The following is a 72,089-nucleotide window of genomic DNA, read 5'->3' on the forward strand; positions in this document are numbered from 1 at the left end:
ATGTTGTTGAATTAATGAATTTTGAATAATGAAGATGATTTTCATTCACGAACGTCCATGCATTCCAGAAATCTAATATGAAACACAAATGAAATTTTTAAGTTCTCTTGAGCAGCATTCGTCAAATCATTGAATGTACTGGCACACAGCTTTACAGACAACTGTAGCCTTTAAAGGGCAAATCCAGACAGCATGGGAACCGCTAACACTGTTCAGTCATTTCACCTTAAAGAGGAACTGCAGTCTGCTCACATCATTTATAATAAAAACATCTTTGACATTCTGAAGCTCCCCTCCAACCACTTTGCATATTATTTTATATATACTGTGATTCTGTACTTGCCAAATATGCTGCAGTAGTCTCCCTCCACTGAGTTTGGCTGCATCCATTTTAACTGTGGGCAGCTGAAGCTGCTGCCTGTTCACTTCCTGGATTTACACAGACACACAGAGGCACACCTCCAGCTCTGCAGCTCTCATTGGCCCTCTTATGTCTCATCCCCCTTCCCTTCCTGGCAAACTCTCACAAGAGTGAAAGCGAGAGCTTTGCATGATGTCATAAGCCTTGGCTAATGACCAGACAAGAAACAGGAAGTGAGCTGTATAAGGCATTTACTGGCAGAAAAAAAAGTTTTACTATCCAAAGTTAAAACAAGGGCAGAAGATTTATTAGATGGAAAGTTGACTGAAGGTCCGCTTTAAAGTAACACTTTCTGATGGCATGTTAACTTAATCAAAAAATGTAATAGCTTGCAGCTTAGAAATCATTAGATGTGGTGGCTGCATTGGTTTTCTTTATTAGCCCCCCCCCCCCCCCCCCCGTTTTTACCTGCTGATCTGGCCAGTAACACGATTCTTGTATTATGCCCTGTACACACGATAGGATTTTCCGATAACAAAATCCATGGGATTTTTTGGCTCAAACTTGTCTTGCATACACACGGTCACACAAAGTTGGTCGTAAATTCCGAACGTCAAGAACGCGGTGACGCAGCACACGTACGATGAGCCGAGAAAAATTAAATTCAATAGCCAGTGCGGCTCTTCTGCTTGATTCCGAGCATGCGTGGCACTTTGTGTGTCGGAATTGTGTACACATGATCGGAATTTCCGACTACGGATTTTGTTGTCGGAAAATTTGAGAACCAGATCTCAAATTTTGTGCGATGGTAAATGTGTGATGGAGCTTATAGAGTGCCCCCACTCTGGATGAAGGAGCAGCTTTGGACAGCAGATTCCACTGTCTGAAGGGGAGGGGAGTGTTAGATGGACTAGCAGATTTAAATACTAAAAAAATTGAAGCCAAACTCCAGCTTAGGCCTCATGTACACTGCTGCTGGTAAACAGACGTTAAGGAGCAATTGGGCATTTTTTTCAGCTGCCCCTGAACTCTCCTCTATGTTATCTTATCAATACATGTACACAGGGTCGTTTATAGTCGTTTCTATGCAGTTGCGTTCAGAAACATTTATTGAAAAGCAAAAAGAAAAAAATGTGTTCAGAATGGATGTTTAGAGGCATTTGAAACTCCAAATGCTGGTAAACGTGTGTAAACGCGCTAATTCACCTTTAGCTGCATTTAGTTTACAGGCGTTTTTCATTTTGACCATTTGCAAAAAAAAAAAAAAACGCTTCTAAAACGCAAACGCGACTAAACGCAGCAAAATGGACATTTTTTTAAATGTCGGTTACTATCTGTCAAGTTAAATCATTTAGGAGAGGTTTAAAATGTCCCGTGTACATTAAGCCTTAAACATGATAGGCAGTTAGAGCAAACGATTTCTTTTGTTATAAAGGTTTTACATAAATAAATGATAATCATTGTAAGGACCCCTGTCAGTGATAAAAGAGAAGTATGGGTCCCCCCATCCCCTTTTTTTTTACTTACCTAGGTGTATGCTGCATCTGTCCCCCGGTGCCTCTGCACTGAGAATCGAGCCACGGAACATCGCCGAATGCTTGTTTCTCTCACCTCCCCGAGCGGAGAGCTGGTGACTGTCAATCAGCACAGGGCCATCTTTAATATTGATTGGACCCTGGGCAAAATTTTTCTTGGGCCCCCCCTCATGCAATTTCACTCTCTACCTGCTCTGAGACATACAATAAATAGCAGCTAGACTTAAAATCAGTTTACTGTATCAGATCAGGCAGCAATTGTGAGTGGTTGCCAGCAGTTACAGCATATCATTACTGCTTACTGACTGGTTGCTAGAGGTTACAGCACACATTACGGCTCACTGATTAGTTGCTAGAGGTTACAGCACACCATCTGCTCACTGCAGGGGAGCATGATAGACATATGAATGCCGCCTTTATTTACATATCAACGCCGCTAGCCACAGCTATTTACTTAGTAATGCTGCCAATATTTACATACGACTTCAGGTTATTTCCATGTAAACACAGGGTCTGCAGGTGAGTCATCTGTACACAGCAATAGAGCAGAGCTGAGCAGTGTTAGTACCAGCACTTCACACTGAGATATCGGGACACAGTGCAGGACTAAAACTTCACGGGAAATTAAACTGGGATAGTTGGCAAGTATGAGGCAGCTGCTTTGGGCCCCACAACAATGACAGGACCCAGGGCAGCTGCCCCTTTTGCCCTGCCTTAAAGACGGCCCTGAATCAGCAGCTCTCCTCTCTGCTCCTCCACTCACATGAAGCGCTGAGCTGTGGAGGGGCGGGGAGCGTCCATCTCAATCTCTCTGCGGCTCGCTGAGAGGCTGAGACCGGCATCGGTCCAGGCACCTGGCGGATCCAGACTTTGTCGTGATGACGTGGTGCCTGGACTGATTCCTGTGCTGTCAGCAGAGAGCGGACAACAGACCACTCTCTGCTGAAACTGGGGTACAGGATGCAAAACCAATTGCACTCATGTGACCCAGAGGAGAAGCCCAGCCAAAAGACGAGCTCAGGCTGGACTTCTCCTTTAAGGCCTCATGCACACTGGACGTTTTTGCATCTGACTTTTTTCCTTCCTCTAATCCAGTGTTTCTCAAGCTTTTTTCTATCAAGGCACCCTTTAACCCCCCTGGCGGTATTCCCGAGTCTGGCTCGGGGTGGAATTTCAGAACCAAAAGTGGTAACCCTGAGCCAGACTCGGGATCACATCACAGGATCCAGGAAGAGGTTACTTACCTTGCCCCCGGGATCCTGCGATGTCTCCCCGCAGTGAGAGCGGCTCGTCCTCCGATCGATTCATCACAGAGCCGAGCTCCATTCCCTGCGAGCGTTGCGACTCACTGGGACAGAGAACGGCGCAAAATTCAAAAAGTGAAACACACACAATACATACAGTACACTGTAATCTTACAGATTACATTACTGTATGAAATTATTTCACATCCCTTTTGTCCCAAGTGGTCTGTCCAGTGCCCTGCATGTAGTTTTATATTATATATACTATTCTTTCTGCCTGGAAACATGAGATTGTCCATAGCAACCAAAACTGTCCCTTTACATCAAAAGTGGTTTTAGACCAGCTAGAAAACAGTGATAATAAATTAGAATCACTCGCAGAATTTGGCGATAGTGATTTGTGGGGAGATCCGTCATCAAACACTAAAATTAATGACAGCGACAATTCTGCAACTGAGCAAATTTCAGTGTTTATGATTTGATTACATTATTGAATAATTTTTATTAAATTATTATTTGGTATAATTATTTATAGTTATTTATTATATTATAATTTATGACTTCATGTTTCAAAGTTTATCATACCCGGGATGTCTACTAGACTCTTGTTTGGACAGATTTAAGTGAGTTATTCCTCAGAATTACAGGCCTACAATATAAAACGCCAAATTTCTATGCAAAACAATTTTACCGCTTTCAGCATCAAAAATATGAAATAATCATACCGCCAGAGAGGTTAAAACTCTGCACAATCTCACGGCACCTCATTCTAAAATGTAAAAATGAAACATAGTTTTACAGAATGTGGCAACATCCACATGTATAGGACACCCAGCATTAAAGGTGATTTATTCTTCCAAAGCACACACACTGACTAGTTTGCCAAGGTTTCTCTTCTCCCTTACTCAGCTAATGTGTCCCCAGTGTTGACAGAGAGGGGAAGATGAGGGACACACAAGGATGTTGTGAAGGTGCCTGGTGACCTCCTTATCAACCTGATGATGTACAGGCATACCCCACTTTTAAGTACACAATGGGGTTTATTTACTAAAGCTGGAAAGTGCAAAATAAGGCTCACTTCTGCATAAAAACCAATGAGCTTCTAACCTCAGCTTGTTCAATTAAGCTTTGGTAATAAAACATGGAAGCTCATTGGTTTCTATGCAGAAGTGAGCCTGATTTTGCACTTTCCAGCTTTAGTAAATACACCCCATTGTGTACTTAAAAGTGGGGTATGCCTGTAATTGGATATTAGGACACTGGCAGCTAGAATGTTGTAATGGTGCACAATGAAAACCAGTGGCTTTGTGTAACTAAAAGGCAGGCTTAATCCACCCGCTGGATTGTATACAATTTTTGGGCAATTTCTAAGCATTTTGCCAAGGCACCACCGAAAACACCCTGGTTGAAAAAGCCTGTCTAAACTCCTGTGCACGTTAGTCTATGTGTGTCAATGCACTATGGCTTTTAGCAGCATTTAGAGGCAGGGGAAAAAAAAAACACACTGCTAGTTCGTCCAGGAACAGCAGAGTTGGGGCAGAAAAAAGCTGCTAAATTTGCCTAAACGTTCGTTCTTGAGCATTAATTCATTTCAATGGCCAGAATAAGTGTTTTTTTTTTTTCTTTTCTGGCCAATGAAATGAACTAAAACGCCCAAGAGCTTGACACTTTTACAAGTGTCAGGTATTTTTTTTTTCTGCAAAAACGCTGCTGGCTTCTAGGAGAGTAAAGTGAGGTAAACATCAGGTGAATGATCGTCCGATCTTTCACAGCAAGTCAGAACCGAGGAAGGAAATAATGTACGAAAATTCTCATACGAGAAAAGGCTTTTTTTGTTGTTTCTGATCTTGCAGTCTTTCTTTTCTGATTTTTCTCATACGAAAACGGTACACATTAAATGAAAACAAAAAGTTGTGTACACACTATAAGAAAATCGTACGATTGTTCCTCAGACGTAGTGTGTACGAGCCTTTAAATAAACATCCTGTGTGCATGGTTTGTCTTAACACTCTTAACTGATACATTTGCAGGAGAGATTATTCTGTTGAAAAACAACAGACTTATTGGCCAGATCACCAGGTGAAAATAAAAAAGAAAGAAAACCTAAGGCCCCTTTCACACATCAGGTTCGCCTGTCAGTTTTTTTCATGTACCTCTATGAAGTGATGGACGGTGAGATGTCCGCTGACATCTGATCCGCTAAATCCAGACGGATGTAAACCCTATTTTCCATCCTTCTGGAGGATCTTATGAAAACGGACAGGCGGATCCGTTTTTATCCGATCCCATATAGAGGAAAGCGGATATCTGACAACTCCATCCCCGCACAGTGAGCGGAGACGGACCTGTCATCCGCCGGCTCAGCGGGGATCAACAGATCGATCCCTGCTGAGCAAGTGGAGTGCGTGAAAACGGATCCACATGTGTGAAAGGGGCCTTAAAGCGGAGTTCCACCCAAAAATGGAACTTCTGCTGATCTGATTCCTCCCCCTCCTCCGGTGTCACATTTGACACCTTTCAGGGGGGAGGGGGAGCAGATACCTGTATAATCCAGGTATTTGCTCCCACTTCCGGGCATAGATCACGACAGGCTCCGCAGTGATCTACACCATGTCCGGCCCCTCCTCCGCCCCCCCCCCACTGTCTTCTGGGAGACACACAGGTCCCAGAAGACAGCAGGGACCAGTGAGGACGCACAGCACAAGTCGTTCATGCACAGTTGGGAACTAGGCTGTGAAGCCGCAATGCTTCACTTCCTGATTCCCTTACTGAAGATGGCGGCGCCTCCACCCGAGAGCCGAGGGACAGATCGGCTGTGGGTGAGGACATCGCGGACACCCTGGACAGGTAAGTGTCCACATTTTAAAAGTCAGCAGCTGCAGGATTTGTAGCTGCTGACTTTAAAAAAACAGAAATGTCGGTGGAACTCCACTTTAAACATAAAACAAAGACCTCATGCACACTGGACGTTATAAAATAGGCCAGTAACGTTAGCTATAGCTGTAGAGTGAGTTTTTCAGCGTTTATGCACTAGGGTTTTTTGGCTTTTATTTTTTAGCAAAACTATACTCCCTTAAAAGCTTATGGCTCAAAAACGCCGATTAACGCAGAATAGCCACGTTTTTAAGCTGCTGTCAGCTTTTTTTCAGAGTTGGAGCACTTTTACAGCTGAAAAACTCCTCTCAAAACTTGCTAGTTCTGGGATTTTTTTCCAGCCAGAAAACACCCCTGCCAAAAACCGCTGAATACAGCCTATGTGTGCGCATGGATACATAGGATAACCTACTGAGGAGTTTATTGGTGTTTGCTTTTGGTTTAATGCCACTTTAATCAGTGGAGAAACTTGAGTCAACACGAAAACGCCTGGATAGTAAACAGAAGCCGTGGCCTAGACTGTCTACATATATAAGTAAATATACTGTATAAGATTATAAAATACATGTCCAGCCAAATGTTATTTTCTTAGTTCTAGACACAGTAGGGATGGGTTAGAACCTCTGTCATCATTTTACTGTAATTCAGTGTAGCATAACCTCACTTCCTGTCCTGCTGGCAATGGTTTTATCAGACAGGTAGAAAAAGAATCTCTTCAACGACAACACAGACGGAAGTTAAAAAACATATTTTTTATTTTATTAGAGTGGGAGAAACTAGCACCCCTGTTACAGATTTTTTTTTTCTGTCTGACAGATTTCCCCTCAATTCATGTCCCGAAAAAAAAAAAAAATTACCAGAGGGGCAGAAAGAGAAATCTGACGATCCCCAGATCACAGTACAAGACAGACAAGGGATGTAAGAATGACCCACTTTATCTAGAAACATTTTTCACTTGACATAGTTAAAGTGGAAAGAAACTAAAAAGGTCAAGATCTGATTGTTTTATAGGTATCATCTAGAAAAGTGTTAATTGTGCCTAAGGCAGTACCCTTTTGTCGGAAATTCTTCCTGAAAAATATCAGGTCACTCCATAGTACATGAGGGTGCCTAGGGCACCTATATGCCTTTAGTAAATTATACCCACAGTGCAGAGCTAGGCATTGTAATGCCCCATACACACAGCCGGATTTCCCGACAGAAAAAGTCCGATGGGAGCTTTTGGTCGGACATTCCGACCGTGTGTATGCCCCATCAGACTTTTTCTGTCAGCATTTCAGACGGACTCAGATATAGAACATGTTCTAAATCTTTCCGTTGGAAATGCTGATGGAGTTTAGCCCATTGGCAAGCTCGCTCGTGTGTACACGGCATTAGTCCTAAAAAAAGCTCTGCAGGGAGATCACAGGCAATACCGGTGACCAGTATTTGTTTTTCACATCTTCAAGGGTTCAGTGGGACATCTTAAAGCTGAGTTCCACTCAAAAGTGGAACCTCCGCTTATCTGCCTCCTCCCCCCTCCGGTGCCACATTTGGCACCTTTCAGGGGAGAGGGGGAATGGGTAACCGTTTTTGACAAGTACCCTTCCCCACTTCTGGGAGGCTACACCACGGCTCTGTCCTTCAGAAGTTCGGTCCCCCTCCTCCCTCCTCCAACTCCAAGCCAGATAGAAGGCACAGCACGCTTTGTGCATGCACAGCTTCATTGCTGTTTTCCCTTACCAGGAATGGCAGCGGGAGCAGCATCCAGGAGCTGATCTGAAGATTGTCTAAGGTGCCAACATCGCGTGCTCCCTGGACAGGTAAGTGTCCATATATTAAAAGTCGGCAGCTACAGAATTTGTAGCTGCTGACTTTTTTTCCCCCCAGGTGGAATACCGCTTTAAATGACAGGGTGACATTGATGCAATTGATGTGCATTTTTAGAAAAGTTTGTATTATTGTAACAAAAATGTATAGAAATGTTCCTTCACAAATAGTAATTTTTTATGATAACACCATGTTACCATGACTAATCATTCACTCCTAAGGCTGGACACACAAGGGATTCTGGCAGTGTGACCATGCTATTAAAATTGCTAACAATCACAAAATGCTCCAAATCATATGCTTGCCACACTAGTAATTAAATCTAGGCAATGTTAGCAGCTCAGTGACAATCTAAAATTGACCCAGCCCAAGAGGCCCTATAATTTACCCAACTGTACAAATTAGGGGTGCAACGGATCGTCACCGATCTGTGATCCGAATGGGTCAACCAGTTCAGATTGGCACAAACGCGATCCGCGGAGCGCTCCGCTGCCTCGGCCTTAGGAAAGGTCGCGGCTTCGGCCTAGCTCCAGAGCGGCGGCCATTTTGGTACACCCGGCGGCGGCAGTGAGCGCTGACATCATCACCCCTCAACTCGTGGATCTGATCTGGCCAGCTTGGCGGCTTCTATTCTGTAAGGTAAGACTAAACAACATTAGTCTTCCTATACTCATACTGTATACAGTGGGGAGTCTGTGGATATTACAGCAGTGGGGAAGATTGTGGATATTACAGTAGGGGGGATTGTGGATATTACAGTGGGGGAGATGACGTGGATATTACAGCAGTGGGGGAGATAACGTGGATATTACAGCAGTGGGGGAGATAACATGGATATTACAGCAGTGGGGGAGATAACGTGGATATTACAGCAGTGGGGGAGATAACGTGGATATTACAGCAGTGGGGGAGATAACATGGATATTACAGCAGTGGGGGAGATAATGTGGATATTACAGCAGTGGGGGAGATAACGTGGATATTACAGTGGGGGAGATCAAGTAATTTAAAAGTGTTAATAAACAAAAACTTATGTGTATTTGTCTTGTCTTTTTTTTTTTTTGCTGAACCAAAAATGATCCGATCCGTGACTTTGATCCGAGGAACGATCCGAACCGTGAGTTTTTTGATCCGTTGCACCTCTAGTAGAAATATAGTGCAGGGACTTACTCTATATGCCCAACAATTGTTGACATCTGACCATAAGATCAATACATTATGTTTCCCCCCTACATGCATTGCAGTGTAGCGTTTAGGCTAGGTTCACACTGCTGCGAATTCTATTGCGAATTTGAGCCGTTGCGATCGCTCAAATTCGCAAGTCATTTAAATTACATAGATTAACATTAGTGCCGTTCACATCAATGCGTTGCGAATATAACCTGCGGGAAAAAAAGGTCCTGTACGAGTTTGATCCGTGTGCGATGCGAATTCAGCTCCATAGACTGCAAAATTTGCAGTAGAATCGCAAGAACACATATAGAATTCGCAATGCAAATTCGCAACGCAATCAGAACAAAATTGCGCTAAATTCGCACTGCAGCAGTGTGAACCTAGCCTTAAAGAGGAATAAAGCCATCCTAAAGTAAAACTCGTACATTCACTTTGAGTGTTACCATTCTGCTATGTTACATAAGTTTCACTAATGTGAAATTATAATAAAGCAGACATAGGGGTTGATTTACTAAAACTGGAACTAAAAACGCATAAAAAAAAAAAAAAAAAAAATCAAAAACGAGAAAACAAGCATTTTTAAAGGAGAAAGTGACCCAAGGAGTCAACTGGTTAATCATAACCTTCACTTGAAATACATGAACCCAATCTGGAAGGATGTTCACATTACCCATATAGTAGGTGTGCTGGTCAGGTGTGCACAAACTTTTGGACATTTAGGCCCCTTTCACACAGGCTGTCCGAACAGGTCCGCTTGTCATTTATTCAGGCAGACCTGATCAGACCCTGCAGTCTCTTCTATGGAGCAGCGCATGTCAAGTAGACACATGTCTGCTGACACCCGTCACCATCCAATCCTGTCCGCCAAAAACAAACGGATGGTGGTCCTATTTGCCATCTGTCCAGCAGATCAGATGGAAACAGACAGGCGGTCCGTTTTCATCTGACTGCCGGGACTGTGTCCGTGTCTGCTATGCATAGCGGAGTGGACATGGACCTGTCATGTGCCAGATCAGCTAAGAGATCCCCCTGCTGAGCTAGTGGAGTCCGCTTAGCGGAGGCGCCCGTGTAAAAGGGGCCTAAGTGTAATTAAGCAAACTGCACCACAGAGATGAAACCAGCCTTAAAATTTAAGCAATGCTCTGCTGATAGCTCACCCTAGGGGTGGCTAGATCATACACACATAAGCAACAATCCTTGCAAACCCATAGGTGACCTTAGGTGTATAGGTTGTTTGTTTTTTGAACAGTCTGCAAATAACTGAGCTACATCACAAAAACACAAACACAGATTTTATGATAGCATGGCTTGTTCTCCGAGTACTGTGCTAAATTTTATTTATAACCTGAAAATGCTAATATGGCAGTAAACAAGAAGAAATGCATTGGAACAAAACACTAAATATTACCCAGAAGCACTTGAGGGCATTTCATTTCCCATGACATTTAAAAAAAAAAAAATGCATTCTCTTAGTTTGATACTTCCTCGCCAAAGTACAGAAAGAAGGCACTCATCGGCTGTGTCAGCTGGATTGTGGCATTTGTCATTTATGAGATCTCTAATGCTCAACCAGTAGGTCAGAGCCACAGTGTATGCATGACTGAAGCAATATGTCTGACCCCCTGAGAAATGCATACGTCTGACCCCGTAAGAAGTTCATCCTTTATTTTATTTACGCCTGCGGTGATAGACTACCACAAGTATACCAGTTCAGAAGAAAGAAATATAGTCTGAAAAATATACCAAGATATAAAGTACTGTACATGTAAACCCAATAACAAAAATCTCATATTACCTTTAAATCCCAGCTTTGAAAGTAACTTTTATTTTTTGTTTTAGTAATATTGCTGCAGCCTTATGCCAAAAGTCCCTTTTCTTAGCAGCACATTGGAGATCAGGACCACTGGGGGTCAATTTACTAAAACTGGAGAGTGCAAAATCTGTTGGAGCTCTGCATAGAAACCCATCAGCTTCCAGGTTTTAGGGTCAAAACTTAATTGAACAAGCTGAAGTTAGAAGCCTATTGGCTACCATGCACAGCTGCACCACATTTTCCACTCTCCAGGTTTTAGTAAATCAACCCCATTATGTTCTGTGCAAAATCAGTAATCCAGATCTGCAAATGGTCCCACACGCCCCTGCACAGTCAAAACCAGGCAATGTTCATGCTGTCTGGGCAGGGAGATCAGAGTTGTTTTTAGCACCTTGCTTTTGCAGAATACACATGTTAAATAAAAGAACCAAATAAACAGCATTTGCAAATAGAGAAATTCGATTTATTGGCTCTGTGGTTAAACAGTCATGGATTAAAGCCATGAAAATAAAAAAATTTCAATTTGAAATTTTATTTAGCATGTTGCTAAACGCTTAATAAGACATCAACACTACAGCCAACATACTCAGGATTTGTTGTTGCTTTTTTTGTTTTGATTCTTTAAATACTTGGTGATAACCATGTTGTAAAAGCCAAAAAAACAAATAGTGGCTATGGTGTAATGCTGGTTTTAGGAATGTTGACATGATCCTTAGAAAGATGTCCATAAATGTGCAACCTCATTTGGCAAGTCTAGGACTGGAGTTATCATCCCCAGATGTCATCATGGTCTCTCCACCACGAAGAGATCTACATGTTCTTACTCTTTGTTCTCCATCATGGAGAGTTCCTTGATGACTCTTAATTTCCCGCTAGCGTCCAAATTTCGCTTCTCCCGTATAAGCTCCTCCAGGCTGTGGAACCTCAGGGTATGAATGTTATTTTCTTCCAAGTGGAGCTTCAAGAAATACTGAAGATTGCCCGAATGGACCTCCCCACCCGCTTTAAACTCCCTGTTGCCAAACCTGCACCAGGCAGCAAAGCTCTCAGAGTTAGTCCAGCAGATCTCATCACTTCTCAAGCCAAGGTGTCCACATGCATTCTGAAGGACCAGCTCAGCAGTCAGGGGCCTGTATCGATACCAGCTACTCACCACCCTGCCCATACACCCTCCGCCTACCTCGAAAACATTGTCTTTGCGGATCTCCCCACGGTGCAAGTGTATGATCTGTCCCTGACCAACGTAGACTGCCCAGTGTGGTGATGGGGGAGGAGGGTGGTCTGCAGCAGGGCAAATAAAGAGCAGCTCCAGGAGGTCTCCTGGTTGGCAGAAGGTCAACAAGCCTTGCATAGGGTAGACACTGAGGTCCTGGCCGCCCCTGAGCTTGGAAAAGATGCATTCCTGACAACTAAAGGCTGAAAACTCAATTTCGTTGAGCAGAAGGTGCCCTTCACATTCGCTGGGACTTGGGTCCCTCACAGTGTACCGCTCAGACTGCCCTCTATCGTCCAGGTCCTCCTCCTCATCCGAGAAAAAATATGCCACCCCAACTCGCAGCTCGTCCTTCTCTATTCCAGAAGGGTCCCCTGTTGGCAACTCGCTGTAATTCAGGTGGGTGATGCGATCCAGTTGATTTCCCATCAATGACAGGACAAGGCAATAACAGCAGGAACACCAGTTCTGCAAGGAGAAAACAAGAATCTTGTTTAATTTTACTGAAGGTAAAAGCCCAATAGAAAAGTCCTAAACAATCAGGTAAACAGCAATAAAAAAAACATGTCAACTCTTCAGAAGCACATTAAGGTAATCAATAGACAGATCTTGATTCACATAAAACTAAACTCCAGGCACATAAAAAGACATTAATTCAGCCCTTAAAATATATTTTTTCAAAACCAAGCAGCGCAAGTACCTGAAACGAACCTGGAATTCAGCCTTTTGCAGTCCCTGGAACAGTAGAAATCAAATTGGAAAAGGGTGAAACAGCACAAGGAACCAGTTTGGCTGCAGCTATTATATGCTAACAAAAGGAAATGGCAATAGGAGGAGAGAGCAGAGTGACCCATAGATTAGAGTTAATCCATCTGCCGCTCTTCCTTCCACTATGCGGTCACAGGCTGAGGGAAGGACAAGACCTCTAAATGTTACTCAGCTGCAACAAAGAAAAAACAAATCTACTTAGCTGCAAGACAGGGATGTGTTATGTGGCACAGCTGCGTAAATCTCAGGACTGGTTGGCAGAAATACAAATCCTTTGCAAGGTAAGCTCCTCCCTTATAGGTTGTTTTACAATTTTGTATTTAGCAGTTTAATCAGGTGTATAGCTTTGGCTTGGTTTAATGAATAAATGACATTTATGGATTTATAGGGGTGATCGACATCATAAATACTATCAGCTAGGTATTTGAGAAAGATCAGAGTGAAGTTTCTGAGAGTTTAACTTTGACTTTGTTAGTAATCCAAATAAAGAATACTGGGGAAGCCTATAGCAAGCCTCCCTTAGGCTGTTCACTATTTCACAAGCCATGAGATCAAACATCACTTGACAATAAAAACAAATATAACCCTGTATGACAAAGACTGAAATGTAAATGCAGTTATTAAAACTAAAGGTAAAATCTGATTTGACTTTATATTCCTGGATTGTTGTTCTATAATTTGATTACTGTATCTCAGTATATTAGGTAAATCCTACAGCCACACAGATTGAATTACATCGGGTCAGTCTTAAAACTTGGCATAGAGAGCGGGACAGTACAGCGCACCACAAAATCATTTATACAGATATGGGTGTACCCTCTACATTTATATATGTTAAAACATGAATAAATGCAAAGACAATTTTTTAAATATACAATTTAAGGCTGATAAAATATTAGGGTTGCACCGATCCAATTTTTTTGACACCGAGTACGAGTACCGATACTTTTTTTTTAAGTACTCGCCGATACCTATCACCTAGAAAGAGTAAGTAAAGGGGTGGTTTTGGGGGAGTTGGGTGAGGCTGGGGTGAAGATAGATGAGAAAAAAAAAAAAAAGAAGGGCTGATTAAGTGGGGAGGGGGGAGTCGCAATCCTGGCTACTGCTCTCTATTCAAATAAAACAAAATGTATGCGCTGCTACGTAAATAAACATGATTGAAAACATTCAGCTGGAGCAAGCACCCAGTGTATGTTCCTCACCAAAAATAAGTATAAATATATGCGCTGCGCTGCTGTGTCAAATTCTAATTATATATTTTTAATAACATAAAACAAAAATGACTGGCAAAGAAAAGTGATATCTTGGTGTGTTAATAATCTGAAAATTAGTAATATATATATATATATATATATATATATATATATATATATATATATATATATATATATTTTAGGGCTGTGGAAATTAAAAGATTAATTCCTTGATTAATCGATTGATTTTTTTGATCGGTACTCACCTCTCCGCCAGCTTCCGGATCTTCAGGGAATTCTATCGGAGATCCGGTGACGTCACGGACATCAACGTCACCGGACTCCTCCCCCCTTCCCCAAGTGCCTCCGTCTGCTAATGAAGGGAAGCGGGGAGGAGTCCGGTGATGTCAAAGTTCTGATTGAATGGAATGCGTACAGGGGAGGAGCTACGCATGACGTCACCCGCTGCTGCCCTACGGAACTAACACAATTGTCGGCTTTACATGCTGTGTTTTTATCATCTTTATGTGAGTAGTTGGTGTTTGAACACAAAAATTAAATCTTATAGTTAAGCGGTGAGCACTTAGATCTTTTCTTTCTACCCATGACCTGGCGTCCTTGCTGAGATCTAAGGAGACAAGAGAGAAGTTTATGGTCCGTGTTAACCCCTTTTGATACCTGCTTGCATGACCACCTGTTTGCACAGGGTTCCATGCCATAAGGTGAGAGTGATTAGTTAGACCGGAGGTGGAGGGATTGTCATGCTACTGTGGAAAAAAAATGACTTACGTCAGTGCTACAGTTTGAATTTAAAACATATTTGTGTGAACTGTGAAGTTAAGTCAGTCATTGATTGTGGAAACTAACTAGTGTCGGGTGATTGAATATAGTGTATACCACATTTACCACTGACTAATGCAGAGTTGCAATGCAAGGAGATCATTTAAAAGTAGTTGAATCTGTATGTGCGTTATAATTAATCGAAATTAGTTAGAAATTATTTTCTTTTAGATTTCCAACTTCCCACTGGTTGGTGAAACCAAAACTCCAGTGCAAACAGTCCTATTTGCTGGAATTAAATGGACACTATAGATACTAATTTTCAGATTATAACACGCCAAGATATATTTAGGCATTGATATTAGACTTCATTTTTCTATGTCAGTTTCATGTATTTAACACTATATAGATAATTAGTATTTGACACATTGGGGGGGGGGGGGGCGGATCTGACCTGCTGCAGTGGTGCTAGCCGTGTGTCTGTGCCTCTGCCTGCTGGAGCTGGGAGAGGGGGGCTCCACCAGGCTGAGTACGGACACACGGGGCACGGGGAGAAATCTCGATGTGTGCAGAGCCATGCAGCTGACAAGGAAAGGACAGATCTGTGCGGAGATCACACAGAACTCACTCCTGCTCACCGAACTGTGACAGAAATAGCGGAGCAGCGATGAGCAGAGCTAAGTGTGAGAGCTGCACCTGTCAGGAGGGGGAGGACAGTGGGATGGGGGGAGCTGGGCTTGCTCACCTCTAATGCAGGAAATTTCCACAGACCTGCGGTCCCGAGCCTGGTTATAGCTGGCGAGAGGGGAGGAGGAGGTGTGGAAGGGAAATCCTGAGGACACGGGATTGGTTGTTAAGGACTCGGCGGCCCCGTTCCTTAACAACCAATAATTGCCAGCATTTTTTCTTTACTTTTCAGCTGTTAGCAGGGAATTCCTGCTGACAGCTGAAAGTACCGAGCCCGAAAGGTATCGGTTTTGGGTATCGGGGCATTTGCACGAGTACCGATACTCGTGCAAATGCTTAGTATCGGCACCGATACCAGTTTCGGTGCAACCCTATAATATATATAATAAATATAATTTTAGGCAGGTGTGAAGAAATGCTGCAAAGTAAGAATGCTTTCAAAAGCCACGTACACACGAGCAAAATGTCCGACAGAAAAAGTCTGACGGAAGCTTTTCATCGTCTATTCCGATCGTGTGTGTGCCTCATCGGACTTCTTTTTTCAAAAATTCTGACGGACCTAGAAATAGAACATGTTCTAAATATTTCTGAAGGAACCAATTCCTATCGGGAAAACCGCTTGTCTGTATGCACGGACCAAAAATGACGCATGCTCTGAAGCAAGTACGAGACGGAAGCTATTGGCTACTGGCTATTGAACTTCCTTTTTCTAGTCCCGTCGTAAGTGTTGTATGTCAGCGCGCTCTTGACGGTCGGACTTTGGCCGGACATTGGTTTGACCGTGTGTAGGCAAGAACGCTTGAATGGAATTCCGTCTGAGTAACCTTCGGAGTTTATTCCAATGGCAAAACCGGTCGTGTGTACGCGGCAAAACATATATTTTAATTATTTTTACAAATTTACATAATGCAAAGTGAGCGAACAGAAGAAAAAACTAAATAAAAATCAATATTTGGTGTGACTTTGGCTTAAAACCAGCATGAAATCCTACACTTGCACCAAGTCAGGGATTTTGTAAGATTACAGTCAGATGTATGATTAACCAATCATACCAAGCAGGTATGATCATCAATTTGATAGGAGGCATAAAACTGGGTGAGGAACAGCCAAACTGCTACTAAGGTGAGATTGTGGAAGTTTAATGTCACAGGTCATACACCATGGCAAGACAGAGCACAGCAACAAGACACAAGGTAGTTGTACTGCCTCAGCATGGTTTTTCCCAGGCAAAAATTGAAAGCCAATTCCAAAGACTGAGGTTTCAAGATGTGCTGTTCAAGCTCTTTTGAAGAAGCACAAAGAAACAGGTAACATTGAGGACTGCAGACAAAGTGGCTTGGCCAAGGAACCTTAATGCAGCAGATGAAAGACACAACATGCTTACTTCCCTTCGACATCGGAAGATGTCCGGCAGTGCCATCAGCACAGAACTGGCGGGAACCAGTAGGACCCAGGTACACCCATCTACTGTCCAGAGAAGTCTAGCCAGAAGTGGTCTTCATGGAAGAATTTCAGCCATACCTCCGACATTGAAACAAGTCTAAACGACTCAACTATGCACGAAAACATAGTAACTGGGGTGCAAAAAAATAGCAGCAGGTGCTCTGGACTAAGGAGTCAAAATGTGAAATATTTGGCTGTAGCACGAGGCAGTTTGTTTGCGAAGGGCTGGAGAGCGATATAAATGATGTGTCTGCAGGCAACAGTGAAGCATTATGGAGGTTCCTTGCAAGTTTGGGGCTGCATTTCTTCAAATAGAGTTGGAGATTTGGTCAGGATCAATGGAGTCCTCAACGCTCAGAAAAACAGGCAGATACTCAATTCATCATGCAATATCATCAGGGAGACGTATAATTGGCCCTAAATGTATTCTGCAGCAGGACAACGACCCCAAACATACAGTCAATGTCTTTAAGAACTATCTTCAGTGTAAAGAAGAACAAGGAGTCCTGGAAGTGATGGTTTGGCCCCCACAGAGCCCAGTTCAACATCATCCAGTCTGTCTGGAATTACATGAAAAGACAGAAGGATTTGAGGCAGCCTACATCCACAGAAGTTCTGTGGTTAGTTCAAGATGTTTAAAACAACCTACCTGCCACGTTCCTTCAAAAACTGTGTGCAAGTGCACCTAGAGGAACTGATGCTGTTTTGAAGGCAAAGGGTGGTCACACCAAATATTGATTTGATCTGTACTTATCTTCTGTACAATTAAAGTGATACTAAAGTCTAATTTATTTATTTTTGTTAAAAACAACAAACATGTTATACTTTCCTTGCCCTTTGTAATGGTTTTGAACAGAGCAGCCCAGATCCTCCTCTTCTCGGGTCCCTCTTTGGCATTCCTGGTCCCTCCCTCCTGTTGAGTGCTCCCACAACAAGCAGCTTGCTATGGGGGGACCTGAGCCAAGGCTCCCGGTGTTCATTCAGACATGGAGCTGTGGCCCAGCCTTCCCCCCCCTCTCTCTCTTCATTGGCTCACTGACTTTGAAACAGCGGGAGATAATGGTGCTTCACTGCCGTCTCAGCCAATGAGGGAGAGGCCCAGACAGCAGAGTCTCTCATGCAATATCGCTGGATCGAGATGGGCTCAGATAAGTATTAGGGGGGCTGCTGCACACAGAAGGCTTTTTATCTTAATGCATCAAGTTAAAAAAAACCTTCTGCCTTTACAACCACTTTAACTTTCCACTTTATTAATTGATAAAAATAAACTATTAACATTTCTATTTCTGAAAGCGTTCTTGATTTACCACATTTTTTCACACCTGCCTAAGACTTTTGTACCGAACTGAATACCCATCCATACCGTTATCTGTATTAATTTGCGTCCCTTTTCATAGCAGCTTCAGACAGTACATCTAGAAATAAATGTTTAAAACATTCCCCTTTTCCTTGTAGGGGAGCAAGATCACTTACACGATGAGGGAGGTTTACTAAAAAGGAGAGTGCAAAACCTGGTGCAGCCCTGCATAGAAACCAATCAGCTTCCAGGTTTTATTATCAAAGCTTAATTGAACAAGCTGAAGTTAGAAGCTGATTGGCTACCATGCACGGCTGCACCAGATTTTGAGTCCTTCCATTTTAGTAAATCTTCCCCAAGAAGTTAAGAGAGTTAAAGTTTGAGAACAGTGGTGCATGTGACTGCAATATACGTGCACTGCTCCTACTCGGTCAATGCAAGTTGCTGTAAAAGAGCCACAGTGGGAGTACAGGGACGACCCAAACAAACTGAAAAAAAATGACAAGAAAAATAGAAATGGAAGGTGCGCATACCTAGTGCATTACTAAAGATAATTTAATAAAAATGTTTTATATAAAAGTGGGTACTCACAACTGACAAAAGGCCATAATAACAATGCATGGACATGCACAGAACACGGGGTACAGCTAACGTGTTTCGAGGGCGCACCCCCTTCCTCAGAGCTAGGCTTGAAAAAAAATTTGGAATTTTTTTTTTTTCTGTTTGCAGTGAAAGGGTATGCTTTATAACATTGTGCTGGATTAGAGGCTTTGTAAGGCTGGATTATTTAGCAACAGCAAGAACTAGATTGCTTTCCCCACCCATAGTTTTCTATGAAAGATCTGCCTGTCTGTGGTCAGCCCTTTATAAATGCAGGCTGCACTTCTTGCTTAGTAGTGCTGTGGTAAGCCTGTGCTATAGGTTATACATCTATAGGTTAGATCTTACCTGAATAAACACAACAGGCCCGCTAATACTCTAAAATGATATAATGCTTACTCTATTTTTTAAAACACACCTGTCATTACCTAGACAGACATACACGAAATACAGAAACCCTAAAGTTTTGACATTTATGAATGGCTATTGTAAAACATGGGGAAAGTCTTGTTATGCGACTTTGATGTCCAAAGTTGCATGACATGCAACACAAATGTGAATGGAGCCTTAGGGTTTCTGGGGTGCTGAAGAAGTCATTGATGCACGCATGGATCTAAAGGTGCATTTAAATTCAAAGGCTTCCTTTTTTTTTTTCTTTTGTTAAATTTAAACTTAAAAGCGGAGTTGTACTCAAAAGTGGAACTTCCGCTTATCCGTCTCCTTCTCCCCTCCGGTTCCACATGTGACACCTTTGGGGGGGGGAGCGGACAGGTACCACTCCCCACTTCCAGGAGACAGGGGTGCGGCCCGATCTCCCGAAAGTTCGGCCCACTCCTTCCTGCACCGCCGCACCAATTAGAAAGCGAAGCATGCTTCGCGCATGCGCAGTGTGAGCCGGCTGTGAAGCTTGCCTGGTAAAAAAACTCCTGCATCCCAATTATAGTTGGACTGAGCAACTCCTGGTAGTTTTTGGATGTTTTAGTCTTGCTTTTATGGTTTTAATTTGTGTTCTTTTGTGTCTCCGAGCCTGGGTATGCCCAAGAGGCTCCGCTTTGTAATAATAAAACTACAATAAAAATAATAATAAAAAAAAAAAGAAGTTGTACCTTTTTCACCAAAATGTTAAAGCCTTCTCTAAGACCCATTGCATCCACCAGGCAAGTTTCTACTGGTATCAAGCCAGGCATCCTGTTCACAATGCAGGGTGATCTGATTGTTGGCAGAGTCCTGAAGGTCGGGGCCTTCTGTGTGTGCCGACTTGTGGTTATGCCACTCACCTCTCTCGTCTGCCGTACATGTCCCCATGTTTATCTCTGCTTGCTACAATACAGAAAAATGGCAGTTGATCCTGCCACCAATATAATTGAGGTTTTAACTTTATGTGCAGTCTTCTCTGTGGACTACAGAACACCCCCCCATGTATGTTGATGAGAAAAGGGAGATTCTGCAATTCACCAAAAGAGAAAAATGGAAAAGCCTGATAACACTGACTGGGAGAGAGCAGAAAGAGCATTGGGGTTGATTTACTAAAATTGGAATGCAGTACAGTGCTGGTTCAGCTCTGCAAAGAAACCAGATTCCTGGTTTTATTGCCTAAGCTTAATTAAACAAGCTTAACCACTTCAATGCCAGGCACTTTCCCCCCTTCCTGCCCAGGACAATTTTCAGCTTTCAGCACTGTCACACTTTGAATGACAATTGCGCGGTCATGCCATGCTGTACCCACACTAAATTATCATTTTCTTCCCACAAATAGAGCTTTTGGTGGTATTTAATCACCACTGGGGTCGATTTTTTGCTAAACAAACTAAAAAAAGACCAACATTTTTGAGAAAAAAAAAAGAAAAACGATGGGCACTGATAAGGAGCTACTGACAGGCATTACTGAGTGGCACCTGAAGGGCACTGACAGGCATTACTGATGGGGCACTGACAGGCGCTCTTATGGGGCACAGGCTGGCAGCTGATGGGCACCCCCCTGACAGGGAGAGCCGCCGATCGGCTCTCCCTGTCAGCGTTTATCGGCACTTCCTGGTTCACGCGATGATCAGCTGTAATTGGTCACAGCTGATCAGAGGCTCCATACCACGATCGGAGATGCAGTGCGTCAGACTGATACATAGCACCTCAGATCGCCGCACTGCGCCCCGGATTGTTATCCTGTTAACATCATATTACGTCTAGTCAGGATAACAGGACCACTTTGCCAACGTCATATTGCTACATTGCAGGCAGCAAGTGGTTAAAGTGGACGTAACCTGATTCATGAAATTTGAGCTGGGCACATATATCTGTAGTGTTTTCTTATCTCTTTTCAAAGTCCCTTTGGCTTTCTCCTGCTCAATTCTTCTGTTATCAGCATGATAACTTCTGACAAGTTCTCCTAAACAGGAGATAAAACCAGGCTGAATTTGGTGTCAGGGAGGGTGCTAGAAATAGATTAGCAGAAAACTACTCACAGAACAGCTTTGAAAGTCTCTGCCTATCTGGAGTGGGGGTGTGTGCCTTTCCTCCAATCAGCTGTCCCCCAGTGTAATCCAACACTACACTCATACTGCTGAATGAGGAAGTGGGAGTCATAAGAGGTCCAATGAGAGCTGCAGGTGTGTGTCTGTGTAAATCCAGGACGTGAACAGGCAGCAGCTTCAGCTGCCCACAGTTAAAATAGATGCAGCCAGACTTAGTAGAGAGAGATTTCTGCAGCATATTTGGCAAGTACAGAATCACAGTATAAATAAAATATGCAAAGTGGTTGGAGGGAAGCTTCAGAATGACAAAGATGTTTTTATTTCAAATTATGTGAGCAGACTGCAGTTCCTCTAATACCGCGTACACACGACCGGACTTTACAGCATACTTGGTTTGGCCATCCGATCGTGTGTGGATTTTGGGGGGACCCCCACGCCGATTTTTCGGTGTAGGGGGTTCCCCTTAAAATCCATACCAGACCTAAGGGCCTGGTATGCCCCGCGACAGGGCTTGCAAGGTGTCAATTTCGCCAATAAAAGCGGCGAGATTGACTTCCTTTTCTAGTCCCGTCGTACCCGAGTCACGTTCAAAATGAACGGACTTGGCCATGTGTGGGCAAGTCCGTTCATTCGGAAAGTCCGCCGTAACTCCGGCGAAAGTCCGTCGGGAAGACCGGCGGACCTAGTCTGCCGGAAAGTCCAATCATGTGTAGGCAAGTCCGTCCGTTCAGAAAGTCCGGCGGTAGTCCGCCGGGAAGAACGTCGGACCTAGTTTCCCAGAAAGTCCGGTCGTGTGTACGCGGCATTAGAAGCCGATTGACTGCACCAAATTTTGCACTCTCCAGTTTTAGTAAATGAACCCCTTTGTGTTGTCAGCTCAAAGAGGAAGTTAGGCACTTGCTGGATTTCAGACAGATCAGCAGGTATTTTCTGTTGGTGTTTTAAAGAGGTACAACGTGCAAATGAGCATATTTTACAGAGATGTGCTGCATATGTTTATTTCGACCAGATCTACACTTTAAGCAGAGATTCTAACAACTTCCCCAAACACAGAGAAACACAGCAGGGAACATGTACAAATCTGTAAAAAAGCAGGCAAACAAAATGTTGGTTGTCAAAAATTGCATTCAAGCAAATGTTACCTCAAGTTATCAAAATTAGAGCTGCACCATTCTGGCTAAAATAAGAATCACAATTTTTTTGCTTAGAATAAAGATCACAAGTCTCACGGCATAACATCATCTTTCACATACAAAAAAAAAAAAAAAATTGAGGTTTCTTTTACCCCTTATGCCGCGTACACACGGTCGGACTTTCCGGCATACTTGGTCCGGCGGACCAGAGTGTGCCGGACAATCCGCCCGTGTGTGGGCGGCGGCGGACTTTTCCGGCGGACTTCTTCCCAAAAGCCCGCCGGACCTAGATTTCAAACATGTTTTAAATCTTTCCGTCGGACTCAGTTTCGGGCGGAAAGTCCGCTCGTGTGTGTGCTGGTCCGACGGAAAGCCCGCTCGTGTGTAGGCTGGTCCGACAGACCAAGTACGACACGAGGGGATGGTATTGCATCTCGCGCTCGCTGCAATAGGAAAAACAAATCCTCCTATTGCGGCGAGCGCGGGGCATACCAGGCCCTTAGGTCTGGTATGGATTATAAAGGGGAACCCCGCTACGCCGAAAAAACGGCGTGGGGTCCCCCTAAAATCCATACCAGACCCCGATCCGAGCACGCAGCCTGGCCGGTCAGGAAAGGGGGTGGGGACGAGCGAGCGCCCCCCCCCCTCCTGAACCGTACCAGGCCGCATGCCCTCAACATGGGGGGTGGGTGCTTTGGGGGAGGGGGGCGCCCTGCGCCCCCCCCCCCCAAAGCACCTTGTCCCCATGTTGATGAGGACAAGGGCCTCTTCCCGACAACCCTGGCCGTTGGTTGTCGGGGTCTGCGGGCGGGGGCTTATCGGAATCTGGGAGCCCCCTTTAATAAGGGGGCCCCCAGATCCCGGCCCCCCACCCTATGTAAATGAGTATGGGGTACATGGTACCCCTACCCATTTACCTAGGAAAAAAGTGTAAGTAATAAAACACACTACACAGGTTTTTAAAATATTTTATTAAACAGCTCCGGGGGGGGGTCTTCTTCCGGCTTCGGGGGTCCCTCCGCTTCATCTTCTCCCGGCGTCCGGTTGGTTCTTCTCCGCTCTCCGGCCTCTTCTCCCGGTGTCGCAGGTCTTCGGCCGGCCCCTCCGCTCTCTTCATGTAGCTCTATTGCGAGCGGAGGTCCGGACTTCTTGGCTTCTTGGCTTCTTGGCTTCTTGGCTTCTCTTCTCTTCTCTTCTCTTCCCCCAGATGTTGACACGACGCTCTCTCCGGCTGGACTGGTCTCTGAGGGCTGCGTTGTGACTTATATAGGCGGAGACCCCGCCCCCATATGATGTCACAGTCCCTGGGCATGCTGGGACTGTGACGTTTTAGGGGGCGTGGTCGACCACGCCCCCCGACCACGCCCCCTAAAACGTCACAGTCCCAGCATGCCCAGGGACTGTGACATCATATGGGGGCGGGGTCTCCGCCTATATAAGTCACAACGCAGCCCTCAGAGACCAGTCCAGCCGGAGAGAGCGTCGTGTCAACATCTGGGGGAAGAGAAGAGAAGAGAAGCCAAGAAGCCAAGAAGCCAAGAAGTCCGGACCTCCGCTCGCAATAGAGCTACATGAAGAGAGCGGAGGGGCCGGCCGAAGACCTGCGACACCGGGAGAAGAGGCCGGAGAGCGGAGAAGAACCAACCGGACGCCGGGAGAAGATGAAGCGGAGGGACCCCCGAAGCCGGAAGAAGACCCCCCCCCGGAGCTGTTTAATAAAATATTTTAAAAACCTGTGTGGTGTGTTTTATTACTTACACTTTTTTCCTAGGTAAATGGGTAGGGGTACCATGTACCCCATACTCATTTACATAGGGTGGGGGGCCGGGATCTGGGGGCCCCCTTATTAAAGGGGGCTCCCAGATTCCGATAAGCCCCCGCCCGCAGACCCCGACAACCAACGGCCAGGGTTGTCGGGAAGAGGCCCTTGTCCTCATCAACATGGGGACAAGGTGCTTTGGGGGGGGGGGCGCAGGGCGCCCCCCTCCCCCAAAGCACCCACCCCCCATGTTGAGGGCATGCGGCCTGGTACGGTTCAGGAGGGGGGGGGGGGGCGCTCGCTCGTCCCCACCCCCTTTCCTGACCGGCCAGGCTGCGTGCTCGGATCGGGGTCTGGTATGGATTTTAGGGGGGACCCCACGCCGTTTTTTCGGCGTAGCGGGGTTCCCCTTTATAATCCATACCAGACCTAAGGGCCTGGTATGCCCCGCGACGGGGCTCGCAAGGTGTCAATCTAGCCGATAAAAGCGGCAAGATTGACATCCTTTTCTAGTCCCGTCGCACCTGAGTCACGTTCAAAATGAACGGACTTGTCCGTGTGTGGGCAAGTCCGTTCATTCTGAAAGTCCGCCGGAACTCCGGCGAAAGTCCGTCGGAAAGACGGGCGGACTTAGCCCGCCGGAAAATCCCGGCGTGTGTGGGCAAGTCCGTTCGTTTTAAAGTCCGGCGCACCTGGCGGACAAAGTCCGTCGGAAAGTGTGCCGGACCAAGTAGGATAGAAAGTCCGCTCGTGTGTACGCGGCATTAGTTTTCAATTAATTGAAGTGTATTATTTCCCAAAAAATTACGTTTGAAAGACCGCTGCGCAAATACAGTGTGACATAAAATATTGCAACAACCATCATTTTATTCTCGAAGGTCTCTGCTAAAGAGATACATATATTTGGAGGTTCTAAATAATTTTCTTGCAGAAAATACTGATTTTAACTTGTAAGCAGCAAGTGTCAGAAAAAGGCTTAGTGGTCAAACTGCCCTCATTTACAGATCAAAGTTCATCCCTTTGATCTAAAATAGGGGTAGGCAACCTTGGCCCTCCAGCTGTGGTGAAACTACAAATCCCATCATGCTTCTGCCTCTAGGAGTCATGCCTGTGATTGTCAGGGTCTTGCAATGTCTCATGGGACTTGTATTTTCAAAACAGCTGGAGGGCCAAGGTTGCCTACCCTGGAATTATTATTCTAAAAGAACCAAATGATACAATGTTTATAGTTATCTTTCAGTGCTGAACAATGTTGATAAACATTTGCCGCCTTTTTTTTTTTTTCGACAGCTCTGAGCAGAGAACGGCTCTGCATTTGTTACACAGAATAGTGGAATTGCCGGATTAAAGCGGAGTTCTATTCAAAAGTGGAGCTTACGCATATCCGTCTCCTCCCCTCTCCGGTGCCACATTTGGCACCTTTCAGGGGGGCGCGGCCCTTTCGCTAAGAAGTTCGGCCCCCCTCTTCCTGCCTTCGCTGCTGGACCAATTAGAAAGCCCAGGGCGCTTCACGCATGCACAGTAAGAAACCGGCTGTGAAGCCCAAAGGCTTCACTGCTAGGTTCCCTTATCAGGAATGGTGGTGGCTGCTCTCTGAACGGGTAAGTTTCCATATATTAAAAGTCAGCAGCTGCAGCATTTGTAGCTGCTGATTTAATTTTTCGTGTGGAAGCTGGACCTCCTCTTTAAGATCGTGAGGGGCGGTTGAATTGACATTGCGGCTTTTTAGCAATTAATTGTGCAGCTCTAATCAAAATTTGGGTTTACATAAAGAAAACTGTAGCTTCTGCTTACAATAAACTAGAGCTGCACGATTCTGGCTAAAATGAGAATCACGATTTTTTTGCTTAGAGGATAGATCACGATTCTCTCACGATTCTCGCGGCGTAACATCATCTTTCACATTAAAACAAAAAAAATTGCGCTAACTTTACTGTTTCTTTTTTTTTTATTTATTGAAGTGTAGTGAAAGACCGCTGGGCAAATACAGTGTGACATAAAATATTGCAGCAATTGCCATTTTATTCCCTAGGGTCTCTGCTAAAATATATATATATATATATATATATATATATATATATATATATATATATATATATATCTCTAATGTTTGGGGGGTGTTTGGGGGTTCCAAGTAATTTTTTTTTAGCAAAAAATATTGATTTTAACTTAAGAAAGTGTCAGAAAAAGATTTAGACTTTAAGTGGTTAAACTTCCTGCATTTACACGTTGTTTAAAGCTTGGCAGATTGCCCAGGTTATTTGTTTACACAGAGAAGTTTATCCCTTTGATCTAAGAAGGAAGTTAGATACAATGTTTCAAGTTCTAAACTTGGCAGACTGCCCGGATGTTTTCTTTTGACAGCTGAGTGAGCAGATAATCTCTCCACTTGTTTATATGAAAGAATCGGCAAACTCAGCAGGAGAGATCGTATGGGGAGGTGAATCGAGATCACGATTTTTTAACGATTAATTGTGCAGCTGTACAATAAACCTGTCTATTGGTAATGAGTTTCTAAACTGTCCATACAATACAAAAAAAAAAAAAAAAACACACTGTAAAAGTGCCCATACTAGATGGAAAGTCGTTCAAAAATCTGTCATTTGGACAGTTTGTTTGTTTTTCGTCCAGCTAATGGGCACAAATCGAAAATCGGTTGGAATGTTTTTAAGCCAAAAAATACAAATAAAGGCAGGGAAAGTTTGGAAAACCTCTGTCGAACTGCCGATAAATTGAAAGGTTAATGCGTTTCTCGGCCATTAAAAATTTAACTGCTGGTACTGCACATGTGACCCAGAAGCCAAAAACGAATGAGAAACAGATTCATCTATGTCCATTGATTTATCGTTCAAAATTCGGTCACTACATGATGGCAATATCGTTTGCTCTCAAAACCGTGTGTTTCGACCATTTTTCGAAAAAGTGTTCAAGAGATTTTTCCGACTGGTGTATGGCTAGTATAAGTTATGATCTGGTGCTGTGGTTCGCAACCACCGTGTTGCAGCCTCCTACCCCGGATGCCTGCATACTTCGATGTTCCTGTTTTAATCATCAACCATGTGACTTGCTAAATGTTGTACCTTCATTAAATGTAATCATATTGCTACATTTAGAGGCATCTCTCTTCTCTTTTATACTCAGTTGTGACATGAGGCTACTTGTATATCAAAACATTGCTCGTATATCAAGTCAAAATTTATTTTAAAATGTTGCTGGTCTTGCAAAACGCTCTCAAACCAAGTTACTCTATATATATATATATATATATATATATATATATATATATATATACACACACACACACACACACACACCATGTATTTTGACTGTAGGGTGTAAAGTGCACAAGCGAGTTATGAATTGTGAACATGCACAATTACAAACAATAGGATTCTGCACACTGGAGTAGTCAGGCGTATGCAAATACTACAACATATTCAGGTGTGAATGGGGGCTAAGGGCCAGTAATTTTATCAATTGTAAAATGAAATTTACAGCAGCCATAAAAGCTGTGAACTTTTTTAAATTTACTGATGTCTCTCTGCAATTAGTAGAGAGACTATACAATCACTCAATTTCTACAAAGAAACAAATGTACCTCAGTTCCCCCTCCAACTGCTATCACCATGGGCGTAGCATAAGGGGTTGCAGGGGTCACAATTGCAACCCCATCCCTAGCTCCAGGGGGCCCCTGCAGCATCCCTGTCATATTATCATATCCTCCTCAAAGTCCAGCTCCGATCTGCCCTAGGGCCCCACAGCCACGCTCCAGTACTGGGCTTCCACTTTGCCTTCCACAGTCCACACCACTCTGTTCTCATTGGCTGGGGAGAAGCTGTGAGCCATTTCCTGAATGGAGAGGAGCACGAGGTGAGAACAGCCCAGGATGGGGATGTGTCTGTGCTGTGTGCTGGCAACATGGAATGGGAACCGAGCTCAGCGAGGCAAGGGGAGGAGAGTGCCGTCCTGTAGCCACGATGGGACGGATGTCACTGGTGAGGTATGACACTGCTCAGTGTCTCCTAGTCACCAGCTGGGATTCTCTGTACCCGCCCACCCGGGGATGTCTACTTACCCCACTTCCCTGACAACTGGGGAAAAGACACACACCTCCAGGTGGTGACCTTCCTCCAACACTGACAGAGAAACCTTCAGAAATTGCTAAGACAAATCCCTTAACACCTCCTTGGTGGGCCCCTGAAGGGCTGCAGGCTCCAGATTTTGTGTCACATGACTTTGCCCTCCCAGATCTAAGACCCCCCCCCAAAGCCCCCTGACCACCCCCTCCATCCTGCATGCTATGCCCGGCTGCTGAGCTCCTTTCCCATTAAAGCAATCTATACTGTTCCTCCTCCGCAGGGCTGAAATCATATTCCCTTACAACACAGCCAGTCAGCCATGATCTGCACAGGGTGCATCTGCCTACTGCAACTACACTGCCGTTCCAACCAGAGAATTTCACGGGTCAGAGGGGCAACATAAGAGACAAATACACCCTTTGAAGGCTGTGTAGTGTGTGTGTGTGTGTGTGTGGGGGGGGGGAGCTGTATACAGTGCTGGGATGTGAAAAGGAGCTCTGCCAAGTGACCTGCCAGGGGCCCCTGTCCTCTGCTTCTCCAGCAGTAATCCCTGTCCTCTGATGCAAAGAGGAACTCTGGGAGTTCAAAACTCTTAAGCCACTTTAAGTATCTTGACATGTGGTGGATGTATCTGCACGCACATTGTAAGTAGTGGGGGGGGAGGCAGGTCAACTTTTGCATCGGGGCCCACAAGCTTCAAGCTACGCCTCTGGCTATCACTATGTTGAAGCCGGAGATGAAACCAGGTTTCTCTGCTGTTGCTGGCTGGTTTCATCACTTGGATCGACTACCAAGGATACCTGTATCAATTTACACCTTTTAAAAAAAAAAAAAAACAGAAGTGCTCACTCCTGACCTCCTCCAGGTTCGTGTTCAGTGCAGTGCTGGGTACCGGCGGAGAAGAATATCGAGACTTTGTGTGACTTTGTAGACGTGCCTATTTCCCCTGAGTGTAGGCAGAAAAATGGCCCCTTCACATCCCACACTTCTGGTAATGTCAGATTCCTGTGTCCTCTCTTGTGCTCTGAGGTTCCTTTTGCTAGCTGCTATGTCACTAGAGGACACAGTAGCAACTTAGGGGTTGACCAGAGGAACCACAGAGAGTGGCAGTTGACACAGGAATCTCACACAACCAGAAGTGTCAGGTGATTATGCTAGAGGCTGCAGCATAGATCAGAGAAATGGGTAGTAGGACAAGCAATTCTAAAGCATCTACTTTTGCTTATGCCATTTGTTTCTTAAATGCTTTAACATCAGGAGTAGCTTTAAATAAAAAGTGGTCCAATAATAAGCATCTTTTTTCTGCAATACTTACCTTGTCTTTGGCATTGTCCCCACAGGCACTTCACTTCAACTCCCAGTTTCTGGTTAATGATGGCCAACAATCTTCAGTTACTTCTAGTGAGCCCAGAGCATCAAGGACCTGTCCCTTGGGGGTTCATCATCATGTCACTTGGGCTTCCTGGAGAATCAATCTCGATTTCTGCTTAGGGCCAACAGATGGTAGGCAAGTCACCAGATTTCAGAGATTTGCAGCATGGATGTGTAACTGACAAACTGCAGAAACTTGCTTGAAGCAATCATGTTAAAAAACTATTTATGGAATGTGGAAAACATGTCTGGTAGAATTGAAGGAGGCACTACCCAGTATTAGTATAGAGTTTCTAATATCACTCCAACTGTACACTACAAGACCTGAAGACAGCAGTAACCATCTTGTAGCTTTATATTTTATGTAAAACAAACCTAGGAGGTCCCTGCACATCGGTCTCTGAACTTAAAGCGTTTGTTACCCTAACACTTCATATTCCTGATATGTGCCTGCTGTAGGATGTACTTGTATGAGAAAGTATCCTGTTCTCTTTGTATTGCTTCCTTTATGTGAAATCTCGGGTGTTCCTGCCAGTCCCTCTGCTTTCCTATTAAAAACTGACCACACCAAGCAGGAGAGCACACCGTGGTCAGTTCTCTAGCTATGCTGGGAACTCTGCTTTCCCTCCTCCAATGATTAGACTTGTCTTGACACCTCTTCCCTGCTGCACAGCCATTGACTGGGAAGCTCAGTGTGATGCTGCTTCTCCTCCCCCAGCTCTTATACAGCTGAGAAAAGAGGGAATGTGATCACTTGTAAAAAAAAGGGTAAAAAAGGTATTTATAATTTTTTTTTTTTTTTTTAATATAAATGCTAAATGATCGCTAACTAGCGGTCAATGGTCATGTGATCGGGAGCCCATTCTTCCTGCACCTGATTTGACACATTGACCCAGGGTGCTGAGTGAGCAGTGCCTGTTGTATGCAATAATGTGGCAGCACAGTGTTAAAGTCCACTGTCGTGCAGCCACATATATGAGAGTGGCCAGCAGCAACAGGTTAAGGAATATAAGAAGATAAAACTTTTTTTTCTGTTTTGGATGGAGTGTGGAAGGGTTAGTTTTTTATTGCGGTCTGTGTCCCTGCTAGGAAGATTTATCTATTTGTCCTGGTGACCACAGAACGTTAGGGGGAAATCCAAAATTTTACAGTGATCACCAAAACAAGACATAAGGGCAAGTAAGCTTATGACAACAAGTGTGTAAGGGTAGAATTCCCCTCACTTTAGGGAGATTTCCTCTCACTTCCTGTTGAGTCTAAAAACCCTGACAATCAAATTTTGAGTTGTTGCCAGAAGAAGAAAAGAAGGGGAATCTTCCAAGAGGGACACCTGATCCATTTTGGTTCCTTTCCTTTGTAGAGATCTCTTCTTGTGTCAAAGTTAGTAAGTAGATCTCCATTAGGACAGGTGTGTTTTAACCATTCCAAAAAAATAAACAAAAAACACTTTAAAGTTTATGTAAACTCAACACATAATATTCCATATATGTGCCTGCTGTACCATGTACTTGTATGAGCATATCCTGTTCTTTGTATTGTATCCTTTGTATGAAATCCCCGTCAGTCTCTCTGCTTTCCCTCTTTGTCTGCCAGCGGATCCGCCTGCTCAGGGTGATCCCCGATGAGCGGGCGATGCCATGTCCATGTCCGCTCTGCATCAGCCTCCTCTACTCTATGGGTGGCCGGATGTAAACAGACTGCCTGTCTGTTTACATCCAACTGTCATCCGAATCGCCAGAAGGATTGGGAACAGATTCCCCATCGGTCTGCTTTTAGCAGATAGGATCGGATGTTGGCGGGTGTAAACGGACACATGTCTGTTTACATCCGCAGCTTCATAGAGGGCATTGGATGGTCCACCCATGTAAAAGGGACATTAAAAAATCTGACTACCCTTGGCATGAGAGCACAGCGTGGTCAGTTCTTTAGCTGTTCTGGGAACTCAGTGGGATTGATTTACTAAAACCAGAGAATGCAAAATCTGGTGCAGCTGTGCATAGAAACCAATCAGCTGCCAGTTTTTTGTTTTTTGTCAAAGCCTAACTGAACAAGCTGAAGTTAGAAGCCGGTTGGCTACCACGCACAGTTGAATCAAATGTTGCACTCTCCAGTTTTTAGTAAATCAACACGACTCCAATGATCAGATTTGTGCGCCCCACCCCCCTTACAGAGGGAAGCTTTAATACTGTTTTTCCTCCCCCAGCTCTCAGCTGTATAAAAATGAGCTTAGAGGGTGTGTGATTACTAATAAAATGTTTTTACATATACTTTAAGCTTGGTCTCCTCTCCCAGCATTATTGGCACATAATTGTGAGAAGCAGCCTCACTGACTAACAGTAAGGTGTGAGAAAGTGATATATATTCAAGCACTGAAAGGTAGGTGCACCCCTAGGTGCCTGTGTTTTAATTGTTGCCTGTGTTCCAATAGAGAACATTTTCTCTCACATTATGATCGGATATCTGACTGGAAAATAGCCCCAATAAGAAAAACACAGCAATAAAAACCTGGCAGAGGTTCTAACTATGGAAGGTGAGCTTTCAGAGTACACTTAAAACCTGGTCCCTGGCATTCCTCCAGTCCTGAATATTTCAGAATATTAGTAGCACTTTCACATGAATTTTACTTGTATTATTTAGCCAAGAAACATGCAAGGGTGTCACTGTGGTCCTCCTTCTGAAAATGCATGCTGCCTGGCTGCTACACAACCATTTCAAATCACTGTTCCCAAAACAAGCATGCGTATCCTTCTCAAGGTGATGACACTAAAAACAATTGATGCCACTGCATATTAAAGATAGCCAGGGAATCAGTATTTCCAGAAGGAAAGGAAAGTGACCTACATATATCTTTCCAATCACAGGTTTCCTTTAAATGTATTTTCTAGTTAATAAACTGGATGGAATAGCTGCCCAAATCATTACAGACTTGTCTGAGCCTGAGACAACAGGCCTGCTCAGATAGGTAAGCACAACAAGGTGTAGCTACATAGGCTTCCCACAGGATGGAAATGCAACAGGTCCAATGGATATTGTCATAGTTAGTCAAGGGTAGGAAACCTCAGCATTCCAGCTGTGGTGGAACTATAAATCCCATCATGCCTCTGCAAGTCATGCTTGTGGCTGTCAGTCTTGCAAATACCTCATGGGACTTGTAGTTCCACAACAGCAGGAGTACCTAGGTTGCTAACCCCTGAACGAAGATTGAAGTTATTGGAAGTGATAATCTGCTATGATCCTTTTGTCTATGGTTAACAAAAGATAACTGCAGACAATCCCAGATGACAATTCTCAAGGGAAATAGAGATTGGATATGAGGGATACCTTTGTCTGATTGCTATTGATTCCTCCAGCTTAAGCTGGTGATGGAGTTCATTGGCTGTGCCCTTTTGTCTGCACCAACAAACACGCCTACTCTGGCGATCCAAGCATACAGATTTATAGAAAGCGCTTTCAAAAGAACCATTTTTTTGGGCAGTTCAAAATGACTACACAATCACTCCTCGATATCTACGACCACCTTAAGCCCTCTTCTCAAAGTTTCTACTAACATCTCATAATCCTACAGGTATCCCAGGGAAGATCAGGTCTGACAACTCAATGCTGGAGGCCAACAGCACAACAAACTCCTATTTAACCAAAGAATAACGTGTGCAACCAAAAGAACATTAAATAGATTATAACTGGGGAGTGGATCATATAATGGACTCAGAAGTCATTTTGTCTAATCCAGGAGCCAGCTCCATTGAAGAATAGTAGAGAGAACCTCAAAAAGTTAGGTGCCAGCTGTAATTTTAAAAGGAGCATTGGATACCAGGCTCCTAGGATTTGTCCACCCTTATAATGCATTCTATACATACTGTGTAAATGAAAGCAAAAAATAAAAATGATATTTTTTTTATTAGTAATAACAATTCCCAAAATCACCTGGTACTGCATATCATTGCTTCATCCAAGACCAAGCAGTGACTTGCCAATTATTTAACAAGCAAAAACTGTATATTTTGTTTAACCTAGGAAGTATTCACTAGTGGATACTTGGAACAGACTTCCAGCAGAGGTGTGGAATCAATGAAGAGTAATGGAATTCAAACATGGTTGACAAAATGGATCTATAATCCAAAAAATAAAATAATGTGAGTGTGTGTTGGGTGGCAAAGTTGATGGACCACTCAGTATTTTTCTGCCACCATTCTTCTATGCAAGTCTACATTACATACTGGCACTTTACACTATAGCTTGATTTTGGTTTCATCTATCCAACAGTACAGGTAAACATAACGCACACCTAAGTCAGTAGCATGGCGATGGATTGGGGAAAGTCTAAAAACCAACAATCGATCAATTACATTTCAGCTTACTATTGCCATATGCATGAATGTTTAATTCTAATTGCTTCCTGTAGGACATTGCACTTGACATGTTGCTCTTTGCCTCCTCAAAGAATCTTGACAGATCTAACACACTTCTGTAAAGAATTTTTGGGGGGATGGGATCAAAGACTCTGGCACAAATATTATATATTACTAACTAAGAAACAAAAAACAATGCCTTGCTAGAAAGACCGATGGTCAGATGCTGTATGCAATTTTTTAGCAGCTTGTGAAATGTACAATTGATCTGAGATTCCAATACAGTTATAGAGGGGGTGTTATTTGACAAACCCCCAAGTGAGGGCAGCACCATACACACACACACACACACACACACACAGCGAACGTATACATAAATACCTTTATATACCCTTTGCAATATGGCTATTAGCAGTGCACTGTGGTCTAGAAGTTAATAGCTATCGAAGTGATGCAGAGGTGCTGGTGTCAATGTAATCAATTAAGGTGAAAACTGATCCTTGGTATATCAATAAAAACAGAGGTTGTATTGGTCATGTATCACTTGCAAATGTATCTACTGTGCAGAAAATTGTATAACAAAATAGCTGTTTTAAAAAAAAAGACACAGAGTAACAATCTAGACTGTTTAGATCAGAAACGTTATCAAAGCAAATAAACATGATAGGAATGAGATAAGTAGGAGGTTAAAGACTGCAACTGTCAGAGGGATATACTGGCATTTTATTTTTAATTTTCTAGTACAAATAAGCTGATTGGACATGCTAATTCCTATAAAATGGACAATAATCAATGTTATCCCACCTGTCACAAACACCTATGTTAGCTAAATCATTGCAATGTGTATGCTGCCTGCAAGACGCTATAAATGATCTTCTACAAGAAGGCTCTGCGTAGCTGTCTGCAGAACACAATGTGTCAATACTATACACTGCCCAAGTGGATTAACTGGGTGCAAAGCTGATCTGTTGAGGAAGGTAGGTAATTGGTAAAGTTGAGTGATGGTTGGAGAGAGGGCTCAGCCTCAATCTGCTTTGTAGACCATAAGATGGTCTCTCAATCCCTGTAGAAGAAAGGAGGGTGGCAATTTTTCTGCCAGCTAACCAGGTTACTCTAGGCTTTATTTGGTGTGAATCTGATATGTTTAGGGTGGTAGGCAAGTGTTCAGTAATTGTCTTTAGAAGAGTGATCTAAGCTTCAGCCTGCTTTGTAGACCGCCAGATGTTCTGAATCTTTGAAGGAGATGAGGGTGACAACTGCACTACACTACCACGTAACTGGGACTACAATAGGTTTTATTAGGTGCAAAATCTGATCTGTTCAGGATGGTATGTCATTACTAAAGTTGAGTGCTGGGTGAATGTCTTTAGAAGAGCTTTCTCAGCCTCAATCTGCTTTGTAGACCATCAGATGGTCCCCTGACCCCTTAGAAGGGAGGAGAGTGGCAAGAGCACTGCCAGCTAACCAGGACTATCCAAGTTTTTTTGAGTGCCTGGCTGATCTGTTCAGGATGATAGGTTAAGTTAAAGATGGTCTCCAGGAGAGGGGTCTCAGCCTCAAGCTGCTTTATAGACCCATCAGCTGATCTTCTGATCCCTTAGAAGGGTGGCAACATCACTGCAAGTTAATCAGAGCTATCCTGGGTTTTAAACTGATCTGTTCAGGATGGAAGGTAATCACTGAAGTTGTGTTGGGTGATGGTCTCTAGGAGAGAGGTCTAAGCCTCTGCTGCTTTGTTGACCACCAGATGGGTCTTCTGATCCGTCAGAAGGGTGGCACATGCACTGCTGGCTAACCAGGTCTACCCTCAGGCAGCTTGTCCTTCCTTAGCCCCTGACTTTATTAGCACCCCAGTGTTGGTGTTCTATCTCCAAGAGCAATCTGACCATGCACGATCATGTGTACCAGTGCCATATCTCCAACAACTTTCCTTCTAGCCATAGATCACAAGGGCATGCCACAAATAACCATACAGGGACACAATCTTATCTAATACAGCAAATCAAAGCAAGGATTAGAGCAAGCAACAAAAGGATCCTGGAGTGCCTGCCAAGGTTTTTCTGCCACGGTTTGGAAGTATGAAGGTTGATGGTCTCCTAATGTAAGGCCCTGAGCTACAGAGATGATCTTCAATCATCTGATAGCAAGATGTTCTCTTCCTTTTCAAACACATGGATTGCAGGGTGAGCTCACACATAGTCTGTCCCTGGGCAGTGGGTCACCCTGTGGTGAGCTTGGTGGGTAGAGAGGTTGGTGTACTGTGCCCTCCCCAAGCTGTACCTGCACTTAGCCAGCAGAATAGCAGCATGCACCCCATTGTATCAGGATTCATTAGCACACCCATATGCAAAGTGCATGTACCTCCATGATATCAGGGCTCGTTAACACATCCACATGCAAAGTACATGTACCACCATGGTATTAGGAATTGAAGTGCATTCACCCCCAGGCATCGGGGATCACTAACACACCCATGTGCAAAGTGCCTGTGCCTCCATGTTATCAGGGCTCATTAGCACACCCATATGCAAAGTGCATGTACCACCATAGTATCAGGGATCATCAAAGTGCATTCACCCCCTGGCATCAGGGATCACTAGCACACCCATTTGCAAGGTGCAGTACCTCCATGGCATCAGGGATCATCAAAGTGCATTCACCCCCTGGTATCGGAGCTCACCCATATACAAAGTGCTGCCTACATCACCCATCTGGATCACCATGCCAATACACAGACATCCCCCTGGAAGGAATGCCCATCTTTTGCCCCCAGGAGTCTTCAAGCCCCCCCATGGAAGATGAGATAAAACTTGTGCAGGGGTTAATAAGGCTACATGGGATCGGCTTACCCTTGTGGCTATGCCTGCAGAGGTAGACAGAAAATTCCTAGAGCCCCCTCGTCCTAGCCATGGGAGAAGGTGAAGGGATATGCCCCCAGCGGCCGCCGCTCCGCCAGCTTCTCCCGATCTCCCAGCAGCCGACCGTCACCGGCGACAACAAGCAGCTACTGGGCTCGCAGCCCGTGTGAGTGCAACTACAATGAGCTACGACTTTTCTGCGTCCGCCCAGCTCGCCGCTCATTGGCCCGCCGGCCGCGGAGGGGCGGAGCCGCAGCCCGGTGTGAACAATGAGCCAGCTGCTGGGCTGTCAGTCAGGCAGTGGGCGGGGCGCCGTGTCAGTGCCGCTGCTGGGCTTTGATGTGTAGTTTGTCATGGGCAGCGCAGCCCCGACCGGGATTAGTGACCCCCGCCTCCATTTACCGGCTGCACCCAGCGCTTGTCACATGCCTTTCTTTTATATCATTCAATGGGGCTGATAGAGCAGATCTCCAGGGCGATAGAAAACACACAAATGAAGGCAGATCTGTAGTTAGGAACACATCCTTAAAGTGTATGTCCACTTTTTCAGCCAATTTATAACACCTGCTTTATACAGCGGGTAAAAGAATTATTGAACACCTCACCATTTTTCTAGGTAAATATATACTATATTGTCAAAAGTATTGCGACGCCTGCATTTACACACACATGAACTTTAATGGCATCCCAGTCTTATGCCGGACGATCGGACATTGATCCGACATTCAGACAACAGAATCCATGGATTTTATCTGACGGATGTTGGCTCAAACTTGTCTTGCATACACACGGTCGCACAAAGTTGTAGGAATTTCCGAACGTCAAGAATGCGGTGACGTACACAAGACTATAAAAGGTCAGTTCAGAACCAAGCGCGGCACCCTTTGGGCTCCTTTTGCTAATCTCGTGTTAGTAAAAGTTTGGTGAGAGACGATTCGCGCTTTTTCAGACTCGTGGTTTTCAGATCGTTTTCTGCTGTTCAGTTTGTGCTTGTGGGTTTGTATCTGTTCTTCAGTGCGTGCAGTCAGTTCGTATTTGATTATTCAGTGCGTTCTTGTCCGCTAGCTACTGTTTTTCAGGTCGCTCTTCGCAGGCCTTGCTGTTCTTCAGTGTGTTCTGTTACTTCATTCTGAGCAGCCGACCGTTTTCTAGCCATGTTGCGTATACGTACTCCTCGTAGAGTTCGTGCTGTGCGGGGGCTTGGTGTTGGGGTCCTGACCTTGACACAAGTCCAGTCCATGAACAGGGTGGGGAGGAATTCATGGACCAAGAATTGGTTGCTTCAGCGTGACCAGTTCTCTCATATGCCTTTGCTCTGTGAGATCCGTGAGAATAATCCTGATGATTTCAGGAACTTTCTCAGGATGACGGACCCCGTATTTCACCGTTTGTTGGTTTTGCTGACCTCTTATATCAGCAGGCAGAACACCTGCATGAGGCAAGCCATCACTCCGGAGCAGAGGCTCGTCGCCACGTTGCGGTACTTGGCGACGGGGAGAAGCCTGTAGGACCTCAAGTTCTCGACAGGCATCTCCCCCCAGGCTCTGGGGATCATTATCCCAGAGACCTGTTCTGCCATCATCCAGGTCCTGCAGAAGGAATATATTAAGGTAAGATTTTATGGTTTAACATTACATTTTATTCTATTTAATAATGTATTGTATTTCTTTCATCATTCCCTAATTACCATGATTGTAATATGCTGTGAATGTCCCCTTTGTCATCATACATGCTGGAATTTTTCAACGTTTTTTTTTGTCCTTCATGCATATTTGCCTTCATTTACCTCCCCAGCATGCTCTCCTGGGCCTATATTCACCTCGCCTATCACTTAACAATGTATTTTGTCAGCTCCATTGTAGTGCTTTACCCTAAACACCCCCTAAAATGTTTAAAAATGTTATTTGTGTCCTTAAATTCTGGCAGAGTGCCAGAGGCATTTTTTTGGGGGTCCCAAAATCATTTGGAACCCTCCCTCCCCCCAACCGCTAAGTCAACCGATACCAATCCTCTATCTGCTGACTTTGCCAAACCCATACACACTATACCTACCTCTTTTGTGGATAGATTTCTGTATGAATTCCCCAAAGCATGTAGTGCGAGGGCCTGCCTGAATACTTTCAAATGGTACTGTCTAAAGTTTTTGTATCCTATTATTATCTTGATAGGTAATTGCACAATGTAAAAATGTGCTCCAATTTGTACAGTGTGTATTTATATTTTTGTATTATGACACTTCTTACCTGTCCAGTGGGCTGCCAATAGTGTAAGTAAGGAGGGGCTGGCCAAAGTTAAACACATTATTTATGCATTCAGCTCTCAATGAAGTTGAGAGAGTTAAGTGTCCAAAACACCCCCCCCCTTATAATTTTTACAATGGGCCATCAGAGGGGGTGATGAATCTGATAAGTGGACCTTAGATTGACCGAAATTTGGGGAATCTTGAAAATGGCGTGATTGTGTAAAATTAGAAAGCACTGTTGGGTATTATTTACTAAAGGAAAATACACTTTGCACTACAAGTTCACTTGAGTCTGCACTGAAACTGCACTTGTAGTGCAAAGTGGATTTGCCTTTAGTAAATAACCCCCATTGTCACTGAAAACACCAACTTTACGCCAAAAAATGCTTTTGAGCATTGAAAGAAGAAGCCACACATTGTTGATTATCAATCTTTTTAATCAAAGCACAATCATATGTGCATTTATAAAAGGGTTTTTGAACAAACCAACATGTTTGTTGTATAACATTTTTTAGGTCACTTTAAGTAGAAATCGCCTTTTATGGTAAAACAGGCATGTTTAAAACCATAAAAAAATACACAACTCTGGAACTTACAAAGTTCAACTTTTATGCAGCGTACACACGGGCGGACTTTCCGACCAGACTGGTCCGACGGACCGAATCCGGCGGACAATCCGACCGCGTGTGGGCTGCATTGGACTTCAGACGGACCATTTCGGTCGAAAATCTGACGGACTTTAGATTTGAAACCTGCTTCAAATCTTTACGTCGTAACTCCGCCAGACTCAGTTCCTAACAGAAAGCCCGTTCGTCTGTATACTGGTCCAACGGACCAGATACGACGCAAGGGCAGGGTACTACATCTCGCGCTCGCTGCAATAGGAAAAACACATTTTCCTATTGCGGCGAGCGCGAGGCGACGATGTCCTTTAGGTCTGGTATGGATTTTAAGGGGAACCCCCTACACCAAAAAAACGGTGTGGGGTCCCCCCAAAATCAATACCAGACCCCTATCCGAGCACGCAGCCCGGCCGGTCAGGAAAGGGGGTGGTGATGAGCGAGCGCCCCCTCCTGAACCATACCAGGCCGCATGCCCTCAACATGGGGGGGTGGGTGCTTTGGGGGAGGGGGCCGCAGGGCCCAAAGGTACCCAAAGCACCTTGTCCCCATGTTGATGAGGACAAGGGCCTCTTCCCGACAACCCTGGCTGTTGGTTGTCGGAGTCTGTGGTCGGGGGGCTTATCGGAATCCGGGAGCCCCCTTTAATAAGACCAGACCCCCGAAGTTGGAAGAAGACCCCTGAGCTGTCTAATAAATTACTTTAATATGTTCTAAATAGGGGAATGGCACTGTTCACAAACTATAAAAAACAAAAAACCAACAACCCAAAATAACACCAAGAAAAATAAATGGATAAAAAATATGAATAAGTGTATGTGGACAAAAAATGTGAAATGTGCACCAAAGTCCACATAGAACCCTGCAAGCTATTCCATGGCATGTATAGCATAGGGTGTAGATGTGCAAAACACTGGCATTAGTGAAAAGATGAAAAAAAGTGCATAATAAAAATATTAATGGAAAATACCATAAAAAATGTGTACATCACCATTTAACTCATGTGCCCAGTAACATGAAAAATACATGTGAATTGACCAGATGTAAATAAACATTAATATCCCCTCTGACATGAGTCGTGAACAAGATGTGGGTATGTATTAGAAAGATGATCAAGAATATTATTTATGATAATGAATAAATGCGGTCAAAAAAATAATATATAAAAAAATGCAACATATAATGTGTGTACTGCAAACAATATCGTCCAATATAAATTGTCCAATGAGTGACGGAAATTCCTCTCCACAGATGGTAAGTGTATTCAACAAATGTGTAATCCCCAACGAATATTCAATAATGATGTGTCCATGTCATACAGGCCCCCTCTTGTGCCCTCACTCACCAGAGAACGCAACCCCTGCAGGGGTGAAGGGCATGAATAGATCCTGTGGCCGGAATCCTGGACGCCCGAAAAGTTGTGTAGTGTGTTTTTATATTGACACTTTTTCCCTAGGTGAATGGGTAGGGGTACGATGTACCCCATACTCATTCACATAGGGTGGGGGGCCAGGATCTGGGGGCCCCCTTATTAAAGGGGGCTCCTGGATTACGATAATCCCCCCGCCCGCAGACCCCAACAACCAATGGCCAGGGTTGTCGGGAAGAGGCCCTTGTCCTCATCAACATGGGGACAAGGTGCTTTGGGGGAGGGGGGGGCCGCAGGGCCCCCCCCTCCCCCAAAGTACCCACCCCCATGTTGAGGGCATGCAGCCTTATACACTTCAGGAGGGGGGCGCTTGCTCGACCCACCCCCTTTCCTGACCGGCCGGGTTGCGTGCTCAGGTAAGGGTCTGGTATGGATTTTGGGGGACCCCCCACTCCGTATTTTCGGTGTAGGGGGTTCCCCTTAAAATTCATACCAGACCTAAGGGCCTGGTATGCCCCGCGACAGGGCTAAAAGGTCTCAATTTTGCCGATAAAAGCAGCGAGGTTGACTTCCTTTTCTAATCCTGTCGACCCAAGTCACGTTCAAAATGAACGGACTTGTTCATGTTTGGGTAAGTCCGTTCATTCGGAAAGTCCGTCGTAACTCCGTCGGGAAGACCGGCGGACATAGTCTGCCAGAAAGTCCGGTCGTGTGTAGGCAAGTCCGTCCATAGTCCGGTCGTGTGTAGGCAAGTCTGTTCGTAAAAAAAGTCCATTGGAAGTCTGTCAGAAGTCCGTTGGAAAGTCCGTCGGACCAGTGCGGTCGGAAAATCCGCCTGTGTGTACGCCCCATTAAAAAGCGAAGGCAATATCAGACATGAGTATGTACAAACTGTGTTTGATATTGCGTTCAGCAGATGTGGTGATGTCACCCATGTAAAAGCCAAATTTAGAAAATGCACACAAATTGCTTAATGTCAACATGTGCTAGCTGCCATCATGGGGGATCAATGGACGTGTTTTGTGGGTGCAACCCCTTCCTCTCAGCTACTTTATTATCAAGCAAGGGGTTGCACCCACAAAACGCCTACATTGATCTCCCGTGATGGCAGATAGCACATGTTGACACACTGTGTGCATTTTCTAAATTCGGCTTTTAACATACGTCAAAAATTTTGTCATAAAAAAAAAGAACAGAAGAAATTTAGGGATTCCTGGGTGTTTTAGATTCTCCCTAAAACATCAATGATGTTCTTCATTTTGTTTTGAACATCATTGATGTTTTGCTTTATGTTTTCAAAATCTCTATTACAACCCATAATCTCCCCGATGAGAATCTGGGCATTTTCACTGGTGAAATGACTTTCCTCTTCCACAACATCTTGATCACCTACAAAAAAACCCCAAAAAACACCATGTATTATAAATATGCAGGCATCCATCTCTTACCTGAGGCTGTGGTCGCAGACACTCACCTGTTGTGGTGACAATTTCTACAACGTCTCCCTCCTCCTCTGGTTGGGTTTGGGGGATTTCCCCTTCTTTATGAGGTGGGGGGTCCGTTGTCTCCTCTGATGAGGGGTGTCCTCCGAGTCTTTTCTCCCCTATGTGAACAAAAATAGGTATACTTAGCACACAGATATTTGATGGCAAAAATAGGAATATGAAACATTGCTTGGAAGTGGGGTACAATTGTCTATTTTGGCAAAAAAAAAGCTTTTTTTTTGGTCCTTTGTAAAGCTTGAATACTTACCTGTTTTGTGCAAGCTTCACAGATGGAGACACCCCTATATTATTCACTGGATCACCTGTGTGGGTCCCCTACTGATAAAAAGGGTGTTCATTTGTCCCACACTAGTGCTCCAGCATCCAGATGTGTAAACAGCTGCTGAGTGTCCTCTCCTTACACAGAATCTAGTTTGCATTTCATTCTAGTTATAAACCCATCTAGACAACAAACTTTTTTTAATAGAAGTAGGCCAGAAAAACGGTATTGAACTGCATCTGGCCAAAACATCGTATTTTAGTGGCCGAACGAACAATGTTTTCTACGAACGATTAATGTGCCCATGAACATGAAAGTTGCCATTTTAAACTGTACAACAGTAAAAAAAAGCACATGGAGCAGCACAAACGTAATAAAAATAAAGAATAGGAACACAGGACTACTTACTTTTTTGCAGCACTCTCCTGATCATTCTATACTGATCATGCTCCCTTAATTTGAGGTCTGACCACAGTTTCCTGAGTTGATCCTTGGATCGTCGCACCCCAAAATTCCTGTGCAGACTTTTCACAACTTTAGTCATGATCTTGGCCTTTCTGACATTTGGGTTAGGGTAAAGTCCATACTTCCCGTCATAGTCGGCCCTCTTCAATATGTCCACCATCTCCACCATCTCTACAAAGGCCATATTTGAGGCCTTAAATCTTCTCCTCCGGGATCGTGACATTTCTGGCTCCGGGCTTTCCTCCTCCTCCTCGTTGCTGCTATTATCATGCACCTGCTCTGTCTCCGCCATGTGTTATCCCCCCTGCGCTGAAAGAGAAGGGGTGGGGAATAGACTAGAAAGAACGTCAGGGGCAGGCGGAGTTTCACGCATGTGCAGTCTATATAAAGCGTAACACGCGTGTGTCGTACGTATGATCTGTGAGCGGAGGAAGGAGTATCGGAAGCGCCGATCGTGATAACAAAGGTACAAGTTTAACTTGGGCCTATACTGTTTATAGATTGAGGCCTATGTTGGGACAAGATTAGGAGAGTTTAGCCTGACATTAGGGTTTGTCTTGTGTTGTGTCTTGCAGAGAAAATGGATGGCTTCAATGATCACAACTTCCTCCCCCTGTTCATAGACAAATACAGGGAGCTGCCCTGTCTGTGACAGATCAAACACCCACATTTTAATCATAAACAATAGAGGCAGGCAGCCCTGGAGAAACTGCTGGAGTTGGTGAAGCCAGTGGTCTCCACGGCAACCATCCCCTATTTAAAAGCCAAAATTGGTGGCCTGAGGAGCACTTATCTTAGGGAGCGCAAGAAGGTCCAGGATTCCCAGAGATCAGGAGCTGCAACAGGTGACGTTTATGTCCCCAGGCTGTCGTACTATGAGAGACTGCGATTTCTGTCAGACCAGACTGAAGTCAGGGAATCCCTCTCAACCCTTCCTTCCACTCTTCTTTCCACCCGATCTTCCACCCCAGCTGAGGCTTTGGATGTTCAACCTGGGACTTCCAGGCAGGAAGAAGTGGAGGAGCCCAGCTTGAGCCAGGTATAGCATTGTTCTACATATTTCTTGGCAAAACATAAATGATGTTTACTAGATGTTATTATTGATCACTAATTGCTGATTTAATAAAGGCGTTTACATATCAATAGACAGTAGTGGGCAAAAATAATTGGGACAAAAATGAAAAATGCTGGGCTCAGAATAAATAGTCTTTTCTATTTACTAACATTCAATTTGCAACAGTCATGAGATGAAAATGGTGTGTGATTGATGAAGAAAAAACTAAAACTATGTCCCTTTTTCATACACAGGAAGACCTCAGCCAGGAGGAGGCTGTGGAATGTGGCAGCCAGGAGGAGGCTGTGGAATGTGGCAGCCAGGAGGAGGCAGGGGTTAGTGGCAGCCAGGAGGAGGCAGGGGTAAGTGGCAGCCAGGAGGTGGCAGGGCCCAGTAGGAGCCTCACACAATCACAGGTTCCTCCCCTCTGCCTTCCAAACAAAAGACCCAGGAAGGGGAGTAATGTGGAGGAGTCAGCGCTCAGGCTGATTCAGGAGGCTTCTACGTCCCTCAGAGCCACCCCCACTCGTGAAGAGGCCTTTGCCTCCATGGATGCCACCAAACTGCAGGACATGCAGGAGGGGCAACACCTCATGTGTGAGGAAATCATTTATAAAACATTAAATAAGGGGTTGAGGGGCGAAATCACACCCAGTACCCACCTGTGTGAGTTGCATCATCCTCCTCCTCCAGCCACACCTCCAACACCACAGCCACAGCCTGGAAGGAAGAGTGGAAGGAAGACAAGAAAGTGATGGCCTGGGTTCAGTCTGGTCTGACAAAAGATGCAGGCTCTTGTATGACCACAGCCTGGGGACATGTATGTCATCTGCAGCTGTTCCTGATCTCTTGGACTTCTGGACCAGATTGTACTCCCTTAGATAAGGACTCCTCAGGCCACCAATTTTGCCTGAAAATAGTTGATGTGTGCCCTGGGGGCCAAAGGCTTCACCAATTTCTGCTGTTTCTCCAGCGTTGCCTCCCTCTTTATTTGGTTAGGACCCCTTAATGAAGTTTTTTTTTTTGAAGTGATACTTACCTATGTGTGTTTTCCTTAAAAAAGGACAGTTTGTTTGTGAGTAGGTAGGTACAAAAATACAATGTGAAATTAACAAGGGACACCAACACCAAGCAATCTCCTTGAGATTAAAAAAGACAAGATAATAATGGTGTTGTGGTAACTTGACACACACCAAAAAAACAAAAAAACAGGAGATCTGGATTAAAAAAAAAAAAAAAACAACAAATAATACAAAATAAATAAAATTAAAAAATAATTTTTTTTTCGGTAGATGTGACAAATAAAAATATTATATTCATGAAATCACGAGAAATAATAAAGAAAGAAATTTGTGAGAACTCTGTGTGAATATGAGCAGCAAAACAACTTCATTCTTCTAGCATTATAAAGAAGAAGAGAGTGCGCTGCATTAGACAATTTAAAACATTGCAGCGTGACGAAAGTGCTATATCCATTCCAAGCGCTAATTTTACCAGACCGAGCAGTTCCGTCTTGGAATTTATTCAGAGCATGCATGGCATTTTGTGCGTCGGAATTGTCCACACACGGACGGAATTTACGCAAACGGATTTTGTTGTCGGAAAATTTTATAGCCTGCTCTCAAACTTTGTGTCGGAAATTCCAATGGAAAAAGTCCACTGGAGCCCACACATGGTCGGAATTTCTGACAACAAGCTGCGATCGCATATATTCGGTCGGAAAGTCCGACCGACAGGGCATTAGTCTGTAGGCGTCAATATTGAGTTGGTCCACCCCTTGCAGCTATAACAGCTTCAACTCTTCTGGGAAGGCTGTCCACAAGGTTTAGGAGTGTGTCTATGGGAATGTTTGGCCATTCTTCCAGAAGGGCATTTGTGAGGTCAGGCACTGATGTTGGAGGAGAAGGCCTGGCTTGCAGTCTCCACTCCAATTCATCCCAAAGGTGTTTTATCGGGTTGTGGTCAGGACTTTGTGCAGGCCAGAAAAGTTCCTCCACCCCAAACTCGCTCATCCATGTCTTTATGGACCTTTATAGACAAATCATTTAGTGGAGAGGGGATTATGATGTGGGGTTGTTTTTCAGGGGTTGGCTTGGCCCCTTAGTTCCAGTGAAGGGAACATCAAGAAGAGAAGAACAGATTGATCGCACACTTGAATCCAAAAGATGCTGTAGAAATGTCTTTATTGTCAGGAGCCAGACAAAATTGCAATGATGATCAGTTGACGCGTTTCACACAAAACGAACCGTGCTTGTTCCAAGCATGCGATCAATCTTTTCTTGATATTGCCTATGGTGATGAGCTGGGATTAGCACCTTGGATTGGGTGTGTCCATTTTTTGCCTGAAGCGGTGTGGGCATCCTTGTTCTGTATCCAGTGAAGGGAACGCTTAAGGCATCAGCATATCAAGCTCATCCATGTCTTTATGGACCTTGCTTTGTGCACTGGTGCGCAGTCATGTTGGAACAAGAAGGGGCCATCCCCAAACTGTTCCCACAAAGTTGGGAGCATAAAATTGTCTAACATGTCTTTGTATGCTGATGCTTTAAGAGTTCCCAACCCCTGAAAATCAACCCCACACCATAATCCCCCCTAGACCAAATGATTTGGACCAGTGCACAAAGCAAGGTCCATAAAGACATGGATGAACGAGTTTGGGATGGAGGAACGTGACTGGCCTGCACAGAGTCCTGACTTTTACAAACAGTCTACTGACTGGAATGGTACCAGCTGATTGGAGAAAAGCCAATGTAGCACCAATATTTTAAAAAGGACCCAGATACATCCCTGGGAATTAGAGACCAGTTAGCCTAACATCAATAGTTTGCAAGCTCTTGGAGGGGATGATAAGGGACTATATACAAGATTTTAGTAATGAAAACAGTATTATTAGCAGTAATCAGCATGGATTCATGAAGAATCGTTCTTGCCAAACCAATATAATAACCTTCTATGAGGAGGTGAGCTGCCATCTAGATAAAGGAAGGCCCGTAGACGTGCTGTATCTGGATTTTGCAAAAGCATTTGATACAGTTCCCCATAAATGTTTACTGTACAAACTAAGGTCTGTCAGCATGGAGTATAGGGTGAGTGCATGGATGGAAAACTGGCTACAGGTTTTCAATCTATGTACTGGTTCAGGTGGAAGTGATAAATGGGGAGTACTTGGAGCCGGAGTGGTCCGGTGTGGAAAGTGGAGTTCCCCAGGGTTCTGCCCTGGGACCAATCCTATTTTATTTGTTCATAAACAACCTGGAGGATGGGGTAAACAGTTCAATCTCTTTATTTGCGGATGTGGAAACCTTGCAAGAAGATCTGAACAAATTAATGTGGTGGGCAACTACATGGCAAATGAGGTTTAATATAGAAAAATGTAAAATAAAGCATTTGGGTTCCAAAAATATAAATGCAATCTACTCACTAGGGGGAGAACTTTGGGGGGAATCTAGGGTGGAAAAGGACCTGGGGGTCTTAGTAGATGATAGGCTCATCTATGGCATGCAATGCCAAGCTGCTGCTAACAAAGCAAACAGAATATTGGCATGTATTAAAGGGATTAACTCCAGGGATAAAGCGATAATTCTCCCACTCTACAAGACTCTGGTCCGGCCGCACCTGGAGTATGCTTAGTATCCCTTATCATCCCCTCTTGGAGGGGATGATAAGGGACTATATACAAGATTTAAGTAATGAGAACGGTATCAGCAGTAATCAGTATGGATTTATGAAGAATCGTTCTTGCCAAACAAATCTATTAACCTTCTATGAGGAGGTGAGTTTCCACCTAGATAAAGGAAGGCCCGTAGACGTGGGGTATCTGGATTTTGCAAAAGCATTTGACACAGTTCTCCATAAACTTTTACTGTACAAAATAAGGTCCGTTGGCATGGACCATAGGGTGCATACATGGATTGAAAACTGGCTACAAGGGCGAGTTCAGAGGGTGGTGATAAATGGGGAGTACTCAGAATGGTCAGGGGTGGGTAGTGGGGTTCCCCAGGGTTCTGTGCTGGGACCAATCCTATTTAATTTGTTCATAAACGACCTGGAGGATCGGTAAACAGTTCAATCTCTGTATTTGCGGATGTGGAAACCTTGCAAGAAGATCTGAACAAATTAATGTGGTGGGCAACTACATAGCAAATGAGGTTTAATATAGAAAAATGTAAAATAATGCATTTGGGTTCCAAAAATATAACTCACTAGGGGGAGAACTTTGGGGGGAATCTAGGATGGAAAAGGACCTGGGGGTCTTAGCAAAAAATGCATTTGGGTGGCAAACATATGAATGCAATCTATACACTGGCGGTAGACCCTCTGGGGGAATAGGATGGATAGAAAAGGACCTGGAGGTCCTAGTAGATGATAGGCTCAGCAATGGCATGCAATGCCAAGCTGCTGCGAAGAAAGCAAACAGAATATTGGCATGCATTAAAAAGGGAATTAATTCCAGGGATAAAACGATAATTCTCCCACTCTACAAAATTCTGGTCCAGCCGCACCTAGAGTATGCTGTCCAGTTCTGGGCACCAGTCCTCAAGAAGGATGTACTGGAATTGGAGCGAGTACAAAGAAGGGCAACAAAGCTAATAAAGGGTCTGGAGGATCTTAGTTATGAGGAAAGGTTGTGAGCACTGAACTTTTTCTCTATGGAGAAGAGACGCTTGAGAGGGAATATGATTTAAATTTACAAATACCGTACTGGTGACCCCACAATAGGGATAAAACTTTTTCACAGAAGGGAGTTTAACAAGACTCGTGGCCACTCATTAAAGTTAGAAGAAAAGAGGTTTAACCTTAAACTACGTAGAGGGTTCTTTACTGCAAGAGCGGCAAGCATGTGGAATTCCCTTCAACAGGCGGTGGTTTCAAGAAACTATTAGATAAGCACCTGAACGACCGCAACATACAGGGATATACAATGTAATACTGACATATAATCACACACATAGGATGGACTTGATAGACTTGTGTCTTTTTTCAAACTCACCTACTATGTAACTATGTATGCTGCCCAGTTCTGGGCTCCAGTCCTCAGGAAGGATGTGCTGGAACTGGAGAGACCCCAACAAGTGTTTGGGGAATGCCCAGGAAAAAGCCAAAGTCTACTTACCACCAGCTTGCAGACAACCGAATTGACCTATCTAACAGTAAGCGTTAAAAAAGGGGTTTAGTCCGCACCCATTTGCAAACGCATGCGTGAGCCACAGAGCCACGTCACGGCACCCTTGTATCTGTGGTCCTAACACTAAAGTATGAGTGTCCCCACAGTGGAGGCACATGCATTTAATGGATAAATGAGAGCAGGTGGCTGGAGGGGAGCCCACCCCTCCTTAAAGGTACAGGAGCACACCAAACACCCAGCAATAGCACAATGGCTGCAAAGCTGTTGGTGCACTGCTGGACCAATACAAACACTCACGTGATAACAAAAGCTTGCCACCACTCTCATTTATAGCTGGCTATCGCAATAAGCAGCATTGGGAGGCTAAAAAAGAATTGGAACTGGAGAGAGTCCAGAGAAGAGCAACAAAGCTAATAAAGGGTCTGGAGGATATTAGTTATGAGGAAAGGTTCCGAGCACTGAACTTATTCTCTCTGGATAAGAGATGCTTGAGATACAATAAGATATGATTTCAATGTACAAATACCATACTGGTGACCCCACAATAGGGATAAAACTTTTATTACTCTGTCAGAAATCTTGCGAGGAGCACCTGGTCAAGAGCAGTTTATGGTGAAATGATGGTATTTCCACTTCTGGATTATGGCCCCAACAGTGCTCACTGGAGCATTTAAAAGTTTAGAAGTCCTTCTGTAACCAATGCCATCAGTATGTTCAAAAGTAAGCCCGCGCTGTAGCCGTCTTTCGGCTATAGCGTGGGTGGGAAGGAGTTGAAGGCATTTTCTGGATACCCCCCCCCCCCCTGCAGAGGGGCTGTGCAGGCACTGCATTAGTTAACTGCTTGTTTTGTTTGAAAGGCTGTACTTACCCAATCCTTCAATCCTCTGTAAAACAGTGCACCCCCACGTCCAGCCAGTGGACTGTTCCTGCTGTCCTCACATCCGCGGGCGTGATGACATCAGGAATAGTCTTGCACTCATAGGATCGGTGGATTAGGTAAGTATATGTCCACTCTCCTAGACAAAATGAGCAGTTAACCCATGCAGAACCCCAGAATTCTACTTTAAATCTACAGTCACAATTTACGAAACATGGCAAAAAAACACCTGTTGCTCCTGCATTGCCATCTGTTGTTAATGCCACCCCAAATGGTTAGAAACGTACAAAGCTCAATGCTCCAAAGGGTACATGAGCTACTTGTTTGTCGTGTGTAGGGCAGCCCATTGAAATCAATGGACTTCCCCTATGCGTGTGTGACTCAAACATGTGCAAAAACGTGGTACGATTTTGCATGCATTTACAAAACGTGAAATGTGATTAGAGTCCAACACATGAAGCACAATAAAAAAAACATTTCCCAGGAAACTAGTAGGCCTGCCAGTCCTTCTGATTTCCAATTAAAAACTGACCACACTGAGCATGAGAACACACAGTGGTCAGTTCTCTAGCCTGACACCACACCCCCTGCACAGCCATTTATTCTCCTCCCCCAGCTCCTATGCAGCTGAGAACAGAGGGAATGTGATCACCTACAAAAATAAAAGATATTTATAATATTTGTTTAAAGTGACACTAAAGCTTAGTTTTTTTTTTTTTTTTTTTTTTAATAACAAACATATCATATATACTTCTACTGTGCAGCTCGTTTTGCACAGAGTGACCCTGAACATCCTCTTCTGGGGTCCCTTGGCGGCTCTCGTGGCTCCTCCCCACATTAGATAACCCCCTGGGAGAAGCGCTCTCCCAGTGGGTTACCTTGCGGGCGCGCTCCCGAGTCATTCATTCGGTGTCCATAGAAGCTGAATGTATGACTCGGCCCTGCCCCCTTTCACCCGGGTTATTGGATTTGATTGACAGTAGCGGGAGCCAATGGCTGCGCTGCTATCAATCCATCCAATCAGGACCTGAGACACCGGCTCTTGCTGGTGTGCTCGTCCCCGGGACGAGATAGAGGGGGTACAGGTAAGTAAAACGGGGCTGGGGGGGGAGGCTGCAGCATTACAGGAGGTTTTTCACCTCCATGCATAGAATGCATGAAGGTGAAAAACCTCGAAGGTTTACAACCCCTTTAACCACTTCAGCCCCGGAAGATCTGGCTGCTGAATGACCAGATCATTTTTTTCCGATTAGGCACTGCAACAATTTAACTGACAATTGCGCGGTCATGCGACGCTGCGTCCAAACAAAATTGACGTCCTTTTTTTCCCACAAATAGAGCTTTCTTTTGGTGGTATTTGATTGCCTCTGCGGTTTTTATTTTTTGCGCTATAAACAAAAAAAGAGCGACAATTTTGAGAAAAAACACAATATTTTGTACTTTTTGCTATAATAAATATCCCCATTTTTTTTTTAAAAAAAGCTATTTTTTTCTCAGTTCAGGCCGATATGTATTCTACATATTTTTGGTAAAAAAAAAATCGCAATAGGCGTATATTGATTGGTTTGCGCAAAAGTTATAGCGTCTACAAAATAGGGGATAGATTTATAGCTTTTTTATTATTATTATTATTTTTTTACTAGTAATGGCGGCGATCTGCGATTTTTATCATGACTGCAACATTATGGCGGACACATCGAACAATTTTGACACATTTTTGGGACCATTGGCATTTTTACAGCGATCAGTGTTATAAAAATGCATTGATTACTGTATAAATGTCACTGGCAGTGAAGGAGTTAACACTAGGAGGGGTTATTTCAAGGGGTTATTTGTGTTCCCTAGGGAGTGATTCTAACTGAAGGGGGCTGGGACTGACTAGAGGAAGTGACGGATTGTGGTTCCTAGCTAATAGGAACACACGATCTGTCACTCCTCTCAGAACAGAACACGGATTTGTGTGTTTACACACACACTTCCGTGTTCTGTCCCTCGTGTTCGCGATCGCTCGTGGCCAGCGGTCACCGCGACCATCGGCCACGAGCATCGGCACCCCCGCAGTGCAGCGAGTGCGTGCACGCCTGTTATCCTTATCCTGCAAGCGGACATAAAGCTACAAAAGTTCGCAGGGTCGTGCCGATCTGCCGCAGTATAATGGTGGCGGCTGGTCGGCAAGCGGTTATTATCGATACACACATGTTTTGCCTTTCGTTTCTATTTTAAACTGAATGGGCCGTTTTACAACGTGATGGTTTACAATCACATTTTTTCTGGCCACTAGATTCAATTTACGTCCATACACGCATAATATATATTCGTAAGGTCCCCTCCAAATGCAGCTTTGGTACGTTTCTTTTTATTGCCTCTAAACACTGCTCATAAAATATGGATGTAAACGCCTGATGTGTATGGCTATGCGGGCTAACATAGAACTGTGTTTAAAGCCCTGGCACCCAACCTGCAGCCCGGGGGCCACAGGTGGCCCTTTGGTATATGATGTGTGGCCCTTGGACCTCAGCAGACTGTAGTGGTAACATTGATTAGGGTAATAGCATTGATCTCTGTTAGCCTCATGTACCAGGTTCCCAGCTTCATATTGTCTTCTGCAGCATATCCCTAACCCCAAAAATATAGCATGTCTCTGACCCTCATTTCCTCCATTAGGTCTGCAGTTTCTGACAGTCCTCTGAAGCATTATATATTTTGAATATTATGTGTGGCCCTTGGGTGATGTCAGAGCCCACATTTGTCATAGGTTGACAACCACTGGTTTAAAAGGCATTAAAAAATATGCTGTACACCTGTAAAAGCAACATTTTTTTTATGCCTGTGTACATAATGCCTTAAAGTCCTTGTACTTTGCAGCTTTCAATGCTGTTGGCTTCTGCTCTCTCAGTGCTGCTTCCCTGAACTTCCAATCTTCATAGCAATGAGTTAACAGTGTATAGTGCAGTCTCCAGTCAGCTTGTTAGCTTGGAGAAGGGAAGAGCAGTGGAGTGCAACGGGGCTGTGGTTTTCTATTGATGCGCAAAGCATAGGGAGACAACTCTAGTCCCTGCATGCAAGGGTGACTTTACTGGACACTGTAAGGTAAAGGAACCACCTTTAAACAGGAAACATGGAGCAACAATCATAGTACCAGCTTAAGCCAGAACACAGGAATGGATTTTAAGATAAAAAAGCTGCATACTCAGTGTGACAAGCCTAACCGGGACAAGGGCTTTTGGAGGGGACTGCAGGGTAGCCTCTTACCTGCTGACTATGGGTCCTGGCATTTGAGGGAGCTACAAGCATTCAGGAAGATGTCCTGTTATTTCAAGGTGACATTACCACATTTAACAGTCAAGGAAGCCATGATGGTCTCTGCCAACTTGAAACTCAGGGAGATAATGGATGTGAAACGAAAGCTGGTTAATGAGATTTGGACAGCCCTGGGTCTTCTTGAATACTGGTGCTGAACTGTTCGGAGGGTGGACTCCCTGATTAATCAAGGAAAAGCGCCTCTGAGTGCAGGTATTTAATTGGTAACTTGGTATTTAATTGGAAGACGGCCCGCTGACTTAAATGAAGATCTATCGCTCTGGGAGGCCGCTCGCTGGCGTGTGACGTCACCGGAGTATGGAAAACTACAACGCGTTTCAGAGCATGCGCGAAGCTCACACTGGGCATGCGCGCTCCTTTGTCAAGTGTGTAACAGAGCGAGTGGCCTCCCAGAGCGATAGATCTTCATTGAAGTCTTCCTTGTGGGGGACCGCAGCTACCCCGACTGGACTATATGACTGCCGATTACGCTACGAACGTCAGGGACTGATCCAGGAGTCTTCCCTCCCCGGAGCCTGCTATCCCCTTACCTCTATGTAAGTGTGGATTATATGTTTTTATACCAATTAAATAACTGCACTCAGAGGCGCTTTTCCTTGTGTTTTTTCTCCTGTCTGAACTATTAGAGCTGACTTTGCTTATATGAAAAGCTTTGCCCTCAGCACTGGTTTCACCATAGAGGCACTTGAGTCATCCCAACTACATAGACTATCTTGTCATGGACATTTTTTATTATTTATTCCATTTGTATTTTCATCATTATCCCTAGCATCTTTTATTTTTTAGCTGTATTATTATTATTATCCCTACTTGTTTTTGTATCATCATTATTATCTCCAGCATTTTGTATCCCTATGTCCTGTGCGCTTGCATTTGTATATTATTTCCCTGATTAATCAAGGCTTGTTCAGGTGTCTAGCTTTTAATTAGCTTACTGTTAATTGGATCACTGTTAGCTGTTAGTTGCTAGCTGTTGATTAGCTTACTGTTTATGTTAGCGATTACTGTAGAATTCTCTAGTGTGCTAGGAGAGTAAAGTGTGCTAGGAGAGTTAGCGATTACTGTAGCACCCTCTAGTGTGCTAGGAGAGTAGAATTTCCAGGCTTGGCTGGCAGGTAAGCCTGGGTGTGTTTTGGTGATCTGGGTTGGGAGTGGCCTAAAGTAGTGTTGGTGACTCACAAGTGGTGTCACTAGGACCTCCCAATTCTTTCCAGAATGTTCTGGTGCTTTCTGGAAAAAGAGGTGGCGAGGGGATGTAGAGCCACCTCACCTGGGGTATTCTAAGGAGCCCTCAACTTGGATTGGCAGGGGGCAGGCTTCCTTAAATACTTAGGGTCAGCCCAGCTGGGAAGGAGTTGATCGGGTGGAAGAATGGAGATGGAGTGTTAGGCTGTCTGGCCTTTGAGGGAGCGCTCCAGTCTGGGGGGGTGACCTTGGGCCTGGGCTTGGGTGCAGCCGGGGCCCTCTAAGAAAACGTGGAGGTGTCCTGGACAGGAGGTACAGTAGGAGCAAGAAGGGACAGTGGGAGAACACTGCCAGGCAAGTCTCCAGGAGTTCCACAGAAACAGCCAAGAGGGCTGGTGAGTGTTCACTAGGGATGGTCCCGAACATCGGGTGTTCGCCCGTTCGGCAAATACCGAACATTATGGGGCGTTTGCGGCAAATTTGAGCGCCGCGGAACGCCCCATAATGCACTATGAGATCGCAGTGCATTGATGTCTGATGATTGGCCAAAGCATGCACCTGACCTGCACGCTTTGGCCAATCACAGCACACCCTTTAGAGCCATGATTGGCCAAAGGCAGGGTGCCTTAGCCAATCATGTTTTAGGGGCTAAGTCCACGCCTCACACTATATAAGGCTGCTTACACAGTGGCCGTATATAGTGTAATGACTGAGAGAACATTAGCTAGAGGCAGGTTAATTAGTGGCTTGCAGGCAGATTAGTATATATATATATATATATATATATATATATATATACACACACACACACACACACATATATATATATATATATATATATATATATATATATATATATATATATATATATATATTTTTTTTTTTTTTTTTTTTTTTTTAAATGACATATTTTCCTTTAGAAATGTAAATTTGCACAGTTAAACACATGAGAAAGATGTGCCACTTCACAGGCAGACAAAGGACACCCCCCCAGGCACAATATTTAAATAAATATTTCATTTTTGTTGTTTCACTTTAAGCAGTCTTAAAATCACTGCTCCTGAAAAAACGGTTGTTTTAAAAAAATTTTTTTTTTGTTTTTTTGCATTAATACATGTCCCCTGGGGTAGTACCGGGTAAGCCTTTAAAATGAGCACTTTTGATTTTTCATGTTCGTGTCCCATAGACTTTAATAGGGTACGCATGTTCGCACTCATTTTTTGTCTGTTCGCATGTTCTGGTGCAAACCGAACCGGGGGGGGGTTGTTCGGCCCATCCCTAGTGTTCACACAGTTGGGAGAAATGGGAGGTACGCATGAGAGGACTGGGATGGAGCAGTCTGGGATGGGTGCAGAGCCAGTCTGGAGAATTGTGGTAGCATGGGCAGTGGAAAGGGGCAGCTGCAGTCAGAAGGGCTGGCAGTTCCTGAAGAGGTGGTGCTGGGAGCAGTAACCACATGCACAACTAGCACAGGGACTTTTCTATTTTGCTGCACCATAGGGGCCCGCGGTCCCTGCCTGTAAAGGGCATTTGCTTTGGGCCTGGCTGAGCCAGTGTCGGGCCTACTGTGCTAGCTAGTCTGTAGAGTGAAAGAAAGGAAGTGATGTGCAGGAGGAGTGATTCTCTGAAAGAAAGGAAGCAATGTGCAGGAGGAGAAGAGGAGAATGTATATACTGTGATGTATATAGGTGTCCCAATGTCTGATGTTTTGATTACCTGGGCATCTCATAAATCCCCATCCCTATCCAAATTCAATCTCCTTCAATATAACATAAAAACAAGTGCAAGGACTGCTTTCATGTCTCTGGATGAGTGATAAGTATGTGCCTGACTGGGGCAGGGTGATAGATGGACCACAATACTCAGCAGTTCCTACGGGGGTACTGCTACATTACTGTTTAAAGTTTACATTGTTTAGGATAATGTGATCAAGCTCTTATCTGATTTTGTGTGGTATATATTCTGGGTGAATTTACAAAAAGTAAGTTCCTGTTTGCACCTAAGCTAGTGTCGTCTAGTTCTTGGGTGCAATGCTCAGCTATAACACCTGGTTCCAGAGAGGAGGAAGCTGTATCTTGGCGGAAGCACCCAGGTGGTGTGCCAGGTGGTCTGTCACACTCAGTAAAGCAGCCCATAGAATAGTCAGTTTTTTCGTTCAAATAGCAGACTAAACAAAAAAAAAACTGACTTAAAGTGGTTCTAAAGGCTGAGCATTTTTTTTTTTTAACCTTAATGCATTCTGATTGGACAGGGGTTGATCGTGACACCATCAGCCCTCCTCTCCATCTCAGCTGTCCTGCAGTGCAAGAAGAATGTTGATAGGCAGATAGAGTACAGCGATAGAGAGATGAGCTCTACTAAGCTCTGTCAGTGTGCTGCTTCTCTTTTTACTGTCCAGTCACAGGCTGGGGGAGGGACAAGTCCTGTAAGTGTTACTGCAGAAAAAAAATAGCTCTCCCACCCTACTAGTTAGGACTCTTGGTATAGCTGTGGAAATCTCAGGACTGGATAGACAGAAATACAAATCCTTTGTCAAATAAAATAGCTCTCTTATACTGCATGTATTTCACCTGTTTTAGCTGTTTATGTTTTTTTTCTCTGCAAGCATTGTCAAGCAAGCAACTGGTTTCTTGTGTTTATCAGTGTCACTTTCAGGGAGTGACAACTTCAGCAGCCTTGTCCCCAAACCCTTGTGTGTTGTTTCTGCAAATTTACTTTTTTATGGAAGTTGTAATTGGATTAGTCATATTTTTAATTATTATGTTAATTTGTGTCTTCTTTCATAGGAGCGTCACGCAGAGTTGTATTTGATGCGTCTAAGCGGGCGGATCATCTTACCCCGTGCCGTGACAGCAAATCACACTGTATGGTTGGATAAAAGCAGAACTGAAGCCTCAGAAATATTGTTGAAAGAGGCAGTTGCTTTTTTTTTCTATCTATCTATCGTATCTATCGTATCTATCTGTCTATTTGTCCATATGTCCTTTTGTCTGTGGTTGCCTCATAATCACGGGGGAGCATACAGGTGGAGCCACATGGGAGACACTGCACAAAGGTCTTAATCAAAGAGTGACAAACAACGGGTCTTTGGAACAAAATCACCAGCACCAAGATCTGACCCTTAATGGTACTTAGGGCCAAATGCTGAACAAGGTCCATTTAAAAAAAGGCTAGGATTCAACCGTAGGAGAATTATCATGGACGAAAGTTTCTAGCTGCAGACCAAGTAAAGTATACCTTTAATATGTGATGATAGACTTTGTAGGAAGTAGACTTACTAACATTCAGCTTTGTGGAGATCATTGATTCAGAGATGTCTCTGCTACTCAGAATCTGAGCTTCAACAGCAATGCATTTAAAGCCGGGGGCCAAAAAGAAAGTTGGTGAACCAGTCCTTGGGACAGAAGATATGAACAATTCCATGGAGTATCTACCAGGAGTTTGAACAGTTGGGAACACCACATCCATCTTGGCCAGCCCTGAGCTATGAGGATTACTGGAATGCTTACTATCTCAATCCTGCGGAGCATGTGAGGAAAAAGCTTCACAATGGAAAGGCATAGATTAGGATGGATTAATCCCACTTAACCACCAAAGCATCCACTGCTTCAGCTAAAGAATCCTTGCACCTGGACCCAAACCATGAGAACCAGGAGGTCCACATCCAGTGTTCCACAACTATGATACAGGTCCTGGAACACTTCAGGTGTCCTATTACAAGTGTCTGATGCCTCCTGATGACATCCTGAATGTGACGAAACACATAGGGGCAGGGACTTCTGATTACCATGTCCACTGATTGGACACTGGCTCCAGAGCAGATCAGAGTAGCAGTGCCTCTTCCTGTTACAATGCCAGAACATTCCAGGTGCCAGGTTGGCACAATACTTGTGAGTGGATATATTTTAAATGTTTAAGCTTTTAATAAATTATTGATACGCTGTGATGTTTCCTATGGTTCCTTTTTGTTGAGTTTCCCTGTGGGTGTGTGGAATGAAAAGCAGTTTAAAACTTTGGCGACCCACCTTAGTGTACACTTGGTGGGGGCACAATAGGGTGGATTGTGAAGGACGTGTATATGCACAAAAGAACTTTTTGATGAACTCCAATTGGACTTTTGAACTTTTTGATGAACTGTGAAATGTCCTTTAATGTACTGTACTTTAATGTGTCTTATATACACTTTGTTAATCATTGCATGGAATGCGTAATTGTTTTATATGTATAGGATTTATGATTATCATTTGTGAATTTACATGTTTTTCTTTTATATTTCTTATTCATTTTATTGGAAGTTAAGGCCTGGGAGTAACAAAAGGTTTAGTTACAATTTTGAATTAAAAATAGTACTTGGCAGAATTCCTCTTTAATCTGTTTTCTATTAAATACATTTAATTTAATTAAAATTCAACATGCTTTTACGTGTGCTTCTTTTTTTTAGGACTGCATCCTTTTAATACATGATTTTGTGCATTTTCTTTAAAATGATCCTGTGCTGAGAACTGTACTCTCTCTTTTTCCCTCTGGAGGCAATGGTTAAAGCTGAACTCAAGGCAAACTGCTAAATACTAATTTGACATAAATATACTGCAATTGTCCTACATGCTAAAAGATTTGTATATCTGTTCATCCAGTTCAAAGATTTTTAAAGCCCTGAAATACAGCACAGCCTGGTGACCTGACTTTTTTTTTTTATTGCAGTTGAGCATCCCCGCTGAGCAGGCGGATGACAGGTCCGTGTCCACTCTGCTATGCAGAGTGGACACAGACACAGCCCCGCTGTTCTCTATGGGGCTCCCAGATGGAACCGGACCCCTTGTCCCTTTCCATCCAACTGTCATCTGATCCGATCTGCTGTTTTTGGCAGACAGGGTGGGATTGGATGCCAGCGGGTGTCAGCGGACACATGTCCACTGATATCTGCCGTTCCATAGAGAGCTATGGATGGTCCGATCAGGTCCGCCTGAAAAACTGACAGGTGGACCTGATCGGACAGCCCATTTGAAACCAGCCTTATTGCCCCCAGCCAATGGTTGAACAGTAAGGGTGAAGCAATAGCCTAAGTAGGCCATCTATTTGCTCTTTCAACCTGTCACTATGTTTCTTGTTATCAAATTTGAAAGTAGCCCACCTGATTGGTCCCAAGTATTGCCCCCTCTTATCCCATTCTGAGTGGGGATTACAAAAGGCTTATACCAAGTCAAACTCAGTTATTTGCAACAGTTGCATTTAAAATACATTAAATGATTCTTTATAAATAACTGCGTTCAGTTGTGTCTTTTAAAGCCGTCTTGATTTATTCTATTTTTTCTCCTCTTTTTATACATCACCTCCTCTGTGCCCCAGAGACAGGAAGGAGCATTCCATAAAGAAAGATGTGAATATCTGAGCTATGCTATTTGCAGGCTCAGTAACTGACCAGATTAACAGCAACTAGGCAGTTCTAAGCACAGGGGAGGATTGATGTAATACAGATGAAGACAGAAGCCCTCGGTTTACAGAAAGTGCTTTTTGTATGTATTAAAAGACTTGATTGTCAATTTGTCAGTGTATTCAGAAATGCTAAACCTTTTATCGCATTCATTCCTTACAGTAAGATCATCTAAATATATATAAGCAGTTATCTAGTAGTTATCGCTGTCCACCTATGTGTATATGTCCTTTTTTCAACTACATCATGACAACACACCTCATGTAGGTACAGAACAAGGAAAAGATTTTTCTGTGATTGCAAGTGCAAGCTATGGAAGTGCATGCACACTGAGTACAATGTATGTGTAATACTTGTAGCTGTCATTGCCATAGCTCCCAACTGTCCCTGATTTTGAGGGACTATCCCTGATTTGTAGCAATGTCCCTCTGTCCCTCATTCCTCCTCATTTGTCCCTCATTTTGGTCTGATCTATATAGATGTATATAAAATGCAGTTTTTATCTTTCAAAAAGTGTTTCCCAGCACTAAACCTTTCATCTGATTTCTAAATTGGTGCATTTGTAAATTCCAAAAGCCAGTATAAAGGAATAGTAGTAGTAAAAAAAATCACTTGTGGATTTAACCAATCTTGTTTTTATACAATTCTCCTTTAAGAGGGGCGTGGCAAAGGGTGTGTCCTATGCCTGCATACTTTTACTGATAGGTGTCCCTCATTCCCATCTCAAAAAGTTGGGAGGTATGGTCATTGCCACTCCTCTGAAAAGTGATCTTTTTTTTTCAGAGGCATATGATAGGTAGCTCGAAGGCAATATGTCACCTCCTGGATGGCCGTTGTAACCCTATAAAGACTGCAGCACTATGCCATAATTGTGTGCGTTACATGAGGTTTCAGAGTGGTTGTGACCCGGCCCCATTTACTTGAATGGGTCATGCTTGACGACGGTTTTACCCGCCGAACACGCCCTTTAGTATATTTTTTGCCAAATTGCAAAAGCTTCAGTGGATACTAATTTGGCCATTAACCATAGAGGAAGTAAACAATGACATCATCAGCAGCGTATACAGTAAATATCTCCTAAATGGTGCAAGTACCTATGTACCTACAGTACCTATAGGTAAGCCTTATTATATTCCTATCTATAGATACATATGATCAAGGGAAGTTTACTTCCTTTTTAACTTGTGGTTAGGTGATAAAATCACAGCTCAGTCGCCTATTATTACCGACTCTCCTGGCCGCTCGTGTAAACAAGGTCTTATTGGTTTTGCTACTACTAGTTACAGTGCTGCAGTCTGATCACTAGGTGAAAGGACACTGAGAAAAATGCTTCCTTGTGCCTGCAGCAGAGTGGCCTATACTCAGCCTATTCAAAGTCACTTGATAGGCGCACAAGGGTTGATTTTTAATGATAAAAGGTAAAGCTTTTTTTTTTAAATTATATTGCTATTGAATATTGTGATATGTCAGGAATGTATTTAGGCAGATTTATAAAGTCACCAAAAGGTCTCTTCTTATAGGGAACATCTAGAAATGCAGTATCTTGAAAAAAAAATCTATTTGTTTTAAATTCCTCCTAAAAAATAGCCATGCACTTTAAGTGCCTTGAGCCTTATATCTGTATACCTGCAGTGTGAGATCATCTAAGGCACTGTGCCTTTGACTGCTGGTCTAATGAGATAGCAAGTAAGATTAAGTGCTGTCACTACTGTGCTACTCACTGTTCTCCTTTCTGAAGAGAAAGCTGTACCCGAGGACCCACAATACAAGGGTCTCCCTGCTTAACTGATTCTGTGAGTCTGTGCTTTCTCTCATTTTTCTACTGCTTCTTGAATATTTCACCACTAGTTAAGAGATCATCAGTCATCAGGGGAGCAGCTCTGACATGAGGAAGCAAAGCCGTCCTTCTACCAAGATGGTGGACCAGAGCAGAACATGTTATGGTAATGGGGAATGATCTGTTCCAGGGAGCCCCCGGGCAATAGTGGAAACTAATTCTGTGCCTTCTGCTGTTTTGTTCAGTTTCCTAAGTTCAGGTCCTCTTTAGGGCTGCTTTTTGCAAACTCTTTGAAAACAAGTCCCTTCTTAGCTCTGGTGCTCAGTGATTGGCCCTGTGTAAGCCCCAACTGGAGTGACTCTGTGTTATATTTCTTCGTTCCTGGACGTTTAACAGAGTAGTAGGGCAGTGAAGAAATGTGAAGTGTATGCTTCTTTGCCTTGCATGGCAGTCTAATCATGACTTTAAAGGATACGTGAAGTTATATTTGATATTAGAGAAAGTAGGCTTATTAATTGGTGTAAAAAAATAAGAATAGCTTATTACTGACATTAGTGGAAATGCTTGCTTCTTGTAAGGTCCTCATCAACTAATTATCAAAGCAGTGGTCCATTCTACTTAGCCTTCCTGCCCTAATGCACAGCATGTGATGTACTATACATTCTTCTCTATGCAATGCCATGCTTTTTATCTGAGTACCAGGGGGACAATCTGAAAAGCAGCACAGCATGGAATACTAAAGTGTGGATTGGACTAGCCAACTGATGCCATAATCCTTCTCTGCACTAACAAGCAGGCATAGACTTTACTTAGATTTCTACACTCCGCTGCAATTTGTCTGCCCTGTAGAGCACCTCTCAGTATGTCACTGAGGCACCATAATGGGCAGGAGAATGGTATTCAGATATCAGATCTAAGTAGATTTTCTGTCCGTTGCACATTTTCCATTGTCAATAAGATCTGCATGGTTACAACTTGTGAACATTGCTCATCGCCTTGAAAACATCATCTTCATAGCTTTGCATTGTAGTGGTGGCATCACACCATGCGTATGCTTTTTTGGGACTTGGAAACTCATCAGGATTGAGGGAAAAATGTAAGAAGCCAAATATTAGAGGCGGTTATTATAGAAAGACTTATTTCAGTCTGCAAAGGACATCGGCCTGGAATTGTGGTTCAACTTTTAGCAGACCAGTGGCTACCCTCTACAATTTAAATCAACACTTTTTTTTGGCTCTTTATTTTTTATTTTTTAACTTTAGACCTGGCCCTGCTGCCATTCTCTCTTTGACTAGAATGCAGTGTTCCTGCTGCCTCAGCTTCTTGCAATTCTACTTTGCATGTCCCAGGAGGCTGCAGGAGTACAGTAGGTAATCACATCAGCTGGTAGGCATATTCAGAGGCCGCCTGCCTGAACCTGAAAGAGGCACCCGGCTTTTGATGACTGTGGAGGATTACATATGATGGCAGCATGTGACCCATGATGCTGCACCTGATCAGCTAATCGCAGCAAGACAATGCTGGATTTGTTGGGCAGGTGAGCATATGAATTCAGGGCAATGATATATAACATGTTTTTGACTCTAAAAAATAAAAAGTGACTGAAGAAACTTGGTATGAGACTCTGCATTCTATCTATTTATAATTTATTCTTTTGAAAGCTTTTATAACAATAGTTGCTGTACAATAATCCGTCCATTGTAAAATTCTTCTGATTATGATTCAGTAGTTAAGATCAAGGTGACCATGATCTACTTCTTTTGTTTCCGAATACAACTGTGATGAAAACAACTGTGCCAGGAAAAACAAATTAAGTACATCTCTGCAATACTGCACATGCGCATTTCCCCCTTGTTTTATCCCTTTATGGACCCTGCATGTACATAAAAATACCCCTTGACCTGCAAGAAATACACTTTGTCCTGTTGTGGGCTAAAAATACCCAGCATTTCTGTGTTGCCAGCCCTGCCCTCATAGGCGTGCGTGGGGTGGGGGGGTGCCGGTTGTGCCTGGGCACACCCTAATCACCCCCTGTGCCGTTCAGTGTACAGAAGTGTTCGGGGCACACGGGACCCAAAGGAAGGGGGGAAGGGGACCCACTGTGCCCTGTCACACACTACACACCCCAAGTAATCCACTGTATTTTATCTGCAGCACTGGATACGCTGCATCATCTCGCTTGCCAGCCGGGAAAGGGGCAGTGCCTGTAAGCTAGGGGCAGGTGCAATGTGCAGTGCCGATCCAATTGGCAGTGCCCAGTACAGTGTGTGTACAAACAGGATGGAGAGGAGGCTCAATCTGCTCTGGCTCCCATCCTATCCCTGCTGAGTCTGCCCTGCTGCACACTCCACTCCCTAACTTGCACACGCTGCTGTGAAAGTGCTTGTAATGAAGGTGGCAGATTTAAATATAGAGGACACAGGAGCTGTAGATCCTGGCTGCCAATGTCTGGGGGAGACCAGCCTGGGGCCATGATTGTGAGAATCAGGTATACTGAACACCTCCCTCTCTCTCTCACCCCCATCTCCCCTCCCCTCTCTTACACCCTCCCTTTCTCTCTCTCACCCCCTCTCTCTCCCCACTCTCTCTCAACCCCCTCTCCCTCCCTCTCTTCCCCCCTCTCTCTCACCCCCCTTGCTCTCTCACCCCTCCTCACCCCCTCTCCCCCCCCCCTCTCTCTTGCTCTCTCACCCTCCTATTTAAAAGAGTGTGTTGTATAAAATATGTACAGTATCTCACAAAAGTGATTACACCCCTCACATTTTTGTAAATATTTTATTATATCTTTGCATGTGACACCACTGCATAAATGACACTTTGCTACAATGTAAAGTAGTGAGTGTACAGCTTGTATAACAGTGTAAATTTGTTGTCCCCTCAAAATAACTCAACACACAGCCATTAATGTCTAAACCGCTGGCAACAAAAGTGAGTACACCCCTAAGTGAAAATGTCCAAATTGGGCCCAATTAGCCATTTGCCCTCCCCGGTGTCATGTGACTCATTAGTGTTACAAGGTCTCAGGTGTGAATGGGGAGCAGGTGTGTTAAATTTGGTGTGATCGCTCTCACTCTCTCATACTGGTTCACTGGAAGTTCAACATGGCACCTCATGGCAAAGACCTCTCTGAGGATCTGAAAAAAAGAATTGTTGCTATACATAAAGATGGCCTAGGCCAGTGATGGGTGAACCTTGGCACCCCAGATGTTTTGGAACTACATTTCCCATGATGCTCATCTACACTGCAGAGTACATGAGTCTCATGGGAAATGTAGTTCCAAAACATCTGGGGTGCCAAGGTTCACCATCACTGGTCTAAGCTATAAGAAGATTGCCAAGACCCTGAAACTGAGCTGCAGCATGGTGGCCAAGAACATACAGCGGTTTAACAGGACAGGTTCCACTCAGAACAGGTCTTGTCATGGCCGACCAAAGAGTTGAGTGCACATGCTTAGCTTCATATCCAGAGGTTGTCTTTGGGAAATAGATGTATCATAGACATGCTGCCAGCATTGCTGCAGAGGTTGAAGGGTCAGCCTTTCAGTGCTCAGACCATATGCCGCACACTGCATCAAACTGGTCTGCATGGTTGTCACCCCAGAAGAAAGCCTCTTCTAAAGATGATGCACAAGAAAGCCCGCAAACAGTTTGCTGAAGACAAGCAGACTAAGGACATGGATTACTGGAACCATGTCCTGTGGTCTGATGAGACCAAGATAAACTTATTAGGCTCAGATGGTGTCAAGCGTGTGTCGCGGCAACCAGGTGAGGGGTACAAAGACAAGTGTGTCTTGCCTACAGTCAAGCATAGTGGTGGGAGTGTCATGGTCTGATTCTGCCGGCACTGGGGAGCTACAGTTCATTGAGGGAACCATGAATGCCAACATGTACTGTGACATACTGAAACAGAGCATGATCCCCTCCTTTCAGAGACTGGGCGGCAGGGCAGTATTCCAACATGATAACAACCCCAAACACACCTCTAAGACGACCACTGTCTTGATAAAGAAGCTGAGGGTAAAGGTGATGGACTGGCCAAGCATGTCTCCAGACCTAAACACTATGGAGAATCAGTGGGACATCCTCAAATGGAAGGTGGCGGAGCGCAAGGTCTCTAACATCCACCAGCTCCGTGATGTCTTCATGGGGAAGTGGCAGAGGACTCCAGTGGCAACCTGTGAAGCTCTGGTGAACTCCATGCCCAAGAGGGTTAAGGCAGTGCTGGAAAATAATGGTGGCCACACAAAATATTGACACTTTGGGCCCAATTTGGACATTTTCACTTAGGAGTGTACTCATTTTTGTTGCCACCGGTTTAGACATTAATGGCTATGTTGCGTTCTTATGAGGGGACAGCAAATTTAAACTGTTATACAAGCTGTACACTCACTACTTTTTAGCAAAGTAAATTCTTCAGTGTTAAAAACAAGAAAAGATATAATAAAATATTTACAAAAATGTGAGGGGGTGTACTCACTTTTGTGAGATATATATAAACACATACCCACACATATGTGTGTTTGAGTTTTGGGGTGCACACCCTAATGCAATAGGCTGCGCACACCTATGCCCGCCCTGTATTACCTTGCCAAAGATACACGTACTCTCCAGCGTCACAAAAAAAAGGCTAATCATTTTGTGGTCCCAAGACTAGGACTGAGAGGGCTGATTACCCTCTTTGAGACAACACAGGAGATAAGCACTGAACATTAGACAGCTCTGAATTTGAGACATGATAAACGGATACATTTTTTGCACTTGTCCAGCAGATATAACAAAAGCATTATTTACACATTATAGTAAAAGAAAAGTTCAAAAAATCGTAAAAATGCTCCCTTCCCCCCACTACCTATCCTGCCTAACCTGTATAGAAATGTTTTTTTCTTTTCCCTTTTTTTTATTTAACTCCCCTGAGTTAGCAAGCATGTAGGCAGTTGCAACTTGGCCTCTATCCAGTAAGTGGTGCTGTGCCACTGTAAGATTGAGTAGAGGCCTAACAGGAAAATTGTTCCTCTACAGATTCTATAGTTGTCACGACTCACAACGCTGTCTGATTGGACACTGCAACGTCTGATGACCTCTGGTGGCCATCTTGGTATTGGACTCTATAAATTAGGGTGCCCACTCCATTTGGGCATGCCTGGAGTGAGTCGTAGATGAAGGACAGAGATCATGATTGAGTTGGGTCAGTGCAGGGACATCTCTTGCTCATAGTGGAAGTTCCGCTACCTGGACCAGTTCAGCAGCATAGAGTACACTGCAGTTCACCACCTCTCCATCAGAAGCCACCCTCTGGTACCATAGGCCAGCCTGGTAATACTACTATCCTGTAACACTGTCATTACTGGTATGGGAAAAGTTTGGGACTTTAAATGAGGCGCACATAGACATGCGCCTCCATCCCGATTGCATTTTGCGGAAAGGAAAAAGAGTTGGGACTTATGCTGCGAACATAACCTATGTATGAATCCATTGACCCATATTACAAATGTGAATGCTCATGAAAAACAATCTTTATTAAAAAAGTCTGTCAACAATGATAACCACATTAAAACATGATTGACACATTAACTGAAGTCAGCCTCTACAGCAATGATACAGCAAAAAATACATATGAGAATCAGAGCAAGAGCATTAATATACATAAAGTGAGTATTAAAACCAACGGCTTGCAGCACAATATGCTCAACGCGTTTCGTGAACCATCACTTCTTCAGGCGCAATCCGTCTTATCTATGCATCTTATAGGTATGCATAAATGACACTGTATCTAAATGATCATGAATTAGAAATTTTAGCCCAAATATGGGCAAAAGTAAGAGGTTGATAGGAATTACTCACAAAAACGGCTACCATCGTGCCGGACACCGATAACCAGGGAGCGCCTCATAGTTATCCAGCACGGGAACTGAGGCCATACTTATGCATGATGGGTTGCAATAGACTACAACAGGGGGGAGACACATCCGTATGGAGAACACCGGTGGTCAATTGACCATCCAGGGTAATTATATAGGAAAAATATAATATAATAATTTATATGTAGGCAATGTATATAAATTCACAAATTTGAAATAATTGTAAATGTTAATATATTATATTGATAATTAATTGAACCTAAATGTAAATAAGCTAATAATATAGTATGGACCCAGGAGGGGGACAATGAGTGATGTGTATAATAAAGTAATAGTGTGATGTGCCAATATACAAAGAATTGAAGTAACCCAAGTGAAAAAAGGTATGAAGTAATAAAGTGCAACAGTGAAAGTGACCAAAAAACTGTTTGTCATACTGGAAGCTGTTTGAAGTATTACTACTCTGTAACCTGAGTATCAGTGCTTGGTGACCTGTCTGCAATCAACTGTGCTAACCACAATACAATATACAAGTTATTATACAACTTCAAGGATTGTGTGTGTAATATCTCTCAGACTGTGTTGTCCACCTACAAGCAGCTGCTGCAGGGGAGAGAAGAGACCGCCAACAATGTCTGGGACATGGGAGCCTATTTGTGATTTCACAGCTCCTAAAATTCACAGCCATTGTGGAATGGGTTGTTTTACAAGGTGAGGGTTCACATATGCTTTAAATGCAGTGCAGCTAAAAGCAACATAGTTGTCACTGAGTTTCAAACAGCAGTTCACTATGGCAAAAGGCTGCATATATCAAAGAGCCTTAAGAGCCTCAAAAGTAACAGTTTGGAGCAGAGGAGGAGGAGAGCATGCTATTTAGTATTGGTTGCCATGTCAATTTCTGTTGAAAATAGGAAAAAAACCTTGTACTGTAACTAATGGGCAGACGGCAAATCTCACTTTGATAAATATTAGCTATTTTTACTAGAGTCTTTTTGGAGTTGCTGTTTAAGTCAAATATCTTGTGGCCTGAATACATACGTTTACCTTCCAGTGAAATATACAGTATCTGACAAAAGTGAAAGAAAAACAGTAAAAATATGCGGCGCTACTAAATTATGTAAAACAATTAACCATACCAGGAGTTTTAAACATAAATTCCAAGTAATAATTGTATCTTAAGGATTGATCTTCCACTGCATTGTGTAACCAGAGGTTAAAGGTGAACCAATGTTACATCAAAAAATGAATTATAAGAATTATAATGTACCCACTTCACGGACTGAAACTAGCCTCACGGCTGAACGATAACAGCCCTGTAAACTAGTACAGATACCCCAAACAGGTTCCCGATCTCCTCAGAAGACTGCTCCCCTAGAGGTCTCAAATTTGGGCTTCAGTCCCCAAGTAGCTCCAGTGTAGTCAGCTCAAAGACAAAGAGGGAAGCACTCCATAGTGTAATATGCAAATATAGGATTTATTAGGGCGTACAATCACTTACATAATAAATATCACAAATGAACACCGCAGCTGCTCACTGCTCACCGATCCCGGCCATGATCGGGAAGCCAAATGCAGCCGAATGACTCGCCTCTCCTCCCTAGGGACCTTGAGGGAATTTGAGACCTCTAGGGGAGCAGTCTTCTGAGGAGATCGGGAACCTGTTTGGGGTATCTGTACTAGTTTACAGGGCTGTTATCGTTCAGCCGTGAGGCTAGTTTCAGTCCGTGAAGTGGGTACATTATAATTCTTATAATTCATTTTTTGATGTAACATTGGTTCACCTTTAACCTCTGGTTACACAATGCAGTGGAAGATCAATTCTTAAGATACAATTATTACTTGGAATTTATGTTTAAAACTCCTGGTATGGTTAATTGTTTTACATAATTTAGTAGCACCGCATATTTTTACTGTTTTTCTTGTCCTTGATTGGTGAGAGAACACCCTTATGTTGACTCCTTTAGTTCTCCCTTGTTTTGGTGTGCGCAACAGTATTCTACCAATATCTGACAAAAGTGAGTACACCCCTCACATTTTTGTAAATATTTTATTATATCTTTTCATGTGACAACACTGAAGAAATGACACTTTGCTACAATGTAAAGTAGTGAGTGTACAGCTTGTATAACAGTGTAAATTTGCTGTCCCCTCAAAATAACTCAACACACAGCCATTAATGTCTAAACCACTGGCAACAAAATTGAGTACACCCCTAAGTGAAAATGTCCAAATTGGGCCCAAAGTGTCAATATTTTGTGGGGTCACCATTATTTTCCAGCACTGCCTTAACCCTCTTGGGCATGGAGTTCACCAGAGCTTCACAGGTTGCCACTGGAGTCCTCTTCCACTCCTCCATGACAACATCACAGAGCTGGTGGATGTTAGAGACCTTGCGCTTCTCCACCTTCCATTTGAGGATGCCCCACAGATGCTCAATAGGGCTTAGGTCTGGAGACGTGCTTGGCCAGTTCATCCCCTTTACCTTCTTTAGCAGGGCAATGGTCATCTTGGAGGTGTGTTTGGGGTCATTATCATGTTTGAATACTGCCCTGCGGCCCAGTCTCCGAAGGGAGGGGATCATGCTCTGCTTCAGTATGTCACAGTACATGTTGGCATTCATGGTTCCCTCACTGAACTGTAGCTCCCCAGTGCCGGCAACACTTATGCAGCCCCAGACCATGACACTCCCACCACCATGCTTGACTGTAGGCAAGACACACTTGCTTTGTACTCCTCACCTGGTTGTCGCCACACACACTTGACAGCATCTGAACCAAATAAGTTTATCTTGGTCTCATCAGACCACAGGACATGGTTCCAGTAATCCATGTCCTTAGTCTGCTTGTCTTCAGTAAACTGTTTGCGGGCTTTCTTGTGCATCATCTTTAGAAGAGGATTCCTTCTGGGATGACAGCAATGCAGACCAATTTGATTCGGTGTGCGGTGTATAGTCTGAGCACTAACAGGCTGACCCCCCACCCCTTCAATTTCTGCAGCAATGCTGACAGCACACATCTATTTTCCCAAAAACAACCTCTGGGTATGACACTGAGCACGTGCACTCAACTTCCTTGATCGACCATGGCGAGGCCTGTTCTGAGTGGAACCTGTTCTGTTAAACCACTATGTGGTATGGCCACTGTGCTGTAGCTCAGTTTCAGGGTCTTGGCAATCTTCTTATAGCCTAGGCCGTCTTTATGTAGAGAAACAATTCTTTTTTTCCAGATCCTCAGAGAGTTCTTTGCCATGTGGTGCCATGTTGAACCTCCAGTGACCAGGATGAGAGAGTGAGAGCGATCACACCAAATTTAACATACCTGCTCCCCATTCACACCTGAGACCTTGTAACATTAACGAGTCACATGATACCGGGGAGGGAAAATGGCTAATTGGACCCAATTTGGACATTTTCACTTAGGGGTATACTTACTTTTGTTGCCAGCGGTTTAAACATTAATGGCTGTGTGTTGGGTTATTTTGAGGGGACAGCAAATTTACACTGTTATACAAGCTGTACACTCACTACTTTATATTGTAGCAAAGTGTCATTTCTTCAGTGTTGTCACATGAAAAGATATAATAAAATATTTACAAAAATGTGAGGGGTGTACTCACTTTTGTGAGATACTGTATCTGGTAAAGGAACTTTCTAGATTCTGAAAGGAGATACAATTATTATTATTATTATGGAGACTTTATATAGCTCCAACAGTTTACGCAGTGCTTTACAATATAAAAGGGAGACAGTTACAATACAATAAAATACATAAGAATTCAGAGGGCCCTGCTCATAAGAGCTTACAGTATAATGGGATGGGGCACGTGGTACAAAAGGTTGTCACTGTGGGGAATGAGCTGATGGAAGTGATAAAAGATTCATTGGAGGTGTGATGGGCTTCCCTGAAGAGATGAATTTTCGGGGATTGCCTAAAGGCAGCCATAGTAGGAGATAGCTGGACAGACTGAGGTAGAGAATTCCAGAGGATGGGAGAGGCTCTGGAGAAGTCTTGGAGATGAGCATGCGAGGAGGAGACAAGGGAGCTCCAGAGCAGGAGGTCTTAGGAGGAGCAGAGAAGACGGTTTGGGTGATATTTGGAGACAAGATTGGTGATGTAGCTCGGGGCAGAGTTGTAAATGGCTTTCTATGTTGTTGTTAGTATTTTGAATTCAATTCGCTTGGTGATCGGAAGAAAG

General features: G+C 43.9%; 1 protein-coding gene across 1 annotated transcript; it reads right to left on the minus strand.

Moving 5' to 3' along the window:
* Window positions 1–11,250: 11,250 nt before the first annotated feature.
* LRATD1 (LRAT domain containing 1) lies at window positions 11,251–36,998 on the minus strand. The gene is made up of 2 exons (XM_073625358.1): window positions 36,799–36,998; window positions 11,251–12,490 (listed from the first exon to the last, which is right to left on the minus strand). The coding sequence occupies exon 2, from the start codon at window positions 12,449–12,451 to the stop codon at window positions 11,630–11,632; it is 822 nt and encodes a 273-aa protein (XP_073481459.1). The 5' UTR covers window positions 12,452–12,490; window positions 36,799–36,998; the 3' UTR covers window positions 11,251–11,629.
* Between the last annotated feature and the right edge of the window lie 35,091 nt (window positions 36,999–72,089).

Source organism: Aquarana catesbeiana, linkage group LG04 (genome assembly GCF_042186555.1).
Source record: "Aquarana catesbeiana isolate 2022-GZ linkage group LG04, ASM4218655v1, whole genome shotgun sequence".
Classification (NCBI taxonomy): domain Eukaryota; kingdom Metazoa; phylum Chordata; class Amphibia; order Anura; family Ranidae; genus Aquarana; species Aquarana catesbeiana.

Excerpts from the sequence above, each read along its gene's own strand:
- LRATD1 (XM_073625358.1), bottom strand. The coding sequence starts at position 12,451 with ATGGGAAATCAACTGGATCGCATCACCCACCTGAATTACAGCGAGTTG.